The 70582-nt window shown below is 41.2% G+C and overlaps 1 protein-coding gene across 3 annotated transcripts; it reads left to right on the top strand.

Annotated features, from left to right (window-relative positions):
* Window positions 1-34439: 34439 nt before the first annotated feature.
* On the top strand, window positions 34440-68480 carry Clrn1 (clarin 1). Of its 3 annotated transcripts, XM_055596897.1 has the most exons (4): window positions 34440-34696; window positions 47362-47383; window positions 55948-56170; window positions 68215-68480. In XM_055596897.1, the coding sequence occupies exons 1-4, from the start codon at window positions 34440-34442 to the stop codon at window positions 68478-68480; spliced, it is 768 nt and encodes a 255-aa protein (XP_055452872.1). The 3 variants fall into 3 exon arrangements, with proteins under 3 accessions (XP_055452872.1, XP_055452874.1, XP_055452873.1); XM_055596899.1 differs by lacking the exon at window positions 47362-47383 and having other exon boundaries at window positions 34440-34692; window positions 55991-56170; XM_055596898.1 differs by lacking the exon at window positions 47362-47383 and having other exon boundaries at window positions 34440-34692; window positions 55991-56215.
* The last annotated feature ends 2102 nt before the right edge of the window (window positions 68481-70582 follow it).

The raw sequence follows: 70582 nt of genomic DNA, 5'->3' as shown, positions 1-70582 counted from the left end.
TATATATATATAACTATATATATCTAATCTCTTATATATTTCATGCCTGGCTCTAGTAGATAATTGAGTGTTGAATTTTAACATTTTTCTTCACTATTGTGAAGGGCTTGAACCCATTGTCTCACATATGCTGGGCAACTGCTCTGCCACTGAGCACATTGCCAGCTTCAGCTTTTAGTGCTTGATATTAAATGTTAAATAAATAAGTAAAAATTCCTTTAGGGAGTTTGTCTTAGTCACCACTTTATCACTGTGAAGAGACACCATGACCAAGGCAACTTTTATGGAAACAAAACAAAACATTTGATTGTGAGCTTGCTTATGCTTTCAGAGGTTTAGTCCATTATCATCATGGAAGGATGCATGGTGACAAGCCAGCTGATGCTAGAACAGTAGCTGAGAGTTACATCTTGGCCTGGGCATGGACTATTTAAAACCTCAAAGCCCACCCTCAATGATTCTTCCTCCAACAAGGCCACACCTACTAATATTTCTAACGCTTTCAAAATGGTTCCACTCGCTGGTGACTAAGCACTCAATATATGAGCCTAGGGGGGCAATTCTTATTCAGAACACCACTGAGGCTGTGAAGCATGTTCAGATAAATGGAAAGAAAGGAGGAGAGAAATGTCCTTGATGAAAGGAAGTTTCAAGAATGAAGAGTTCAGTAGTTTCACTGTTGTCCCAGAAAGATAAAAGCCAAAAGCCTCATTGGGTTCTTCAGTGTGGAGAACTTTAGAGGTCCTTGCCACCATCATTTTCTTTTTTTTTTTCTTTTAACATCAAAACTATTTCAAAGAGTTTATTCAAAGCAAAGCCAGGGTGACAGGGTCTCACTCCTAGAAGAACTGCAGAATTTAAAACCGCAAAATAGAAAGAGTATCACAATGCTGTCATTACAACAATGCCTTTCAGGGAGATTCTTGCCACCAAATCCATTTCTTTCTAATGTTATTCTAGGTATCAGATACAATGTTTTCCAGATTTCCATTGTGTCCTTGCAGACTCCTAGTTAGTTGGCATGGACAGTCACAAAGGAGGGAGGAGATACATATCACTGCCTTCATTTTTTTTCAGACACACACATCCAGGACACACAGTAGTGCAACTGCCCCCAAATACAAACACTGCATTTGTAAACTATGTGCTTACATGAGGAGGCTGACTGAAATGATTGGAATCACGTGGTTGCATCTCATGTCCCCATCAAGCATGAGCCACTCACATTTAGCCAATAAGAAAGACACGGATGAACTAAATGTCAGTCTACTCTAAAGGGACAGTCAGTGGGACTGCTACCATTATTTTCAACAGAGATCAGAAGCGGGCAGTAAAATTGCAGAGATGTGAAGAGTGGATGGGAGGCGAGAAAATGGACACCAGTTAGCTTCCTTCTTTGCAGGTGTTTGACTAGAAAGGAAACAAAGATGTGAGCGGTAAACAAAAGCATTGGAAAACAAAATGGGCAAAAACAAAAAACAAAAAACAAAAAAACTAATTTGAGCTTTTTTACATAAGGAACATTCTGAGTACAGTTATGGGTTATATGTGAAAAGTAACCAAAAGGGGGAAATTGTTGTTATTGTGGAAGAGATGATATCTCACAGAGAGCAGGTAATGAGATCAGGAGAACAGGTGAGGGGACCAAGTCCAAAAGAAAGAGAAGCTCTATCCCTGTGAATGGTGGAGAGAAAACCGATAGGAGGATGTGAGCTTGCTCTCTGTCCTCTTACTGCTTTAACTAGGAGGAAGTCTGTTCACTGTTAGATCTGGGGATCAGAGTTAAAGATCTCCAAGGGAAATGGTGAAGGCCATCAGAGTTCCTGGTGGGGAGGGAAACAGATGCTTGCACAGAATGAACAAAGGTTACAGAATAGCCCAAAGGCCCAGCTGAGGCTGGAGGGTAGACATTTTAGTAACGTGAGCCAGGTCGCAGAATGGACTTAAGTGAACAGTTTGTGGTACCCTTTGGCTTTGTGTACCTGAGAAACATCTTAGGTATGCTGCATATTTACTACTGACAGAGCCATACCATCTCAGGGGTGGTAAATACTGTGACTGAAAACACAGACCTAGAGACATAGACTGTGTCATCGTCTTTGTTAAGATGCTGCTATTCTGGAGATCTGAATGGAACTCTACTGTCATCTTTTACACCTGCCCCCAGCTTCAGCAGTAGAAGCAGGATAGTACTGGGCTCAGGAAGACTCCAGATTTCAGCTGATAGGGATGCTAATTCTGGTGCAGAATCTATTAGCCATGTTTCAGGTTTGTCCAAAACGTATGGCAAAGTTAGCATCCAACAGGGCAGGAAGAGTTTAAACAAAAGCTGGACTGAGCTATAAGTTAGGAACAGAAGAAGAAATACTATATCAAAAGTACTGGAGAAAAATAAGGAAAAAGTGCAAATCACAGACACATGAAGGAAGAAAAACATTAAAACAAAATGAAGAATAAAGCTGGTCAAAAGGGAGGGGGCTGCGGCTCATTAGAAAAGCACAAGCTTAGGACACTCAATATCCTTGGTTCAATAGCCAGAATAAAAGAAAAGAAAGAAAGAAAGAAAGAAAGAAAGAAAGAAAGAAAGAAAGAAAGAAAGAAAGACTAGAAGGGTGCCTGGAAACTAGAGCTCTCTCTCTCTCTCTCTCTCTCTCTCTCTCTCTCGGGGGCTCCCCTTTGCAGCAAATCCAGGAACTTTATTATTATTATTTTGTCTTGTTTCAGTTAACTTCATTGAGACTTACTCCATTGCCTTTAATATCTCCCTCTAAGCTAGTCCATGAACATATCTCCATCTGATTATTTTCATAAATTCTGGTGGGAAGGTTTGTCGTGTTTGTCAACCTGACAGGATACAGAATTACTTTAGAAAATACACTCTGGGTAAGTCTCTGAGAGATTTTCTAGATTTGATTAGTTGAGGTGGGAAGGCCCACTCTAATTGATGGAGCAAATTAAAAGAAGAAAGTGTGCTGTGCGCCATCATTCCTCCTTGTCTGCTTCCTGACTGTTCATACAATGAGACCAGCTGCCTCTTGCCTCTGTGACTTCCCTGACTTGGTGGACAGTAACCAGAAACAGAGTTAAAATAAACCTTTCTCCTTTAAGTTGCCCATGTCAGAAAATTTTGTCACAATGAGAAGAAAAGCAATAATAATCTGAGGTCTCCAGAGCATCCCAAGTTTCATGTTCAATACAAGGTTTCACAGGTCTCAGCATATGGCTATTGATTTATTTCTTTAAAAGGATACAAAGCCAAGTTAGCAAAGGCAGAGGGTCAATGGGTGAAGCCACTGTGTTAAGTTTCAAACTTAGCACCAATGGCAGAAGAGCCTATTTGACATATCCAAATGGATTTGGCCTCCAGGTTCTCCCAGCATCCCCCAGTACCTACTTACAACAGGGTTTGACTGGCATATTCTGTCAAAGGCTTTTTCAGCATCTAATGAAATGATCAAGAGGTTTTTTTTCCTTTTAGTTGGACTACATGGACAAATTTTCATATGGTGAACAATCTCTGCATCCCTGGGATGAAGCCTGCTTGATAATGGTGGATGATATTTTTGATGTGTTCCTGGATTTGGTTTGATTTACTGAGAATTTTTGCATCAATGTTCATGAGGGAAATTAATCTGTAATTTCTTTCTTGAATCTTTGTGTGGTTAAGGTATCAGGGTAACTATGGCTAGGTAGGATGAGTTTGGTGATGGAGAAAAATGACTGGCATTGGGGGGTACATTTGAGGGGTGAGGAGAAAACCTAGTGCATTGGAAACTTTATTGTAGAGGATTGTTTTAGCAATTCTCACTTTCTTGTTATTCCATACGAAGTTGAGAATTTTTCTTTCCAGGTCTGTAAAGAATTGTGTTGGCAATGTGATGGGAATTGCATTAAATCTGTAGATTGCTTTTGGTAAGATGGCCATTTTTACTATGTTAATCCTGCCAAGCCATGAGAATGGGAGATCTTTCCATCTTCTCATATCTTCCTCTAATTCTTTCTTCAGAAACTTGAAATTTTTTTCATACAAGTCTTTGACTTGCTTGGTTAGGGTTACACCAAGGTACTTTATGTCATTTGTGGCTACTGTGAATGGTGTTGTTTCTCTAATTTCTTTCTCAGCCCTTTTGTCTTTTGTATACAGGAGTGCTACTGATTTTTTTGAGTTAATTTTGTATCCGGTAACTTTGCTGAAGGTGTTTATCAGCTGTAGGAGTTCCCTGGTAGAGTTTTTGGGGTCACTCACGTATACTATCATATCATCTGCAAATAGTGATAATTTGACTTCTTCCTTTCCCATCTGTATCCCCTTGATCTCCTTCAACTGTCTTATTGCTCTAGCAAGGACTTCCAGCACTATGTTGAAGAGATATGGAGAGAGTGGGCAGCCTTGTCTTGTCCCTGATTTCAGTGGGATTGCTTTAAGTTTCTCTCCGTTCAGTTTGATGTTGGCTATAGGCTTGCTGTATATCGCCTTTACTATGTTTAGATATGTGCCTTGTATCCCTGATCTCTCCAGTACTTTAAACATGAATGGATGTTGGATTTTGTCAAATGCTTTTTCAGCATCTAGGGAGATTATCGTGTGGTTTTTTTCTTTCAGTTTGTTAATATGGTGGATCACATTGATGGAATTCTGTATATTGAACCACCCCTGCATACCTGGGATGAAGCCTACTTGGTCATAGTGGATAATATCTTTGATGTGTTCTTGGATTCGGTTTGCAAGTATTTTGTTAAGTATTTTTGTATCAATGTTCATATGGGAGATTGGCCTGAAATTCTCTTTCTTTGTTGAGTCTTTGTGAGGTTTAGGTACCAAGGTGATTGTGGCTTCATAGAATGAGTTTGGTAATATTTCTTCTGTTTCTCTTTTGTGGAATAGTTTGAAGAGAATTGGAGTTAGCTCTTCTTTGAAGGTCTGGTAGAATTCTGTGCTGAAGCCATCTGGTTCTGGGCTTTTTTTGGATGGGAGACTTTTGATGACTGCTTCTATTTCTTTGGGGGATATAGGACTATTTAATTGACTTACCTGGTCCTGATTCAGCTTTGGTAAGTCAAATCGATCAAGAAAATTGTCCATTTCATTTAGATTTTCAAATTTTGTGGCATATAGACTTTTGAAGTAAGTTCTAATGATTGTTTGGATTTCCTCAGTGTCTGTAGTTATGTCCCCCTTTTCATTTCTGATTTTGTTGATTTGGGTGGTGTCTCTCTGCCTTTTAGTTAGCTTGGCTAGGGGTTTGTCGATCTTGTTGATTTTCTCAAAGAACCAGCTCTTGGTTTCATTGATTCTTTGAATTGTTTTATTTGTTTCTAATTGATTGATTTCAGCCCTGAGTTTGATTATTTCCAGCCATCTACTCCCTTTTGGTGTGTCTGCTTCTTCTTTTTCTAGGGTTTTTAAGTGGGCCATTAAGTTGCTTGAATGAGCTGTCTCGAATTTCTTCTTGAAGGCACTTAGTGCTATGAACTTTCCTCTTAGCACTGCTTTCATTTTGTCCCACAAGTTTGGGTATGTTTTGTCTTCATTTTCATTGAGTTCTAGGAAGACTTTAATTTCTTTCTTTATTTCTTCCCTGACCCAGCTGTCATTTAGTAACAAGTTTTTCAGTTTCAATGTGTGTGTAGGCTTTTTTCTATTTCTGTTGTTGTTGAGGTCCAGCTTTATTCCATGGTGATTAGACAAGATACAAGGGATTATTTCAGTCTTCTTGTATCTGTTGAGGCTTGCTTTGTGACCAACTATATGGTCTATTTTTGAGAAGGTTCCATGAGGTGCTGAGAAGAAGGTAAATTCTTTTGTGTTTGGGTGTAAAGTTCTGTAAATGTCTGTTAGGTCCCTTTGATTCATGACCTCTGTCAGAGATATTGTTTCTTTGTTTAATTTCTGTTTTGTTGACCTGTCCTTCGTTGAGAGTGGGGTGTTGAAGTTTCCCACTATTAATGTGTGGGGATCTATATGTGGTTTAAATTTTATCAATGTTTCTTTTACAAATGTGGGTGCTCTTATATTTGGGGCATAGATGTTCAGGATTGTGATGTCGTCCTGGTGGAATTTTCCCTTGATGAGTATGAAGTGTCCTTCCCCATCTCTTTTTATTAATTTTGGTTGAAAGTCTATTTTATCAGATATTAGAATGGCTACTCCTGCTTGTTTCTTGGGTCCATTTGCTTGGAAAGTCATCTTCCAACCTTTTACCCTCAGGTAATGTCTATCTTTGTGCCTTAGGTGTGTTTCTTGTATGCAACAGATTGCTGGGTTTTGTTTACGTATCCATTCTGTTAATCTGTGTCTTTTTACTGGAGAGTTGAGTCCATTGATGTTGAGAGAGATTAATGACCAGTGGCTGTTAGATCCTTTGATTTTGATGTTGGCTGTGGTCATAAGGTTGTGTGCTTGGTTGCTTTTTGTTTTTCTGTAGTAATGTTAATTATTTCCTGTGTTTTCTTGACAATAGCTAATTTTCTTGGGTATTTTTTCTTCCAGTGTCTTCTGTAATGCTGGATTTGTGTGTAGGTATTGTTGAAATTTGTTTTTGTCATTGAATATCTTGTTTTCTCCGTCTATGCAGACTGAGAGTTTTGCAGGGTATAGTAGCCTGGGCTGATATCTGTGTTCTCTTAGGGTCTGCATATCTGTCCAGGCCCTTCTGGCTTTCATAGTTTCTGTTGAAAAGTCAGGTGTGATTCTAATGGGTTTGCCATTATATGTTACTTGGCCTTTTTCCCTTGCAGCTTTTAGTATTTTTTCTTTGTTCTGTATACTTACTGTTTTGATTATTATGTGGCGGGAGAATTTTCTTTTCTGGTCAGATTTGTTGGGTGTTCTTTAGGCCTCTTGTATCCTTATTGGCTTCTCCTATAACTTGGGGAAATTTTCTTCAATGATTTTGTTGAAAATATTTTTTGGGCCTTGGAGAAGGGAGTCTTCTTTTTCCTCTATACCTATTATTCTTAGGTTTTTGTCTTTTCATATTGTCTTGGATTTCTTGGACGGTCTGTGTCAGGAATTTTTTAGATTTAACATTTTCTTTGACAGATACATTGATTTCTTCCATTGTATCTTCTACACCTGAGATTCTTTCTTTCATTTCTTGTAGTCTGTCGGTTATGCTTACCTCTGTAGTTCCTGTTTTCTTCCCTAAATTCTGCCTCTCCATTATTTCTTCCATTTGTGTTTTCTTTAATTTTTCCAGTTCTATCTTCAGGTCTTGAGTTGTTTTGTTTACTTCCTTCACCTATCTGATTGTATTTTCCTCTTTTTCTTTTAGTTCCTTCAACTCTGTTCCTTTTATTTCTTTCAGTGATTTAATTATTTCTTCTCTGAAGGTCGCAAGCTGTTTGGCTGCATCTTCCCATATTTCTTCATGGATGGCCATAATCTGCTTGTCTTTAACTTCCTCCATTTCTTTATGGATAGCCATGATCTGTTTGGTTTTGTCTTCCTCTAATTCTTTACGTATTTTATTTGTTTCCTCTATTATCCTCTTCATCAGCATAGATGTAAGGTCATCTTCTTGATTTTCTATTATGCTGCGTTGTCCAGGGCTGTTCGTCCCTGGATGGCTGGGTTCTGGAGATGCCATATTGCTCTGTCTTTTGTTGGTTGAGCTTTTACGCTGACCTCTACCCATTGGGCTGATTTAGGTGTTGGCTGTTAGTTTCTGTGCTTCCTGGAGTCCTGAGGTAGGGAGAATCCCCTTGGCCGGAAGATGATTTTTCCTGAAGGAGTCCTCCTCTGCTTTTTGGTTATGGTCACTGTATGGCCAGTGTTTCTCAGGAATTGCCACTGCTCACCTCAGATTTATAGCCCTGAGTAGTAGCTGTGGTCTTTGTTAGGCAGGGGGATCTCCTTTTACCCATAGAAGTTCTCAAGACAGCTGCCCCACTGCTGGGTTTCTCGTTATAAATTTAGTGTGCTGCTGCTCACTAAATTTCCAGGTACAGTCCTCTTGAAGAACCTGCTGATTCCCTAGCTGTGGGGTTTTCTCCCAACAGGGAACCTCAGTCTGTTATCCTGGGGCACACAGTTCTGTCCAGGAAAGTGAGAGGTGTGCCCAGCAAGTCTCTGGGCCAGAGGCTGAGCGCTCCGCTCTGGGCCTGGAGAATGTGCACCTAGGTTGAGTTGGTGCCTGGGGGCGCTGCTCTCGTCTGGAGGCTGGATGCCTCACTCTGGACCAGAAGCTGTGTGTCCCTGTCTGGGATGGCGGCTGCAGGCACTGCTCTGGTCCAGATGCTGTGGGTGCAGCCCTCTTGAAGGATCAGGGATTCCCACAGTTTTGACAGTCTAGCTGGGGATAACTGGTTGATCCTTGGCACAGTATCTGAGGGCTGCTGTAATGGCTCTCTAGCTTTTGCAGGTCTGAGGATGCAGCTGTGTGTCCCAGTGCCCTAGGGGAACTCAATAATGGCGGCTGAGGACAGCACTCCTGCCTGCATTAGAGCCTAGAGTCTGCGTGAATCCAGGAAGTCTTTTGGTTCTGGGTGTCCTGAGCGTTAGACCTGACAATCCCCCCCCCCCGGGGGTTTCCTCCTGTAGAGACACCCAGTCTTTGCTTTGGGGACTGCCGTTCTGTCTGGGGTGGCGGCGAGTAGAACCCACAGGCACAGGCGCCCGCCCCTGGCTCTGCCTTTCTGGCCATTGAGAGCTTGGATGTCTGCCTAAACTGGATGATTTTCCCGGGACCTTTTCGGGGTGGCGGTGTCGGCTGAGTGCTTGAGATCAGACCAGCCGTTTCCCTCTCTGTGAGTTTGCAACTGCCAGTGAAATGCAGTCTCTGGTGCCTGGTGCCCTGGTGCCCTGGTGCCCACAGTTCTATCTGAGGTGGCAAATCAGGCGCACAGGCAGGGCTCTGTGCAGGCGCCTGGGTCCTGGCTCTGGGTCCGGGCTGGCTCTTGGGGTGCCCGCGGAACCCGAGTCTTTTCCAGGGGATGTCTGGGTAACCTGAGGTCGGTCCCAATCATTTCCTGCTCCGTGGGGTTATCTCTCGACTGGGAAATCCAGTCTGTGGTGTTGTGGGCCCACAGTTCAGTCTGGGACCGTGACCAGATCACGCTGGCGTGTTGCTCTGGGCTGGCGACCAAGCACCTGGCGGAACCAGGATCTCTTCTGTGGTTTAGCCGGGTGAGTTAAAGCTGATTGAATCCCCCACCGTGGGGTATCCTCTCACCTGTGAAACACAATCACTTGTGTTTTATGGCCGAGAGTTCTGATTGCTATTCACTGTGACAATCCTGCTGTGCTGCTCCTCAGAATGAGAGTCCTCCTGGCGCCGTCATCTCGCCCCGCCTCTCGGAAGAGTAGTTTTTTAAAGGAGAAAGAAAGAAAGAAAGAAAGAAAGAAAGAAAGAAAGAAAGAAAGAAGGAAGGAAGGAAGGAAGGAAGGAAGGAAGGAAGGAAGGAAGGAAAGGAAAGGAAGGAAGGAAGGAAAGAAGGAAAGAAGGAAGGAAGAAGATATGCTATGTTTGTCTTTCCCATTTAATATTGTATTTTTTAGTTCTATTTTCCTTCGAATTTTGAAATCTCATGTTTCTTTACCTCTGAATAAAATTCTAATAGTTACATGCCCTGCATTTTTGGTATTGATTCATCAGCTGATGACCATCCAACATGACCCTATTTTCTTTCTATTGTGAACAGAACAGCAGCAATAAACATGGATGTGTAAGTATTTGTGTGATGAAACGTTTTTGCACAAATATTAGATGTAGTGAACCACTTTTATCACTTATGGAAAGTTTTATGTGACTTTAGGGAACTGTTTACCATTCAAATTCCCAGACAGTTACTGTAGCTGGAACCACTGTGTTAATTCTCTTCTGTACACTAACATTATTGATTCGAATAAAGTTTCCTTGCAATACTTTCTGAAGCACTTGCTGTTAACTGAATCACAGTGTGTGTGTGTGTGTGTGTGTGTGTGTGTGTGTGTGTATGTGTGTGTTTACATATTTGGTTGCCTCCTTGTTCATTTTCTTCCTCTCCTACTAGGGAGCTACAAAAATATGACTGATATTTCTTAGTGTTCCTAGTGTCAGCTAGAGCTTCCCTTAAAGGTGCTTACCTCTCATATAGGTGCTTGAAGAAACAGACCAACATCCTTGGAGTATTAATGGCTGTAGGTTCATCATGGGCGGGCATGACTATCAGAATGGACAAGAATATGACCTTTGCTTTTCAAAGGCAATATTGTCACTGAGATTCCCGGCCTGGTCACTTGTAGTCATTGTCTTGAGACCTTGCTTGCAGCTATGTGAAGAACAAAATCTAGGAGGATTCCCCCTTTTTCTTTTTAAGAATAAACATTGTGTTTGTGAGTCTTTCCTGCGTTGCTGCACACCCTCAGAGGCATTAGATTAAGTAAATCCCAAGGGGAAAATGATATCCCTTTAGAAGAATAACCATCCGTGCAACCTTAAAGAAACCCTGGAGGACACAATGAATGAGAATGGATGCCTGGGCTGAAAATCAGTTCTTCCTTAATGCCTTCTATTACTGTTGCTCTAGCAGCTGGATGGAGTCATGTGCTCATCTTACATAATAGGAAGGGACAATTCAACTTTCAATGAGTATAGAAAATTTCCCTAGAGCTACATAAGATAGAACTAAGTGCTTACATAAGCACACATGAAATGTAAAAATTTTAAAGAGAGACTAAGCATTCTATGGGACATGTCACCCTTAGCGAAATTAACAGCACGGTCAACGAGCCCATTACACGAGGATCTTATGCAGTTTTATGGCCACAGTGTGCGAAGAAATGTCTTATGCAGACTTGTCATGACTCACTTTGAGAAAGTAAAAGCAGTATCTTTTGTCTCAGAGTAACATAGAGAAAGAACACATAGAAAGGACATATAGAAAGAAATGCAGCCATAAGTGACTGCGGAGCATGTTCCTTGAGGGTAAAGCAAACAGCATATCAGTAGAATTTTTAGTTTCAGAGCTCTAGACATATGAAGGGAATTGACAAAGGATGTTGAGCTACCCAGAGAACAACAGCAAGATGAAGCTCATACCACTGTTATTCCAGAAGACAGAAAATTATGGAAGTGGTGTTAGTGGAACCTTCAAAGACCTGAAAAGGAAACCACTCAATAGGAGCTATCTGCGAGAGGGCCAGGATCATGAGAATACAGAAGAAATGTGGGGAAGAGGTTTTGACAAGTGTCTCTATTTCTTGCTCTTCTTTGTCTAGCCCCAGAGCAGCTTCACACACAGATACATTTTAGAGTCTTTGAAGAGACCCCCAGGATTAATTTTCATAGGCATGTGCTTATAAGGCATGTTTGCTTTAATAAACTGTGGCTGGGGCTGGGGATTTAGCAGAGTATGTAGAGTGTTTGTCTCACCTTCTTGAATATAACCTGGGTCACAGATTTCTGTAATCCCAGAAAGTAGACGTAGAGGTACACGGTTCAGGAGCTCATAGCTATGTCTGGCTAAACAGTGAGGTTGAAGCTAGTCTATGCTACTTGACCCTGTCTCCCCTATTATCATCAGGAACTTAGTGTCTGAAATAATTCTATGAATATAGCTAATAGGATATTGAGTTGAGGTTCAGTGGGCTACCTGTGAATGGTTTACAATCAACACAATGTAGAAACAGCCTTTAGGAATACTGCTCCAGCTCATAGCACTGACTGGCCATGAGTCCAAGTGCCAAGTCAGAATGATGTAAAGTTGGGCTGTGGCTATAGAGGAGAATAAGGCCTCAGAAAAATGAAGCCTGAGGCCAGTCTCTGGTGAGTTCTTCCAATCATCAGAGGTGGCGGAACAAATGTTGAAACTATCTCTTGACAAACATGCTAAACGTAAGTCTAACTCAGGCTTGCAATTCTAATAGCAGTGTACTCCTCTCTGTTAGTGTCTGTTAGTCTGTCAATCTCTCTCTGGGGAATATATAAATGAAAGAATAGAATCCTTATGCTGGTGGGACATACACCAATATCAGCATTGCCTATATAATTTATGACAAGCATACCTTGTAATGTATTTTGTATGCCACAGGTAAAAAATTAACCAATAAGTGTATTTAAAATATGCAACAGTTGTTGATATTTAAGAACTTGTGCTATACACTTGACAAGAAGCTAACCATTTTATAAATTCCACTCTCTCTCTCTCTCTGTGGTGTCTGTCTGTGTATTTGCGTGGGAGTGCTTATATACTTGTGTGAATAAAAATGCATGAATATATGCAGAGGTTGGATGTCAACACTGTTATTCTTCAATAGCTGTCCACCTTGGGTTTTTTTTTTTTGTTCTTTGTTTGTTTGTTTGTTTGTTTGTTTGTTTTGAGACAGGGTCTCTCACTACTAATTAGGCTGGTCTGTAGTCTGGCTGGTCAGTGGCCCCAGAGATCCTCCTGTCATTGTTTCCCAGTGCTAAAATCACAAAGGCATGCCACTGTGCTTGGCGTTCTACATGGCGTCTGGGGAAACAAACTCAGATCCTGGTGTTTACAGAGCAAGCATTTCCCTGAACGAGTTCCTGCCCCAGTCCCAAGTTCAGCCTCTTAGGCTGTGGATTGCAAACCTATGTGGGTAGCATAACTGAATATAAAACCATAAAACTTTGCTAGCAAAAAAAGGTTTTGGAATGTGCAATGACTAAAAACTTAAATGCATAACGAATCAGGGTGTTTCTGGCAGTCCTGGCCCATGTTGCCGCACACAGCTTCCCTGCAGCCTTGGCTCTGAAACCCAACATATGCACTTCGCATTGCATCTGCCATCACACCCCGCAACCTCATCACAGGCTGCCAGGAACATCCCAACTCAAATTTAAGGCTCTTGTGTGTCACAAATTGCAGTGTTTTTACTGTGCATACAAAGTTTTCTGAGCTTATACAAATGCACGATTTGATTATAGAAAGCAAAAACGTTTAATATTTTTCTATCGTAATCCTTTCTCATATAAGCACCACATTAACATATCTTTGGATTTCATTGTGTTAGAATGTTGGTATTAAACACTGCTTCTTGAGTTTCTCACTTGAGTTTCAACTTTAGGAAAGGGCTGTAGTAGAGAGATGGCACAAAGTTTAAGAATGCTGGTTGCTCCTCCACAAGACCCAGGTTCCATTCCCAGCACTTGGTGCTGTAACTTCTACCCTGAGGAATCCTTCATCCTTTTCTGGCTTCTTCAAGCCCCAAGTATGTATGTGATGCACAGACAGACAGACATGCACACAAAACATGCATACACATAAAAGAAATAATAAAAAAAATCATTTAGGCTGAAGATGAAGCTAGAATTTCCAGGAGTTTTTGAAATAGCTCTAAATATACTTCTGTCGTTTTGAACTACATATCTGTGTGAAGTGGCATTGCTTAGCACTGAAAATTATAAAATCAAAATATGTATCTACTCCAAATAATGCTGGAGATGCTGTACCCTACAGCTTCAAATATTCAACAAAGATTTAATTCTTCGTGCAAAACAAGCAGTGTCTGTCGTTATTATAAACTTGTTTTGTCTTTAATAAATAGTAAATCGTATATATATGTATATATATCAAAGAATTATTTTAAAATAGATTTCCTTTTTAAGATAGCTTTCTTTATGTTTTGTTTTTATTTTCAAATGCTGGATTGTTTGCTCCATATGCCTATTTTTTACACCTATGTACTCAGTTCATGTCAAAACTTCCCGAGTGAAAGTTTTATTTTATTTTTAACTCCCTAGCACTCCCTCATCACATTTGCTAAGGGAGGTCTCTATCCCTGAACTATGTTACCATTCCTACCAACTGCTTTTGAAATGGTGTCGCATTGTCTAGCCCAGGTTGACCAGGGATTTGAAATCCTCCAGCCTCAGCTTTTCCAGTTGCTGGCATGACAGCATTTACTACCACATCCAGCTAAGTCACATGGGTTGAGGGACTGTTTAAGAAGCCCCTGTGAGAGACACAAACTTGTTCAACCTCCTCAACAGCTGTTCAACGTAAGTACTATCTTTGGACTGGTTTTTATTTTCAGGACCCAAACTCATTATTAAGACCAAAATCTGAAAAAAAGAGAGGAATACTGCTTCAAAAGAATAATCAAAATCAAAGAAGTTTTTTTGTTGTTGTTGTTGTTGTTTTTGTTTGTTCTTTCTCTCTCTTTCTCAGAATTAAAGTCCTAGGCTTAGAGCAGAAGTCAATAGCTGAGCCCCAGGACAGTGTCGTGAGATTCCAAGGGTTGCCAGGGCTGCATGTCAGGTGGGCACAGCTGCAAAAAGACTTGAGGGAAACACTTAGGTAGGGGCAGTGAGCATGCATTTCAGCAGAAATCATTAGGCCATCTAGCTGGATGGGGGGCTGAAAGTAGAATAGAGTTGATTTGTTTATGCTTCTGTGCTGGAAGGCTGAGTTTCTGTTTGCTCTCTAAGTTTAACTCTATGAAAGCTGGGTCAGTCAAGAGTTAAGCATGCTGGCATCACCTCCTTCAGATTCTCAGGTATCTGCCAGAAATCCAGAAATGGCTGGCTTCACAATTCAGCACTGCTACTTGTTTTCCTAAGAGACGTTAAAAAGCTGAAATCACGCTTTGAACCTTAGTTCCCTCGACTCTAAAATGGGATGCTGTTGGTTTCATTATATTGTGACTATTAACCTAAGCATTAAATTTTAAACTCCTACTTCATTGCTACATAACAGGCATTAAATAGCAGCTCCAACGAAAATAAAGTCCAAGCACGTTTTCTGGAGAAAAGTGTTACAGAAACACAAATTATACATTCCAGTTCCAGCATCACCTAGCTGATATGTTGTAAACCCAGCTGTGATTTTTAAAAATGTTTTGAACTTCTCCCAAACCTCTCCAACCATCATGCTTCTAAATCTGGAAACCAAGGAGGAGGTAAAGTCCCTATCTACACACCACGCTCTTAGAATATGAAATTTAAATAAAAACCTTCTCAGTGTGTTTAGATAGGACCCCTTGGCTTTGGAGCAGATAGATCTGCTTCAATTAGAATCTAATCCTACTCACTTGTACTTGCAGAGGTTTCACTAAAACCAGTGAGAAAGAAAAACAATAGTTTGTTTAATTAAATTATGCTAAAGCTTGAATTCAATCCTACTGCACATTAAGAAGAAAGATTATGAACACGAAATAAAATGCTGTGCACAGAAGCACCGCTACCTGTTCCCCAACCCCTTCACACTTGGAATGATGCTCTTTCCTCATTCATACCCCCGTGCTTTAAGGCAAATTAAGCTTATCCACGTAGACACAAAACATAATTAGACTGTTCCCTCATCCTCTTCCTTTCAGTTTGCCATCCGTGGCTTCTAGGAGAACCCCATTGTCCCTTCTTAGGTGGCCATTTCCCTGCCATTGCCCATGGTTATCTATTTCTTCAAAAGGACGGTGGGCAATAGGGCCTTGCCTTTCCCTTCTTCCTGCTGTCTTCCTCCTGCTAACTGTTCTTTAGAAGAGAGAGGCCTGAAGCTTTCTAGGGCCTCATGCTGAGCAACACTAAACATTGCAGGTTTTTCCTGCTCATACAGTACAAAAATATATATGTGAACATCAAAACTGACAGCGCCTGTTATTTGGAAACATTTGGTGAACCACACAGAGTCAAATCTATAATCCACTTTTCAATAAATCCATGTGATACTGCTGTGAGCAACATGGTAATGACCAGCTGCTTATAAATGGAAAAGAGGAAGACCCAGACAGATAGAGGCAGGACCAGGCATTACAGCAGTCACTTGCAAGAGTAGAATAACTCAAGGAGGTTTTTTGTTTTGATTTGATTTTTATTTTTTGAGACAGGATCTTACTGTGTGACTCGAGCTGGCCTTCGACTGACTATGTACTGCAGGCTAACACTGAGCTCAAAGTAGTTCTCCCGTCTCAGTCCCCTAAGCACGGGAATTACAGGCTTGAGGTACCATGTCCCAGGATCAGGAATTCTTCATCACAATGAGTCCCAGCTAGGCCTGCTGGCACAGGCCTGTAGTACCATTTACTGGGGAGGTTGAGGGAGGAAGATGGAAAACTCTCTCGGCATCCTGCTTCTGCATCAAGATGTGGACTCTCGGGTGTTCCTGCTGCCATGCCTTTGTTCTGTCATCATAGATTTTAACCCTCAGAAACTGCAAGCTCAATTAAACCCTTTCTTATATAAGCCCCTTGGTCAGGATGTTTTGTCACAGCAGTAGAAAAGTCACCAGAGCAACCGTATTTCCACATCGTTGAAAACAATCTACACAGGATTTTTGTTTTGCAAATCTGAAAAACAAGAACTCCCTGACCTTAGGATACTCACCACGTGAGCTCTAGTCATCTTTGTGGATTGAGCTAGTTTGGTAGTCATGTGAATGAAATCATAATCATAGTTGTCTTTTGTGACTAGATCATTTAATTTAGCAAAGTGCTCTCTAGATTCATTCATGTTGTAGCATGTGACAGGACTTCCTTTTCTCCGCTGAACCATGTTCCATCGTGTACACAGTAGACACCACATCTTGCTGACTCATTGTTAACAAACATTGGGTGCTTTCCTTCTCTTGGGTGTTGCGCGTAGTGCTGCTGAGGGTATAGATGTGTACTCTGGTTGAAGATCTTTGTCTAGATAGTCAAGGGTTTATTTCTGGGCTTTCTATCCTGCTGTAGTGGTGGGTGTCTGTGGGGGATTCTTTGTGAGTGTGTGCCTGTGTGTGTGTATATATTTGTGTTTATGTGCGCGTGAAGGACAGGGGTTGCCGTTGTATATCTTCTTCAATCGTGTTACCATATTCTCTTTTGAGACAGGCCTCTCTCTGAACCTGGAGTTTATCAGCCCAGCTAAGACTAGATGACCACAAGCCTGCAGGGTCTTTTTGTCTGTGTCTTTCCAGAAACTGAGATTATAAGCAGGAACTTCCTGCCATGCACAGCTTTTTAATGTGGGCTCTGGGTACTGAACTTAGTTCTTCCTTCTTGAATTGCAAGCACTTTACTGATGAAGCCATCTATCAGCCCCTATATATTTGTCTTTATGTAAACACCACACTGTTTTGGTAACTGCTGCTTCATATTATTTTTTAAAAATAAGGAAATGTGAACTCTTCAAATTTATTTCTCTTCCCCCACCCATCCCAAGTTATTTTGACTTTTTGGAGGTTGCTTAGAGTCTCATTTGAATTTTATTATAGAGTAAAAGTTTCTATTTCTACCAAAATGTACCACTAGAATTTTGTAAGGGGTTTCATGACTTTCTAGACTACTCTGGGTAATAGGAACATCTTAACAGCTTTGTCCTCTCATTTGTAAACATAGGATGACTTTCTATTCATTAGCATCTTCTTTAGTTTCTTTTATCAATGTTCTATTGGTTTTATTGTACATATTTTAATGTCCTTGATGTGACATTCCAAAGTACACAGTATGTAGAAGTAATAATAATGAAGCCATAAACTCATTCCACCTAAGTTTAGATGCTACTAAAAGAAAATTTTCTCGATTCTAAATTCCATTTCAGGTTGTACAGTTGCAGCATATTTTTTATTTAATTTTGATTGTTGATACTTGTAACTTTGTTAAGCTTATGAGTTCCAATGGATTGTTTTGGGTGTGAAATTTAGGGGTTTTCTATATATAAAACCATGTCATCTGTAAATAGATAATTTTCCTTTTTTTTTAAAACCAATATGAATGTATTTTATTTCTTTTCCTCATCTGAAGGTTTCTGCTTAAAACTGAAGTATTGCATTTAACAGAGCGGTAAAAGGCAGCTGTTCTTGCCCTGTCCCCAATCCTAGGAAAAATAAGTAATTTTAGAAGTTTTCTGGTTGATTCTACCTTGCAGTCAGGGTGGAGAACCACCGGACTGGGTTGTTATTTCCTCCTGAAGGAAATCTGTAGGGAGAGATGTCAAAGTTATTTCTATAAAATTGTGTTTGTTTCTTAGTTTTTCTTTTAACCCTGCTATCACACAAATAATTGAGACTCTCTTAATTATTTTAACAAGCTTCAGAACACAAGAACTGAGCAGTTTTAACTTTCTTCTTAACCCTCTAAGCTAATTTGGCTTCCTACCAGCGTACAACCCACGGATACTTGTATTTTGTAGCTTCCTTCTCCAGCTCTTTCTCCTGAAGTCTCCTGGATCTTTCCAGTGGCTGAATCCCCCACTTTTTCCTCTAATTCCTCCTCCCCTGGCTGGGAGAAAGTCAAGCCCTATTCTACCCCCCTGCTCAGTGATTGGCTATAAACTGCTTTATTGTCATGTCAGGGGACATTTGGGGAGCAGTGTTTACACAACATTAAGACAGGAGATTACCAGAACAAGGGTTGCAACCAGATATGGGAGAGAAACAAATCAGCATTTGATTTACACAGTAACCTTCTGCCTAGAGAAAGCTGCCCTGAAAGGACCTCAGGTGGAAGCTATACTTAGAAGGTATAGGAAGACAGGGTTCAATAGGGGACTTTTACTCAATCTGGTAATTTTGCCAAGCCATTTAACCTTAAGCCCAAGAAGGAAGTTCTGGTAGCAGAAAGTAAGTATTGAGCACTGCACAGGAGACTATAGAATATGCCTGAGCTTCCTGAGTTTGCTCTGATAGGCAGCTGGGAATGACTATAATGCAGGAAAGGCAGGCATAGGTTCCCGGAAGAAGAGATACAGTGTTAGAAGAGGCAGCTTTAGAAGAGTGACTTATTCCCAGCTTTCATCCATTGTATTTCCAAGGCCAGATGTAATTCTTGTCTGGAGAGCTCACCTTTAACCACATTCTATTCAAATTATTCCAGTGGAACTCCCTCCAGCCCCAGCATTGAGTGGAACACTATTGAGGGATAAATCATCTGAGTCTACATTCTTGTTGGTCACAGCCAAATCTCAAAAGGATTCAGGACAGCTTCAAGAGCCAATGAAATGGAGGCATTTCCTCAGATTTCTGGAACAAAGGCAGGCTGTCCTCTTTGCCTGTAATCTGAGGGGAAATGCAGACTGAAGCTACTACTACCATCAAACCACCAAACTTGAGATGGGTGTCAGCAGAGTAAAGGGCTGAGCAAGAGCTGGCGTGATATTGAATGTGAACGACTTCCTGTGACTCTCTGAAGCTGGCACTACCTCTGATTCTCAGTGCTGTAGCCTCCCCCGCCCCATCCCAATTCCTTTCATGCTAATCTGGTTTGGATAGACATGCCTGTCACTTAGACAAGTCTAAGCTGACTTCCAAAGCAGGATGGGTTAAACAGTGTATGGGAAGGCATAAAGAGCCCGGGCCAGCAGATAAGGATTGATGTGGCCCTTGAGCAGATTCAATTCCTAGTTGGAGTGAGTGGAATTCAAGTTGGCCCACTTTGCATGACCTTGCATTAACTGCTATTGTCCCCAACCCTAGTACACCTGACAGATCCCCACAGGTTACATTCCTCTACCCCTTGGGCTTTAAGCCCTATTTTCTTCAAACTGTCCTCTGAAAGAAAGGTTTAGTTAATTCATTCACTCTAAAGATTACATGACACATACCTTCTTGTTCAAATATATACATTTCAAAAGGGCTCAAGGTATACAATAATAAATAAATTTCTAGCAGTGGGTGGGATTTTGTAGGCACTAGAGTAGTAATGTGAACTCTTCAAGTTGTTTTTGTTCATAGCATTTTTAAAGCTTTACTTTTTGCAGACAAATGGCCTTTTCTGTGCCTATATAACATCGTGAAACTGTATTTTAGAGCCAGTACTGAGTATAGCTACCCTAGCTGAGCTTATCCTACTTCTGTGTAGAAAAGTGCCTTCAGAAACATGAAGGGAAAAATCATCATGCCAATGTTAATCAGACATGCATATGTTTCATATCATCAGCATTGATTTAAGTACTTTACATACATTATATAATCAAATCGTCATTGGTGCTCTGCAAAGAATCCATATTATGAAGTGTATGTTAAGGCTGAGGAACTTGAATCGCAGAGAAATTGAACAAGGTGATCAAGGCAACACAATGACCAAGCTACAGAAAACAGCAGATCTCAAATCCACCAGGTACATGTGTCCTTTAGGAGTCTTCCTGGGTCTCTAAGAGTAATGACCAGATGTCTAATGAAATTATTACTTTTTAGGATCATATTGTTTTGAAGCCAATTAAAGTGTGCCATTAAGACACAAGGAAAAGAGTTAAGGGGATAGCTGAGTTGGTAAAGAGCTTGCTGTTTAAGCCTGAGGCCTTGTTTTCAGATTCTCATGTAGAAAGTCAGGTATGACAGCATAGACCTGCAATCCCAGCCCTTTGGAGGTGGACACAGGAGCATCCATAGCTAGCCAGTCAGAAGACCTGAATTCATAAGTTCCAGCTTTAGTGAAAGAACCTGTCTCAAAAATTAAAAAAATAATACAACCGAGAATGACATTCAATATTGAGCTTTGACTTCCACATGAACCCTTACATAGTACACACAGGAAGATGTACACATGTACACACAAATGAGACAATAATAGATCCAGCTATGGTATCAGAAATAAAACTAGATAGTAAGTCTATTTCTTAACAGTCTACAGTCTTTTCTTTCTCCTCCTCTCTCTCCTTTTCTCTTTCTCTTTCATCCTAGATTTTGTTTTTTCTACTTTATGTGGAAAATACTGAGGCTGTCTAAATTTTAAAAGCAGACATGTGAAAACATAAACGTTCTTTGCTTTTAAAGAAACAGTAGTGTTGGGAGGAAATACTAAAAATACTCTTCTAATCTGATCAGCCACTTATAAGCCAGTTCTCCTAGATGTAGCAGGCAGACTTCACAGAAAAGAAACTGCAGGAGCTCTCAAAGCAAGCCAGCGTAGAAAAGGGTTCTTCAGGGAGCAGATACGGCAGGCATGAGGACACAGGGTGGGAGATGGCCAGTGAAGAGACTGGAGAACTGTAAGAGTCTGGAGGGGAGACTGGGAAGGGACCAGAGAAGCAGAGACGTGAAGAGATGATACGCGGGAAGGAGACTCACAAGGCATTGGGAATGAATGATAAGGAAAAGGAAAAGGCAAATCTGCCTGGTTGGCCCCTGAGCTGGGAGACGAGGTAAATAGTAAAACCTCCTGCTTCTTTTCTGCAATTGGAGACAGGTGTGCCATCTCACAGCTGTAATCCAAGTTTTGAAGCAGTTGAGACTGGATGATCACTAGTTCTAGACTGGCTTGAGCTGTGAGTGAGAGTCTGTCTCAAGCCAAACAAACAATAAGGCAAGCGAGGAAATGACAACAGCAAAACAACCTGGGAGTGTAGCTTGGTTATTGGATGAAGTGTTTGCTTAGTAGACCCAACGTCCTGGGTTCAATCTGTAGGATTACATCCCAAGTGTGGTAGTGCTTGCCTATAATCCCAGCACTCAGGAGGTGAAGGGAGGGGATCGGTAGCTCAAGGTCATTCTTCGTTCAAGACCAGTTGGGATACTGGAGACCCTGTCCCACCGTAACACCACGGGAGCACCGACAATCACAGTAGTGATAAGGACCTACAGCAGATGAAATAGAAAGCTGAAGCTACATCCTCCTCCCCACACCCAGCTCTTCTGCCCAATGCACAGTCACTGGTGAGGCTCTGACATGTCTCCAGACATTTTTGCTCTACTCAGACTGTACTCAGTTCAGAGCTCTTCCTCTGTAAAGACACCCTATAGCATCCTCGCACATTTTAGAGACAACATTTGCGATCCACCATGTGCTTCATGTTGTTGGGCAACATTTCACCAAAATATTGCTACACAGTGCTCAAGTGTAAGGTACAAGTAATTAAATTGATAAATCTTTTTTATTGGTAATTCTCTAAAAATACAGTTACATTCATAACCTAGAGTTAAAAATAAAATATATTCTCTTTGGTATTCAGTGCCCTGGAAATGCCAACAGGCTTATGTTTGCATGCACATCAACTTGTAGTTGGGGAATTAGTTACAGAAAATGTACTCTCTTGTGGCCCGGACAATATTACTTCTACAAATCAAAACTAAGGAAAATGTCACAGAGACATGAAGAGACAACTTAGATTGCATGTGGAACTATGCCTTGAATGGGACCGACCCTACCACACACACTTCTGTGTATACAGACACATACACACACACACACACACACACACACACACATACACACACATCCCACATACATAAGAAGAGCCCTTACAAATTTCAGAAGAAAAAGGCTCACTTCCTATGGAACTACAATAAATTGTAATGCCCACAATGATTTGTTAATATTTCTACAGGGAATTCATTGGTTGGGAGCTACTGCCATTAACTAAAACGCAATAAAATAGCCCCTTAAAAATTCTAAATATTCTTAATTTCTTAAGCACTATTTCAGAAATTAAAAAAAAAACTTCTATCAAAAAATACAGAATATCATGACAGAGAGAGAAAGACTTTGGAAAAATGTTAAAATTATAAGTCTTGTGTTTGATAGTTTTAACTTGAAGTAGCAAGTGCTAGTTGTTGGGCCGGTGTTTTCTTAAAACATCCTTGATATCATAATTTTCCAGAGAGGCATTTCCATTGTTCAGAAAGTAATTATAGCATGAATAGTAAGTCCTAGGTAAAGAATAGCTAACACCATTAAACAGTCATTGTATGCCCAGCACTATTTCAAAGTCTTCCATCGCCACAATCCCATGTTGATTACTAATATTGGTTGCCAGTCTGATTAGCTCTGTAGTCAACTAGGACATGATCCCCTTGGCACATCTGTGAGGGATTTTCTTGATTAGATTAATTGAAACCATCTAAATGTGAGTGGTGGCGCCTAAGAAGGTGTGAGGGCACGGCTCCTGCTTCTTGCCTGTGTGCTTTTCCGCTGCCCTGTTGCTGCTGTTGCCACTGCAAATGCCACTGGCATCCTTCACTGCCATCAGAACCCAGCTTATTGGACCTTCCAACAGGAACTGAAGATCAGCGTCTCTCTAGGAGTCATTGGGGCCATTCAGTGGAGGGTGGAAGAGCTGCAGATTCCAGACTTGTGGATTGAGAAGCTGCCTATCCTCAGCCTCTCTGTTGTGAAGATAGCCATTGCTGGACTACCCAAGACTCACCACATAAGTCAATGAAATAAATTCCCTTTAATCGTTATTAACACTGTCAGTTCTGTTCCTCTAGTGAACCCTGACCATTCACACTGTCTTCCCATTTTAAACATATGACCATTCCAACTTCTAATGCTGAGGATTATATATTCAAGGAATACTTAACCAGCCCATTACTTTTGGATTCTGTGAAGATTAATGAAATTAATAAGATGCTAGCTACATAGATTAAGAACAAAAAGAATAAATGAATAAAATCAGAAATGGAGGCAGAAACTTTGTTTTGAAAGCAGGATGTCTCAATATGTTGTTCAAACTGGTATAGAACTTTTGGACTCAATATATGCTCCTGCCTCAGCCTCCTTAGTAGCCTCAAGAATGTGCCACCATACCTAGCTTGGAAAAGGGTATATCAAAGCCTATTCTACAAAAATACATAGTATAACAAAGAAAATTTAATAACTAGAGGTCAACAAACCAGACTACTTAGAGGAAATGGACCAGTCCTTAGTAACACAAAACCTATCAAGATAGGTATTGATAACTTGAACAAATCTGTAAGTAAAAAGGAGATTGGATAAATAATAAAAACAACAATCTGAAAAAGAAAAGCTCTACAGCAAATTTGCCCAAGTATTTAAAGAAGAAACAAGACCAATCCTTCTCAAACTTTTCCAAAATAACTAAAGAGGAAGGCTACTTCCTAACTTATTCCATGAAACCATTAACCCATGCCAAACCCAGGAAAACACACCACAAGGAAAAAAAAACTAGCAGGACATGTTACATGTTTGTAATCCCAGAAGTTGGTAGACAGACGCAGGAGGATCAAAGTTTGTGGTCAGCCTGAGTCCTATGGTGAGACCCTGTTTCAAAGAACTGAGGGTGAGACCAAACCTCAGGAGAAGGATGTTTACTTAGCATGAGCAAGGCCCTGGATTCAATCCCCAGCCACAAAGAAGGGAGGGAAGGAAGAAGAAAAGAAGGGAAGAAAGCAGAAAGCAGAAAGAAGGAAAGCAGGCAGACTGTAGACTGACTGGCATGGCTTATAAGTATTTGTATAAGAAATGTTTTGTTTTATTTTTTCAAGACACAATCTCATTGTGTAGCTCTGGCTGTCCTAGAACTCACTACATAGACCATGCTGGCCCCAGACTCAGTGAGAGCTGCCTCTGCCTCCCAAGTGCTAGAATTGAGGGTGTGTGCCACTCTGCCCAGCTGATATAAGAACTGTTAACAAAATATTAGCAAAATAAATTCAGCAGCATGTTAAAAATACTGTGCTTAGCTGCCAACTGGGATTTATGCTGTAATGCAAGATAATTCAACCTATGAAAACTGGTTAGTAGAACACACTGCACTGATAAAAGCAAAACCTTACACAGTCATCTCAATTGAGGCAAAAAATTTATGAAGTTTAGCATTGTTTAGTATTGTTTTATGATTCTGAATTTCAGCTCAGATGCTTGATACTCAAAGACTAAGAAGAGATGAAAACTACTCCATCATGCTAAGAGCCATGTATGAAAAACTCAGCAGACACTGTATTTCATGGTATTTGTCCTGTCAGATGGGAGAGGGCGATGGTGCCTGCTTTTGCCACTTGTATCCAGCATAATACTGAGCCTTTACACATCAGGTATATCCTCTACCTCTAAATGAAAACCCCAGTCCTCAAGGTGCCATCCAAGCCTGCTCCACTCTGCCACAGTCCATAAAAGACTGACTTGGTTTCTAGTTAGGTTTGTCAGTGGGAGCACCAATAGCAGATCAGAGAAGAAAGAAGGGTCAGGTGATGATCTGAGCCTTCCCCAGTCCCTTTTTCTTTACACAAGGATTGTGCCGTGCCCCAAGGCCTCCCTAAATCCCACCCATACCTTGGAAAATGGCTCCTTTATTAAATTCGCCTCCCCAGACCACCACATTTATATAACCCAAAGTTTCTTGCTGACCTCATAGGAGACGGAGAGGTAACGGTGAAGGAGGTGCCACACTCCAGAATCTCTCTCTAAGCATTAGGATTCAGTAGCTTGATTTTTTTTTTCTGGAATACTGAGCATGGTTCTCTTTCGACCAGGCAACAACAGATTAAAAGGTAAGTCAAAATGCCAACCTAAAATTTCCAAAGTTCCCAACCACTCCCTTAACTTCACTCTCATGGGGGAGTTGTTGGGGTATCCACACAGCCAGCCAGACGGCAGCTGGGAGCAGACATCCCAAACTCCGTTTGGGAAGTCTTGTGTTGAAAAGATCACACCTTTCTTACCATCTCTGATCCTCACTGTTGAGGCAAGGGCCCTGAATCAGCAACCCAACATTCCACATTGGCAGGCCAGAATTCTTTCCGGCAGCTAAAATCACAGTGCTAACTTTTCCTGGTTGGACAGTCTCTCCTAAATCTACATTGCTAATATTTTTAGACAAGGACCTGCTAGTATCCCAGGTTATTTCTGAGCTCACATCCCTCCTCCTTCAGCCTCACAAGTGTTAGGATTCTAAGTATGTACCACCACTCCTAACCATACTCCTTTTGTCGAAGAATTTCTTTACCTAACTCAAGGTTACAAAGATTCTGTTATGTATTTTCTTCCAGACATTTCATATTTTAGGCTATACTTTAAAATCTACAACAAATTTCTGTTTAAACTTTTATATTTTAAATAGTCAACTATTTAAAAATCAAATTTTAATTTAACTATTAAAATATGTTTATTAAAATAATATTTTTTCATAATGATAAAATATATTTTATATAATTAATAGGAAAAAGTCAGTGGCTAGCCTTATCCCAGTAGATGGGGACGCATTGCGTGAAGCTTAGTGAATTCTTTTTTTATAAAAGGTTCTTTTCTTTTCATACTTAGGGTTAAACCCAGGCTGTTGCATACTCTGAAAATCTACTTTACCACTGAGCTATACCTCAGCCTCTGATGTGGGTTTCATATGAGTAATGGCTAGTTTTGGGGTTTTTTGTTGTTGTTGTTGTTATTGTTGTTTTTACTTGACATAAGCTAGACTCATTTGCAAAGAAGGAATTGAAATTGAGAAAATGCTCTGACCAGATTAGCTGTGGTCAAGCCTGGGGACATTTTTTGATTGATGATTCATATGGGTAGAACCAACCCAATGTTGGCAGTGCCACCCCTAGGTTGTTGGTCCTGGGTTCTATAAGAAAACAGGCATGAGCAAGCCTTGAGGAGCAAGCCAGTAAGCAGCACTCCTCCATGCCTTATGCTTCAGCTCCTGCCCTGTCTTCCTTTGAAGATGGACTATGATATGGAAGTATAAAAACAAACAAACAAACAAACAAACAAAAAAGAAAGAAACCAAAAACCACTACTCTCCTCCCCAGATTGCTTTTGATCTTGATGTTTTATCACAGCAATAGAAACCATCCCTAAGACAATGTCAGTTTAACTCTGATCCCCCATGGGGGCCTCAGGCTAGCTGCATCTACTTCCTTTCTCAGTAGTGTCCACGGCTCAGTGCCAGCCATATTTTACATGGTTTGAAGGGACACTCATGTCTGGTTGTCTTGCTGATTGTTATGGTTTAAGAGTGAAATGTCCCTTACAGGCTCATGTCCCTAGCTGGTAGTATTGTTTCTGAATCTTTCAGAGATGGTTGCAGCCTGGTCCCATCTTGCCCCTGTCTCTTTGTTTCTGACATCGGAGGAGCCCCAGGCACACACCTGGCTACCATGTCTTCCCCGGGCACATCTTCCCCCAAATTATAGACCATCCCTGTAAACTGAGACAGTAAATCCACCCTCCCCTAGGTTACTTTCGTCATATATTTTGTCACAAGGACACGCACAGTGACATTGGTGATTTGTGGGTTGTGGCCCCAGCTAAAGTAATTCTATATGGAGCACTAGTTTCATCTGGGATTCCCAGCTCTCTCCATGTCTTTCCACCTGCTGCTAACTTACCTGAAAAAGACTTTAGAAGAACATATTTATGATCCCTGGCCAACTCTGGCTTCATTCTATCCTTGATTTTTTTTCACGTGTGTATGTACACACAGAATACACACAAAAGTCATTTTTTTTTTCAGTGCTGAGATGCAAACCTTGGGTATTATACAAATTAAGCCTCTACTCGAGGAAAGGTTTAATAACTTAAACCTGAATTTCCTGAAAATGGGCATTCTATACAGAAACTTCATTTTGTTTTACTAGTTAATTAAATTATCTTAGTCACAGGACTTAAACATTTACTTTTTTCACTTCACTGCCTTAGCAACTAGCCTATATTTTATCATCTAAAAACATAGTAATATTTCTTCAAGGCACATAAATAGACCCTTTGCCTACTTCTCCTAGATAGGCAAATTATTTGTTCCTGCTTCTTAAACTGAAGAAAAAGAAAGAGCAAAAGAAGGAAGAAATTTGAAAGATTAATCCACGTATGTTCTCCCATCTTTGCAAATTTGATTTCTTTGTATTAATCCTGAGAGTCTGGGGCAAAAAGACGCAGAAATATCAGACAGGAAATGCAATGCTGCTTTCAGATTTGGTAAAGAAACCACAGAGGAAAGAGAAAGGAGCCGGGAGGTCAGGAAAAGAATTGAAGCTATAGCCCAGAGAGGTAGTCAAGTCCCAGGTCATTGTGTCTACACAGAGAATGACCTGGTCCTTGTCATAACTTGCTAGTTGGAGCAATATGTTTCCTGCGTTTGTAGCATGGGAGAGCTACCTGTCTGTGCTGTAGGATATAGTCAGATCCTCCCTCAGCTTTGTAGCTATCCATGAACTGAATCCAGGGAACTTTAGCAGGCAAGGAGCTTATTCAGGACTGCAGGGTAGGATTGTGACCACCTATACGGTGGTGACAACAGAAGAGAATAGCACAGATTCCTAAGACGGAAGGAACTGAACAAGCAAGGTCAGCATGTTTGGAATCTCCCACTCCACTCAGAGAAATGACGAACACAGAGACTACTGATGAGGAGTGCTAACTCCTGTATACATGGCACCAAGCAGCTGTGGCATAGCCTTCCCTGGCTGAGGGTGACAGCCATGGACCTGGTACCCCAGAGCCAAGATCCAGATACATTCCATAGAAAGTAGTCAGATGTGGATGTTATGTTTTCTGACTTTGTGTTTTTGTGGAGTTTTGTGTGTGTGAATTTCTTGGGTTTTGTTTGTTTGGGTGGTTGGTTGGTTGGTTGGTTTTTTTTGTTCATTTATTCTAAAGGGTGGGGGTAGAGTTGAATTTCTTGGGTTTTGTTTGTTTGGGTGGTTGTTTGTTTGTTTGGGTTTTTGTTTGTTTATCCTAAAGGGTAGGGTACAGTTGGGTGGGTGGGGTAGATCTGGGAGGAGTTAGGGGAAAAGAAAAGTATAATTAAAATATATTGGTGAAATTTTTTTCAATTAAAAAGAAAAAGAGGAAGGCAAGCAAATCACCCAAACTTCTAGAAAATCATAAACACTCTTGAAAACAGAGCTACCTTGGACCTCCAAGAAAAAGAATGGTGACAGTTATTAGGAAAAGTAAGCAATTGACTGGGGGCAGTTGAGAACAAAGCTTTATGATGGGAAAGACTGTCCTCCTGTCTTTCTGCAGATAGGTTTCTGGTGCTTTGACTCTTGTCTCTGAGTATCACTTCCAGTTTTTCAAGAGACATAATGTGGTTGGTTCAGATGGCTATTGAAGGCATTCTTTAAAGAACGAGTTAAAGGCTGTGCTGACACCCCAAAGGTTGGTGTTACTCCATAGTAGCACCCACAATAGTCATTCACAGTTGGGTCCTGTTAAGCTTGCTGTCTAATTGTTTTTTCACATGACACCCAGCCAACCAAGATTTCTGCAAGTAATTATATTTTAAAAGTTTGAATGTACTGCATTGCTTTAATCCATCTTTATGAACTATTAAGATAATCTCAACTCCTCATTTTGTCTTATATTATTTTTAGCTCTTTCTACTTATAGTACTCTATTAAAGAGTTTTTTTTTAATGAAGTTATATTTTTGGATGAGATATTGTCTATGTCTTTATCCAAATCACTGGTAAACTCATATTTGTGAATTAGTCTAAAGATCTCTGCAGTCATGATCCACAAGACAATTTTTCTAGTTTCTGGAGAGTTGACAGGTGTAAACCCACCTGATTGTATTATTCTTCACCTCAAGAATATTTTAGGAATGCTTGTGACCTTACTGAAGACCAAACTAGCATATTCCTTGGAATATCATCTCGGAGAATGAGACAGAAATCCAGTAATTAATTGCCCAGGTGACTCTGAGAAGAAATGTGCTAACACACCTTATGCACTTAGAATAGAGATGACTCATAATAGGGTCCACAAGCATTAAAGAATTTTTAATATTGCTACTATAATTTTGGTATTAAATTGGTAAATTTCATATCATTTAGGAAATTATCATTATTTAATAGTCAGCAATGACAGAATTAAACCATGGGAGAGTTTTGGCATATCTACCCCAGGTTTTATCATACAGGTAGTATGGTGGTAGGCTCATATATTTGACTGCTCAGTCATGAGAGAGTGGCACTGCTTGAGAAGAATTAGGAGGTGTGGCCTTTTTATAGGAAGTATGTTGCTGGGGGTGGAGGGTGGACTTTGAGATTTCAAAAGCCCAAGGCAGGCCCAGTGGATTTCTCTTCCTTCTGCCAGCAGATCTGGATATAGAACTCTCAGCTACTTCTCCAGGACCATGTCTGCCCTCACACTGCCATGCTCCCCATCATGATGATAATGAACTAAACTTCTGAAACTGCAAGCCAAGCCCAACTAAATTCATTCTCTTATGAAAGTTACCTTGGTCATGGTGTCTTTTCACAGCAATAGTAATGCTAACTAAGGCAGACTATTATTAACCTACTTCCTTGTACTAAAAAGCTGGTGTATTATTGTTGACAGAAGCACCTCAAACCACAGTTGTTCTTTAGATTAAGTAACTGTTTCTGCCTTGATGTAATAACTCAGTCAGACATTTTCCCTGTCCTGCTGAGTTAAAGAAGGTCATTTGTTGTCACTGTTTTGTTTGTTTGCAGGGTTTAGGATCGAACCCAGGGCGTTGAACACTCTAAACAGGTGCACTCATACTGAGCTACATATCCAATCTTGGGTTGTGGTTTTAAATGACAGCATAGCCTTAGTATGACATACCAACAAGAAACTAAGACAAGTACAATGGTGCCATGGGATCTTACTTGGCAGAACACAGGGTGGCCCTTTCCCTCTGTATCCCTGCTACTTCTCTGTAGCAGGTCCGTTATGTCAGGTTCTTCTTTCCCTAAATGCTCCACACCAGCTGCCTTGAAAACCTCTACTGTGCCTTTCCTGCCTGGCCTGAATCCACTGTGGATTCATCAGTATTCCAAAAGAACTTAGATTTCTTCTTCTTTCCTTCCCTCAATCCTTTTAATCCTCTCGTTCAGGCAATTAGCTCTACAAATATTAGCTGCAATCAAGGTCTAGCACATGTGGTAATTTTCCCCCTAATAAATCAATCAGTTCTTCCTATGAAGTGTTTTCCTCCCTTACAGTCATTAGAGAATTACAATGCGACTTGAAGATCACCAGCAACTTGAATTAGTCAAGAAATGTCAATCAAACTTGCCAGAGTTTCCTTTAAAAATTAAAAAAGGGTAGATTTACAAAGGCTTCTTATATTAGAATAGCAAGCGTCTCAGACCCTTGTTGAATTTCTCTTACAGAGGTCCTGGACCCCTGTGAGCCATGTGGAAGAAAATAGAAATCAATACTACCTGAAAAATCAGATAAAATGCAGAACTTTACATTAATTAAAAAATTAATAATTGGAACAGCAGTCATGCAGAGAACCTAGGTAGTGTCCTACAAAATGAATGTTTAAAAAAAAATCTCCATTTAGCGAGGAAATCAAAGTCTTTGTACTGCAATCCAGCGCTACCCTGATACCCTGGGTTGGGCTGAGGGGTAGAGAGCAAACATGGTGAGAATTCCCTTCTTTCTTTTTCTCTCTCTCTCTCTTTCTTTGCCTTTCTAATAATAATAATAATAATAATAATAATAATAATAATAATAAACAATACAGCTGAATTAGTAAGAGATGTGGATGCTTGTATTGGAAGCAAAAATGGCCTACAATTGTGTTCCTTCCTCTCTAGTTTTCTAGTCACTTTGAAAAATTATATCATTATCCAGCACCTGAAAGGGGTCACGGGGGAGAGGGCTAGGCCTGGTTCCATTTTCTTAATGTCACCAAACGTTAAAATGAAAAGAAGTGAAGGTTTCAGTAGGATTCTTGTTGAAAACTTGCTGACATTAATGACTCAAATTCTCAGAGAGACAGTAAGGAAAACGGTGTCATCGCTGTCACTCAAGCCATTTAAGATGAAATTTCAAAGCAGGCTGTCAGCATAATGACTGCCAGGTTCCATTATATCATCCTCAGAGGGCGGATCACACACTACTATGCAGTCTGTGGGTGGCTGACATTAAAGTTTGAAAGGAAGTTGCATGGGGAAGAGGAGAGGTGGGTGTGGGCCCCAAGGGGAGCTGCCTGCCATGACCAGGATCCATCACTACTGATATGCAGATAGTAACAAGGGATAGCCCCCATCTCATTCTACTCATGGGGACAGTTAGAGAAGCCCATGCACATGGTGCTAAAGGAATTCGGGAAGACTGGAGCTACGGATCTCAGCACCTGTTTATTAATTTGCCACAAGAATATTCCTCCCTAGCAACCAGCATAAGGAAAGTCTTCTGGCTGTGTGTTCTCCAGTACTGAGAAGCCTGGCTAATAATTAGAGGAGAGTCATGTGGTGTGTGAATGAGGGCAGGAGCATTCAACCTTGGTTGCACATTGCAGTCATTGGGTGATTTAGTGTTAAGGCCAAGCTAAAATCAAGCATGTCTGAGCCTTAGCTGAGATGCAGACGCCAGTATTTTAAAAATGTCTGCAAGCGATTCCAGTGAGCAGACAAACTGAGCACTCTTGATTAGAACAAAGGGTGTGACTTTAGATAAGTGTCTACATTTGTTAAGTGAAGGCAAAATTTTTATTACCATTGTTTTATTAAAGAGCGCAAACTTGTAGCAGGAAGGGCATGGTTTTGGGATGAGGAATTAACTCACTATGCTGTACTTATTTTCCTGTGTCTCTCCACTTGGGGGTCTCCTCGCTGTATACTGAGACAAACCTAAATCTAAAAGGTTAATCAGTCAAATTGCTTTCTCAGTCCTTGGTCAGAGTCTTTGATGTTGGTAGACTTTAGACATTTTTGACAGGTATTTAGCAAATTAAAGCTCTGTCCTATGCCAACTACCCCTCTCTTGCCACATTCTTTCTAAGGAGGTGTTAGTAAAATTGATTAAGCTGAAATTTTTTTCTCCCAGACTTTAAAGATGTTTTTTCTCCCCCAGTTATCAGATATGTCGTTTGAATAAGTTGGGTTATATCTGGATACCCTCAAACTAATGGGACGAGCGGAACACATATGTCTAGCTAAGCGCTGACTACCTAGGGCTCCCTTTGCTTTGCTGTGATGGCTGACACGCTGAATCCAGTAGAGCATTCACAGGAGGGCCCAATTATCTGAGAGGGGCTTTCTCTATGTTAAATTGCATACAATAAAAGAACTTATTTATATTTTAAAACCTTACTGTGAGTGCCTGTGTGGATTTGAAATGCTAATTCTGCTGTGGCTATGCTGGATGCTGTCCCCTCCGCTATGAAGGAGTGTTGGTTCACTTTAACCAAACAGCCACATTTAGTTGTCTCTCCTCAACAGTCAGGGGCTGGCAACTTCTGAGAGAGTATAGCCCACTTCTTCCTCAAGGTCAGAACCTCAAAGTTCCTTTCGAACAATTCATATTGCAGAGACTCATACTTTTTTACTCACAGTGAAACTAGTGGGTTTCCTTAAAGCTATCATCTTACAGGTGGGTCAAGAGACTTGAAATTAGCACAGGCATGTAGCCTGGGTCAAGCAGGCTGTTCTGTTGACAGATATCTGTGTTCTCCAGAGACCTAAGCTGTACAAACAGCAATAGACACCCCTGCCCTATTCCGTGCAACCCATCCCAGATGACAGCCCCCTCTTTTCAAGGTCAGTGCTTTGCTCAGAATAGACTGTAAATCACAGAACTCTGTTAATGAGTTCAGTAGGTTGCTTGGTCTCTCTGGCCTCAATTTCTCTATCTGTACAATGGAACATAATTAACAGCAGCAGCAGCTTCACACTTACTATAGTACTTGTAAGAGTTAAATAACATGATGAAATGCTTAGTGAGGCTTAGTAAGAGGCAGGCTTGTACTAAAAGTTGGAGCCCAGCACAGCATAAGATACACAGATACTCAGTAAACAATCTCTCTCTCTCTCTCTCTCTCTCTCTCTCTCTCTCTCTCTCTCAGATAGACAGACAGACAGAGAGACAGAGACAGAGACACAATTTTAACATGTAGTAGGAAAGACCTGAGGAGCCTCACAGGCACCCAAAGTTAGGAATTCCACACTTGAGTTTGCAGGTCTAAATTCCTAAACCAAATATACTTTGCTAAAGGTTATTTTCCCTGGGAGACCTGCTCTTCAGTGGTAGATCTCTCTGACCACAGTGCTTGTTTCTGCATCAAAGCTCTTACCTTTATAAATTCTGCTGCTCCTTGAACCCATAGCTGTGTTCCCTTGCTATCATACTGAGACAGACAAAATGCTTTAAATGAAAGCATTTATAAATTTACATATTTGTAACTGTATCTCCGAGTTTCTGGGTGTTGAGAAGAATTTGAATCCAGTTCTCTCTAAGTAGAACCCATAAAAAATGTGGGTCTGGGAGAACTGGGGTGAGGAGGACAAGGCCTGTGTAGCTCTGGAATCCTCATGTCTACAGCAGACACAGTACAGTGCCATGTTCCATCTAATTAAAACTAAACATTTTCAAAATCAATTAATTACTATTACCTGTGCCAAAGCTACCATTCTTCCACTGCTAAAAAGCAAACAAAACCCAGAAATAAAATCTCATCAATCCTTGGACGTCTCATGTTTGCTGCAAACTTACCATAGGAGCAAAGCATGTTTCTGAAGGTTTCAGCTCACCCAATCGGACAACAGGCTGGGAGGGGTTGGGGGAAGGACGTCTCTCAAGTTACACAGAGGACTCCATCTGTTACCCTAGACCTTTCCTAGCTAGTGACATGAGAGGGGATCTTGAAGGCAGTTTGAAAAGAGTTTTATTTTTACAAATTCTTAATCCAAAGATTTCTTTTTAAAGAAAAGCAGCAGAAGAGGAGAAAAGCCCACTGTGGGTGAGGAATGACGCTTCATGGACTGGCCTTCTTCCTGGTGGAGCCAGTGCAAGGAAACACTCTGCCTCTCCAGCTAGGCTCTTGAGCTCCTGTAATAAATGCAGCCGAAGGGGCAGTCCCTTCTTGATGCCCGCGAAGGTCTTGGTTGTGAACCGCGTCTTCACCGAAGCCATTCCTCATCATGCCTAGCCAGCAGAAGAAAATCATCTTTTGCATGGCTGGTGTGTTGAGCTTCCTCTGTGCTCTCGGAGTTGTGACAGCAGTGGGGACACCATTGTGGATTAAAGCCACTATCCTCTGCAAAACGGGAGCTCTGCTCGTCAATGCCTCGGGGAAGGAGCTGGACAAGTTCATGGGCGAGATGCAGTATGGGCTTTTCCACGGAGAAGGCATAAGGCAATGTGGGTTAGGAGCAAGGCCTTTCCGGTTCTCATGTAAGTAACAATTGCATCTGAATTATTTAATGCTTTCTGAACACTCTTCCAGCTGTTGCAAAGACTTAGGAAGAGGATCTTGCCCTGTCTCTTGCAGGACTGTTCCAGCCGCTGTGAACCGTTTGAAACACCTAGGATGCTAAGCAGCTTCTTCTCTCTTGATGTTTTGTTTTTATTCTTATAAATTTTTCATTCTTGCCATATTTACTATGATCACATATAATTAGTTGTTACAAAGTTAAGCTTTTTGAAAGCATAACCTTTCAAAAGGGCTGACAAGATGACTCAGCATTAAGGTATGTGATGTCAAGACTGATGACTGATGTTTGACCCTGGGCATCTGCAGGATGGGAACAGGAAACCAACTCCCCAGATTGACCTCTGACCTCCATGCATACTGTGGTACTCATACACAGTACCTCTCTCTCTGAACTTTTTAAAATGAAAGTATAACCCTTAAGATTCTTACTTATTTCTAATAACGTAGGGTGTTATGGCATCTTTGCTACATAAGAAGAGTACTTGAGGAAATAGGAACTCTGTAAGGATGATCTTTGTGCCTTTTGTCCCTTGAGAAAGGACCAGTTTACTTGCTTTTCCACCTGCTCATGATGTTGTCTCTTGCCCTGCCCCACGCTGCTAAAACCCTTGCTGTATGTTTAACAACTTCCTTTATCATAGTTAGCCAGCTTGGAATTATTTGGCTACAAAAAAATTAAAAATGATCCGCTGAAACCAGGCACTGTGGCGCACGCCTGTAATCCCAGCACTCAGGGAAGCAGAGGCAGGTGGATCTCTGTGAGTCTAAAATTTACAAAAGTGAGTCCAGGACAGCCAAGGCTACACAGAGAAACCCTGTTTCGATCGCAAAAACAAACAAACAAACAAAACAATAACAACAACAAAATGATTTGCTGAAATAACTGTCAAAGAAATGCATGCCAAGAGTACAAAAAAAACCGATTGACCTTCAAATCAGGTAATGAGTAGGAGAGATTTTTCTGTCATGAGTTTTGCAAAACAGAAGTGTTTTCCATGGTATTTATAACATTTTTATCTTGAGATGAGGAGTTTTTAAGAATTACCATGAGAATGGGCAACTCATTAAATGAAAATTAATAAGCAGCCATTTATTGTATCTCTCGCTACACAAACCCAGAAGTTATTATTATTTCAAAGGGCTGGCTTGGAGCAATATTATGAAGACATAGTCAGTAAATTACTGCATAAATCACTCGTTAGGAAAAGGGACTCCCGATTGAGGCATTTAAGATAAATTATTATTTTGCCTGAGCTTCTTTTCTCCTCTAGTATAGGTAGAAGGTGAAATTAATTGAATTTATTATTAACATGTGCAATGTCTAATTAAATTTCAGCTCTAGCCCCGCTATATTTCTGCAACATTCCTTGTAGCATCTCAGTCATTTGGCACCAACCTCCAACTCACATAGGTTACAATGTGATACGGATTTTCATGGGGTTCCAGAAAAGCCGGCAGAATTAGTCTTCGGCTTTTCAAAATGTTATCATAAACTAGATTGGATGAAGAGGATGCAACTCCTTTCCACGAATGGCTTTAGTTCAATAAGATAACTGGGCTGGAGAGCTGCTCAGCTTCCTTGGGGGTGGGGGCAGGAGGGAGAACAAAGCAGAATACTGTGTGGTTTGCAACTGTAGTAAAAAAAAAAGGGGGGGGGGAATAGATGATGGAGATGATTTAGCTGTGAGTCACCAATAGCTTAAGCCTGAGCAAAGCTTCTCACAAAGGAACTCAGACAAAGGCAGCAGTGACAGGGCCTTGTGTTCATCACAGTGAACAGGACGTACCCATGACTTCTGCCACAGGTTGTGTTTCGAAGCAATAACAAGACGCTTTCTTAGCTCTCACTGCACTCTAGGGACGTCATAGGCTTCATCCTGCTTACCTTCACTACCCACAGCTATAAGAGTTCCTTCTTGAGGTCCCGTGCATGACTGTCATGGCTGTGTCTCTTCTGCTGCCTTTACCTGGGAAGCTCTTCTAGTCACGTGCTCATTTGCCTGCATTCTGTGAGGATTAGCAGAGCTGAGCAGGGTTCCAGCAATACCATGGCCTCCTCACAAATTGAGTGGGTCTTCTTGCTGCTCTGTACTTTTCTCCCCAGTCTGGTAAAGAAAAGCTAACATTTTTGTTTGTTTGTTTGTTTGTTTGTTTGTTTGTTTGTTTGGTGAAGATAGACCTTGCAATACTGTAGAAGATATATATTAAGTACACACAAAATAATACATGGAAATACATATGTCAAAATTTCATTTATTTTGTTGAATCCCAGAGAAATATACAAATAGTGTATTTTTTCTGCCTAAGCAAGAACAAAACAAAAAGCCTCTTTCAATATAACATGAAGGACTGTTAGGAAACCTGTACAATAAATAAACCCAATGAAATTCTCAAAGAGGACTGCTCATTTCAAAACAATGTCGAAACCCTCTATCAACATGCTTTAGAAACACGATACTTCTGAAGTCCACACTCCCAACACAGTAGGAGTGTATGGATCACATGGTCTCATTCAGTATGCCATCTGTACCCAGTCAATGGTGTTCCATCAACTTGCTTAAAAGAAGAGAGACTTCTGTTAAGTTTTCTTAGCAGTTAAGTGGACCTTCCATTACTATAAAACAGTAAGTGGCTTAACCCCGTCTTCTCCATAAAGCTTTCTTTGAGCAATGCCAGTGACCTCCAGAGGCTGCGGAGGGGGGGCTTCTTGCCCGTGTTTCTGCAGGCCAAATAAAAATTTGAACACAGTCATTCCCAGAACATCCCCCTTCCTCATTGTTTCTTTAGAAAATGACCAAGCAGATATTGGAATTCAGAGACACGCTCCTGTGAAGGAGGAATGGAAAGAATAACTTAGCAAGGTAGCGATCCCTCTGTGATTAGTTGTCTTGTTACCATCAGTTGCTATAGATTTATATTTCAATCTTATCGGATTTATGCCTGAATTTTGTTTGTCTAGATTTTTTGTGGAGAGAGGGTACTGTGTTAAACTCAAGACCTTTCACATGATGGCAAGTGCTATGCCACTGAGCCACAGCCTTGACTTTTTGCTTAGATCACCATTGGCTAACAGAGGAATAATGTAAGCCCTACTAGCCACATTAGAGCATAAGAAAAAAAAAGGGGGGGGAAGTCACTTAATAATTTTTTTTAACTAGGATACCCAGAATACTATTATGTATACATGTAATCCATATAAAAATCATTGAACTATCTTGCATCTTTCTTGGTACAGTCGTTGAATTCTAACATGTGTTTATATAGCACACCTAATTAAGACTGGCCACATTTCAAGTGCTCATTTTAATGGTACTTTATTGTACAGTATGGCTTTAGGTGGAGTTTTAGTCTAAATCAATTGGCTATTGACAATGTCCATGCTTTAAATGACTTTTTGCTTGGCTCTGCTGGATGAGTCTATGTGTGTGCAACGGTTATGTCACTTTTAAAACCTATATATATGGTACAGCATGAGGACGAAGAATGAACAAGAAGAGGAGTTTGGCAATGCAGTTTGTTTGTTCCTGTTAAATGTTCCCTCCTGACCATTCTATCTCGTTTAATTATAATAAGACTGCTCTGTTAGCATGCAAAGTTATGCTGAGGAAACTTCTGCCTCATTTACTCAGGCTGATTCTCATCTGTCCATGGGTCAGTGGTTCATTTACTAGAGGTCACTAACATTTCTGTCCAGAACATGGTTTCATTCACTATAGTGAGGGACTGCTTGCCTTTGAAGGCAACACAATTGGATGGCATAGTTCTTCATTATGTGTCACTTGTAAAATTTTAATGACAAAGGTTAAACAGCAAATGCAGCAATCAAGGCAGAAACTACCAGTTTTGATTCAGCCCTCATGCTATGTGTGTGTTTCTGTTTTGTTGGTTTGAAATACTGCAGAACATTATCAAAATACGATATCCAAAAATCATGTCATCAATCATTCCTAAATACATTGATCTGTTCATTTGCCAACTCAGTTCAATGAGCTGCTAAAAATATATATGGAAGGTTTTGTTTGTTTAGTTATTTGTTTGTTGTTTTTGTTTTTGATATGTGAAAAAATAGAACTTAACCAATCATGTATTCCAGCTTCTAACTTTAGTCATACTTTGAAAAGCATTTTACTTTGGATACCTTGATTGAAAAATTGTAAAAGCCTTAACAGAGCCAGTGTACTTCATATTTTGGAAAATTAGAGATTCTGTACCAAATGAGGCATATGACCCAGATTGCATAGTGAATGTTGAAGTTATTTCTGTGAACAAGAAAGTGATTTCTTGAACATATTGTGGTATAGAATAGTTGAGACTTGGGGGTCATTGTGAGCATGAATAAGAATTAGCACTTTATCTCCTACAAGTTTCTTGTCTTCTGCTAGCACATGCTTGGTCCGTCTAATCTCCCTACAGCTCTCGTTTGGCTTTCCTGGAAGAGCTGAAGGCTTTAATGTCCTGCTATTGAAACAGTCCCTGTCCCCTCCCTTTTCCTACATATAGCCTGTGTGGACTCTGGTATGAAGAGATGGGTCTAGGAGAGAAGTGTGCTTGGCTTATCTATGTCTTCTTGATAGGAGAAAGAAACCATTGCCCCTTGTACCCAGAAAGCACAGTCCTCCTGTCTTTTACTTTGGAGGTGCTTCTGCTGGATCCACTCACCTGTGAAACAGTCTAGCAAATAGAGACCTTCTCCATGTAGTCAACAGTAATTTATGGAACAGACATGGAAGAAGGATTTCAGTTCTCTCAGTTGGACAGCCTTCCTAAACCTTGCTGATTCTCTACTATTTTCAACATCTATATTATATGAATTTGAGCATACACATTTCTGCTCTGCATAGAGAGCCCAGGCCCCAGAAGAAAGAGGTACATATTACTCTTGAAAGCACTATCCCCGAACCAGGGCATGAAACAGACTGTCACACGAAGAAGGATTCACAACTCTTTAGTAACCGACTCTATTGGATTCAAGCAACCTAGATTGGAGATGAATTTGTGCCACTGGCTGAAGGCTCAGGCTCTCAGCTTTCTGATCACTGTGTCATTTTTTTCCCTTCTATCATAAAGAGGATGAAGAACTGTGCGGTTTCTGAACATTTCTTTTAATTCAAACATTCTGTGATGTACATAATGATCTGGTTTAGATGAGATCCTTGGGGACTTGAAATTGTCCATCCTTTCTAGTCTCCGTCACGTGATCTCTTTCCTGACTGGCAGATCTTGACCTCTGTTCTGTGATCCTTTCTTTCCTCTGACCATGTTTGATAAAGTATTCTAAAATGTGCACCATGGATGGGAACCCAGGCTCATTTCTCTGTTGAGGAGAGCTTTCTTTCCTTCCCGCTATAGTCTTTCACTTTGTATGTGAAAAGTGGCAAGATGAAGAAGGATCTAGTGAGGAAACGAATGCCTTGGAGCTTGGGAGCATGGGCTAGTGGGTTTCTGAGAGAAACAGCTTCTAGCAGCACCTAAATGGCGAGCCAGAGTAGAAAGCACCACAGGGAAGGCTGAGAAGCTAGGAAGCTCTCCTCTTCATTTCTTTGTTTTTCTCTACAGATTTCTACTCTGTCCTCCATGGCCCCCCAATCTAATTTCTTATATACTAAACAGGGCAAGAAATTATCAGTCTGCTTAGCATTTAAATGGTATTATTTACCCAAAAGAAGTTCTGGCTGCTATTCCGTAAACATTGGGAAATGTCAGGAAAATACTTTTTAAAAAACAAACATCTCTTTTCCCTTGACCTTCATTGCTCCCTTTTCCCATTTCCTTATCAAAAGGCAAACAGAATCAACATTGCTTAACAATCAGAACTTCAGCTGTGTAGGCTAGTTTATAAAAGTGCAAAGTACCAGCCTATCTGCCTAAGTAATCCACCACACTGATAGCTGGCTACTGCTTTTTTTGGATTTCTTTTTCTTTCTTTCTTTCTTTCTTTCTTTCTTTCTTTCTTTCTTTCTTTCTTTCTTTCTTTCTTTCTTTCTTTCTTTCTCTCTCTCTCTCCTCTCTTTCTTTCTTTCTTTCTTTCTTTCTTTCTTTCTTTCTTTCTTTCTTTCTTTCTGTCTCTCTCTCTTTGTGTGTATATATATATATATATATATATATATATATATATATATATATCTCACTCTCTTGCTGTCTCTTTCTTCCTTTCTTTGGTGGAGGTGGGTGGGATAGCATCTCACTATGTAGCCCTGACTATTCTGGAATTCACTGTGTAGACCAGGCTGGCTCCAAACTCAGAGACCTGGCTGCCTCTGCCTCCTGATTGCTAGGAATAAAGGAATAAATCACTGTCTGGATTTTGGAGATGTTTTAAATTTTGTTTGTTTGTTTTTGAGACTGGGCCTTTATACATAGCCCTGGCTGTCCTGGAACTTATTATACAGAGCAGGCTAGGCTCAAACTCACAAAGATTCACCTTTGAAGGTGTGTGTCACTTCCACCTGGCGATACACCACAGTTAATTCTTTTGACTTCATAACATACTAAAGGTAGTAAAAGTAAAGAGGTAACTTTCTTTCCTTTTCTTTATTATGAACCCAGATTTAACATTCACATTTTTATGAGAATCTGAGAGGGAAGACAACAGGGCAGGCAAGGTACAAGGTACTTACCGGTAGGAAAGAGAGAAGAAGAGAAAAGGTCATGGCTTTAAGAAAGCTGGATGGTGGAAGGTGTCAGGGGAGCGTCAGAGAAAGACTGAGAAAGGAAGGGTGCCGGTGGAAGCATGCACATGTTTTGTCTATTATCTGAAAGGAAAAGAGACAGAAAAGAAAAAGAAAAACACTGCTCACATCTCCTGGAAGAAGTAAATTATCTTATTAAGGAGATAATTAGTCCTCTCTTCTCTTTAGTATGTCTTCAGGAGAATCAGATTTCCTAGTGAAGTTAGACTCCTGGCCAGGAGATTGACAAAGCCAGCTTCCGTAAGCCCGGGATAATAGTATGTAATGGACTTACCTTGGGCAAAGTTCAGAATGTCGCACCTACCGAGGGCCGGAAGTAGATTCAGTATTTTTGATCAGGAAGAAGTAGCTTTCAGTTAATGGACCTCAATAAAGTCCAGATACTGACTTCTTCAAATGGTGACTTAAATCCTAAAAGGGGGCTTCTCTTTGGAGGGTTCACAGAGAAACAGGAGGTGGTGTGCTATGTTTACTAGGATAGAGGATGTCCATCTTCCATGCCTTATGTCTGTCTAGATACCTACTATTATCATGCAAGTTCTCTTGGCTAAATATGGAATCTGGAAGCACTGAGATATCCCAAAAAGTACCCCCCAAATCATAATAAGTAGCAGATCTGGATTCTAGATCATGTGCAGATGATGAATAAGACCATCAAAAAGATACAGAGGTTATCTTTGGCTTTTGTTGATGTTTCTCTGGGGTGCTGGAGTTCAGACGGGGCTATAGTCCACATTTCTCAGTATCTTCTTTAATGTGATGTTGACCAAACAAAGAGCCCATTCTTAAGTTCATTCCTTGCATCTTAAGTTCACATTTCTACTTCTAAATACCCAAATCCTGGTTTTTGATCTTTAGAAGATGAAATAGTCAATCCTGCTTGATGTTATAGATTGATCAGGTCACATGCTTCAGTCTGGTCTCTGAGCTATGACTTACACTTATTTCATATGCACAGTTTGGATTTAAGACAAAGATATCTGATAACTCTCATTTAGTTAACAATCTTTACAGCATGACCATTAATTCATTGCTTTGACTAAAGCCATGATTGTACCACAGCCATTAACAGAATGAGAGACTTCCATAAATGATACTTTCACAACTGAGCACCTGAGCACATATTAGCACCTGACTCATTTTTAAAAACTAGGAACAACAAAACAGAATTAGAGCATCAAATAAAGTTTTGTTTTTTTGTTTTTTTTCCTGAGATAGGGCCTCACTGTGTAACCCTGGCTGTCCTGGAACTCACTGAAATCTCCCTGCCTCTGCATCAGAGGAACTGGGATTAAAGTCATGCACCATTATACTGGCTGAAAGTCTCAGTTTTTAAAATGAAATAAACAAAAGTTTATTTTACCTTAAAGATTCTGTATTCTATAAAGTTGAAATCATATTGTTCAAACAAAACTCATATGTACTATATTAGGGCTTCTTAAAATATTTTCTATGTACAATTCTCTTTTGCTGTAGGGACTTTTCTGTGGCCCTGCATACATAGGTACATAATATAATATAATATAGTGTGCAATTCCAACATTTTTGCAGATTATGAATCACAAAGAACTTTAGTTTAAAACAATTCTTTGGTACATATATAATTTTGTCATTTGTTAACAGTGAAAGCAAATTTACATAATAATAAAATGGATGTGATCATTTCTTTTTACATAAAAAAGTAAGTCTTGGCTGAAGGTTTGATATAGCAGAATACAGAGCATTTCCAACATTTTTCAGAGTTGCTCAATATCTTAATTTTATGATTATCAGTGCTGAGATTGCTACTCTGCATATACACATGGAACAAAATGGAAGAAGGATGTTTAGGGTCATTTCGGAAACATTTGAGAACTCAGTCCCAATCCAAGCCAAAATTTAGTTCACAAATATTTTGAAACTCAGGTCAACAACTCAAACAGGAAGTTTGAAAATCAAGTACTCTAACACAATACAATCCAGTGACAAACTAATTTGATACTTGCATGCTGAAAGATGATGGTATGAAAATACTAAAAAGTCCCTGTTTTCCATATTTAAACCACTATGTGTTTATTAGAACAGAAAACCATACATGGACAGTGAGAATACCACAGTTTGTAACGTAAGACAGTCTGGACTGAGCCTCAGTGGTCTAAGCGGTTTGTGCTCACTGTCATTGCCTTGTTTGAAGGGCTGTGCAGTGCAAAGCATGCTCATTGCATCTTCGGAACCAAAATGTAATGAAGTCCTGTTGTGTAACATAGAGTTCCCCCTGAAACAACTCACATTCACTACGTACTTGATACTGAAGTAATTTTTTCTCGTTTTATTGTTGCCACAACTTTTAAGCCTTCAACGGTCAGTCATGTGTTCCTATCATAAGAAGCTGGCCACCAGGCAATAAAAAACTCTGCTTCCAATAGCTACACATCCAAGCGCCCTGTCTAGATGCAGCAGGTGGGGTACTCTTTCATTACAGGGATGATAGAATTGACTAAGCAAACTTAGTACCCAGTAGACTACTTTATTCGGGGCTGGTGTTTTGCTCCATCTCAGCACGTTATAACTGTGGCAAAGCCATTCTCAGAAATTATTACCCCAGTGCAAACATACCCCTGTGGATTCAAAGCCGTTAACTGGGTTCTGTTATCATACACACATATGTACCAAAGCAGCTGTCCTCCATAAGCCACCATGGGTGATTAAGACTCACTGGTGGGCTGCCTGCAAGCAGGCTTGAGTCAGGTGGCTGCACTGGAGCTGAGAAAGATTCGGGCAAGGTGCTGGGGAAATGGCTTTTAAACTTTTCATATCATCGGGTCTCCTCCTCTTATGCGCTCTGTCATAGATCTCATTCTGTCTGACCACATCAGGAACTTGGCTCAGTTCCTGGGTGTGAGCTTGTGGGTGATACTAAGAAAAATGAATGCATGGAGCTTATGTCCGAAAAAATCTCTTTTACCAAATTTTCATAATGACTGGCTGCAGGCAGTCTGAGGGGAAAGGCAGATCAAGAGCATTTCTGTAGAAAGAAAGAGATCTCTCGTCCTCTCATTCTCTTTCAAGAAAATGAATAGCTGAGCACCATGAAGCAAAATAGGTCTTTAAAAATAAAAATGGCTTTCATGTAGAGAAAGACAAGTTGAGAAGAAAGGCAGAGCCTCTGATACTGCCTCTGAGGCTTTAATCTGAACAGAAGTTGCTGTGCCATTGCTGACACCACTATCAGAGGCCACCTCTGTTCCCAGCATCTCGAAGATGGCATTATCTGCATTTCATAGGCCAAATCTATTAGATCCGTGGTCCATGAAGCTGGCTGCAGCTTAGGATCATCTGGGGAGTCCTTAAAACTACCAATGCCAAGGCTCCATTCCAGAACTACTGGATATGGCTCTGTGGGGCAGAGACTGCATTTTGGGTTGGTTTAAAAGTTTACCGGGTGACTGAAAGATACAGTCAGCGGTAAGAATTGCTGGAGTGATGGTTGTCAAGACCAGTGGCAGCAAGGTAGGTTAAGAGGCCAAAACTCTCTCAGGAATGAGGGAAGCCAACAGAGAGATAGGGTGAGAAGCAGTATTTAGGATTCCATATTTAGCAGATTTTCTGTCAAGATCAAACTGGGACCCTTGGCTCTCAGTCATTGAACTGTACATATTCTTGAAGAACCTAATAGTTAAATCTCTAACAAGAAACAGAGTGCACCTCCCTCTCTTTCTTTGCACATCTGCCCACCAGCTACAGGTCCAGCTGGTTGGGCCAAAGAGTCAGTTCTGCACTGACAGAATGGCTTCCAGCTGCTCCCTGCCACCTGTCTGTGTCAGTCAAGCCACCTAATTTGCAGAATTTGGCAGAAGATCTGGGATATGTTCTCTACTCCCTTGAGCAGAGACAAAGCTACCATTTTGATCCACATCTGCCTGTCTTCTATGCAGAGCATCTAGACCTTCCAACTAGACTCACAGGGGTCCCCTTTAGCAGTATGTTATAAATCTGAAGATCATTTTAGACAAAGCATTACAGATACTGACACACACACACCCCAAGTGCAAACAGGAATTAGAAACAAGAATGCAAGCCGTATATCAGATGTCAAGGAAAGTGTGTGGCGGGCATCAAATAAGTAACAAGGAAGCCAAAATCTCAGCATTTTAAAAATAATAAGAGCTACCTCCTCTTGATAAAAGAAAAAGAGAAGAAAAATCTGAGCTACAAAATAAAAAGGTTGTCTTAATTCATTTCACACAATCCAAGGATTACTGTGGGGGGAGGGGGCTCTGAGGTCCCAGTGTAAGACATGTAATCTGCTCGCCTGTAGACCAGCTGGCCCTTGCCCAGTCCCGGTGGTTGGTCCTCAAGCTAGAAAATGCAGACACTCTACACTGCACGATCACATCCCACTCTTGTCAGCAGCGCGACCCTCCTGCTGTTCTCATCAGGTTAAAGAAATATTCAGGCAATTACTCCACATTTCCAAAGAGCTTCTACATAAACGATCTCATTTGTATTTCTCATAAGCTCTGTGACATTTATTTTTCTTTCTTCTTTTTGACACATAATAGTACATATTCATGGGCACAATGTGATGCTTCAATACGTGTGTCTTGTATAGTGATCAAATCAGGTTAAGTAGCACATCTATCATTTGTGATGATACAGTCAAAATCTTCTCTTTGATATTTTAGAATATGCAATACACCTTTTTAAACTAGAGTCACCCTACTGGGCAACAGAGCATATTTCTTCTACCTAATTGGAACTCTATGCAGGTTTACCAATCTCCCCCAAGTCCAGTCTCTGGGAACCACTATTCAATTCTCTGTTTCTGTGAGACTGCTGTTTCACTATCACCATTTACAGACATTAGAGATCTTTACTTTATACAGTAAAGGCAAACTGCGTTAGTCCAAAACCTTCTTAACCCTAAAAGCTCTGCTCTGTTCAACCTGGCATTCCTTCTCAGTTAATGCCTAGCCCTACCAGCAGCAACATCATCAGCTTTTGCTTTTGTGATTCATATTTCAGTTTTGGTCATTCCTATATTGCACATAAATTCATATTAAATTTACTAAGTCTTGTTTTTAAGACCACTAAATAAGAGGCTTGACAGACTAAAATCAGTAACAGAGAAAGGGATAATGAAGGTGCTGGGTAAAATTTAATGAAAAAAAAATCCAGCAGCTAGTATTAAAATAAATTTTGAAGCAATTGAAATGAAAGTCATACATTTGGGGGTATCAAAACACAGATTAATGATAAGCAATAAAAGAACATACTTAGCACTTAGTAAAAACAAATGCTCTTCATCTTTTTTATTTGATCTATTGAAAACAGCTTGGTGTTACATGTAGGATAAAACTGTTCAAGCAAGAGAGATATGTACCCCACACTTCCTTCTGTCTCTGAAAGGCTTCCTAGTGCCTATATGTGCCTAAGCATTCTGCTGGAGACTGTCGATGTGAAAACCGCTAGAAAGGATACCTGTTCAATTACAGAATCTTTATGACGAATGAATGACTTTGCCCATCAGAATGGGCTAAGTTGTGTTTTAACAAGTAAAACCAAACTCTATAGGTTAAAACACACACACACACACACACACACACACACACACAGAGAGAGAGAGAGAGAGAGAGAGAGAGATGAAATTCTTGATCATAGTATGTAGTTCTTCAGCTGTAGATTCACTCTAGGTCACAATTGCCATATGCAATGTTGATAGTTGTGACAAAGTGTTCTGGAGACGGCCACACTAGCAATTAAATTCTATGATGTGGAACTAAATTATGCCACTTCCACTTTAATTATTTTGGCCAAGATGTGTCACACAGCCACACCAAGCTTAAGAAGGGCCAAATATGTGCAGTCTAACTAGGGATCAAACTGATGAAGAACCCCAACTATCAATGTCTGAATAATAGTCGTTACTCTCACAATTTGTCATTGTATTTGTTCAGAAAGCTCAATAAAAGAGAGTTACTCTGTATAAGGACAAGGTAGAGAAAGCAGATAAGTTAGCAAGGATCAGTTATGTTTCATTAATTACCATCAAAGTCTTTTCAAGTAAAGGAACAACAGCAAGGCAGATGGCTTAATGAGGCTGCAGTACAGAGGATGGTGAGAGGGAGAAGGAAGATAAGGCTGAGGACATTGACTAGGACATGACAGACCTTGCTTGCTAGGCAATATGAAGCCCCTAAAACTATTAAAGCACGTGACAGAACTGATGAGAAGAAGAATAAAAGAAAGGCTAGGGCAGGAGACCACCAATGCCACAAAGCAGCAACAGGAGAGTGGAAGGAAGGGGACACAGTTCCAAAATCCTCCCACAAAAATGCAACTGGACCTTTGACAGAATGCACTCAAAGTTCTGGAAAGTTGTTACAGGTCGAGGTAGGAAGGACGGAAGGAACAAGGAACCACTGTAAAAGGAAGATGAAGCTGGAGGTATTCAATAACCTTAAGTGTTGAGAGCAGACTCGGGTGGAAGGAGAGAGGTGGGGAGCTGCAGATGGGAGGCAGCTGGAAGCCCAGCTGAAGATGGAATTTCTCAGGGAGGAATGAATGAGATATGAGTGAAGGAGATATGTCCTGGAGGAGGCTGGTGTGCGTGAGGGAGGCTGACAGAGAGTGATGAAAGGTAGTCTAGAGAGAAAAGACCTACACAGGAAATGGTTCACAGGCCAAAACACCACAGGGATAACAAGTGAGAGAATTTAGATATGATCCATAAAGTGTCACAAACAGAAAGACAGAAGGAACTTTCCCCTCCCCCTTCTTTGCTTTTTGTTTTTGTTGTTGTTTTTGTTTGTTTGTTGTCATTTGTTTGTTTGAGACAGGGGTTCTCTGTATAGCCTTGGTTGTCCTGGACTCAATTTGTAAGTAGGCTAGCCTCAAACTCACAGATATCCACCTGCCTCTGCCTTCCCGAGTGCTGGGATTACAGGTGTGCATCACCATGACTGGTTTTCAAAAGCAGCCATGATTGCGCGGGGAAGGCAGGTCTTTGCAGGAGTTGAAATAGCAACTGGGTAAAAAGACCCTGGCATAGGGCCTAAGTGTAAAGGGAAATACTGAATTAGGAAATAGCAGATTTCCTTAAGCCAGGCTAGGGTGTGTATGTGTGTGAGTGGACAGAGAACAGAATAGAAGGGCAAAGATGGTGAAAGAGGTAGGCTAGAGAAGGCAGAAAGGGCCTAAGAGCAGAGTCGAAGGATGCTGCTGCTCCTATAGAGTGCTTCCCCATTCTTATGTCATTAAGAGATGACGTATTCTGCTCTGTTTCATAACAGCAGGCTCCAGGAACAAGGATGTGACAGCCTTTCTTGACATGTCAGCTCTGTAACCCGGATTTTTCCTTCTCACCCTCTCTTTCCTGGGACTTAGGTGCCTTCATTCTGCTCTCAGAAGGGTGAACCCAAATGATCAGTTACTTACTAACCTTTTAAGATATAGCCATGCTACTGTGTGTAGCAGTTGTCTGCTTCTTTTTTGTTAATGGCTTGTATTTTATTATATAGAAGTGCACACCTTGTTTAGCTATCCACTCATTGATGCTATTTAATTGATTTCAGTATTGGTGAATATGAATGAAGATGCACAAACACCTGCACACAGGTTTGGATAAAGTGTGTCTTTGAGTTTTCTGAGATGAGTTCCTAAGAACTGGAATGCTGTGCATTTCCCTGACAGGTGTGCAAGCCCTTAACACCAGACATGAGAGAAAAAAGGACAGAGAGAGAAGAAAAGAGATCCATGAACAAAGTCAAGGGTCAAAAAGAGGGCGTCATTGTTAAACTACTTCCTGCTGATTAGGGATTCAAGCTCCTTGGGGCAAGTTTGATCTTTGTCGTCAGTATATCTAGTCTAAGTCCAGCTACCTAGGTTCTGGAACAGCTAGGGAATAGCCATGTGCACATAAGCAAAGTAACCTTGACCCCAAACTATAAGATATATAGATACCAAGAGTTGAGGGAGATGGCTTAGTCAGCAAACTGCTTTCCAGACAAGCATGAAAATCTGGCTTTGATCTCCAGAACCCATGTTAACAAGTAGTGAATAAATAAATTAAGTGTGGTAGACTTAGTGTATAATCCCAGGGCTGGAGAAGGGGAGACAATCAGATCCTTGGGCTGGCTGGCAAACCAATTGACGTACAACAGTTTCCTCCAAGACTGAAACATACCATTGTGCAGGGGAGCTCCTTATTTAGGAAGGTAAACAACTCAAAGTAGCTTCAGAAAGTCCCTCCTGCGATGGACCAGATTCACTAGGCCCCTTCTTGGCAGAGGAAGCAATAGAGGCTGCAAAGAAGGCTCTGAGATTAAACCAGCTGCCGAGAAGCAGACAGCAGCTGAGCTGCCAGGAAAAGGCTTAGACCAGAGTCACTTGGAGAGGGCACTCCAACCTGTTGCTCTGCCTGCGGGCTGTGCAGTGTGCCCCAGGTTGTGACTCGTCTTTTTGCTACTCTGTGCGTTCTTCTTTCTTCCACCCTTCTCCATCCTTTTCCTTCCACCCTTTCAACACTATATAGGAGAGAAAAAAGGGTAGAGAGAAAAGGAAAGAGAACCCTGAATAAAGTCAGGGATCAGAAAGGGATGTCATTATCATTAGACTACTTCCTGCAGGTTAGGGTAGTCAAGCTCCTTGGCGAAACTTTGATCTTTGCTATCAGGATATCTAATTTCTTCTTGTTGGTGTTTCTTTCTTTTGTACAGGACTTCTTAACAAAATGCAACCAACAGCTCACCAATAGCACACCAACAACCCACCAACTCAATTCCTGTTATGTCCTGTGTTTGGACAACTGGCACAGCTTGGGGTTGGTTTTGATGACATATATCAATACTTTCCCAGGAACATCTACCATTTGCCCCCTAATTTCATCATGGGCTATCTCTGAGATTGCAGAAATATTAATCTGAATACCCCACTATTGTAAAAGATCACTTCCTATAAATTTATGACTATGTCAGCCACATAAGGTTTTAACTTACACTTCTCCAGAGTTTTGCATAATCTGTATACCTTTTTTCTCATCTTCTCAGCTTTGTCCCAAGCTCTTAAAGCTGCTAAGCAATATTGTTCTATGTATAGTAGCATCAAATTGAATCTGTTCTTGTGTATCTGAGTACCAACCTTCCCCTTACTATATTCATTCTCCTTGCTCTATTTCATTGTTCACTATCCACAGCTTCTTCCCTCCACCAAGTTAACCATTGAAATTGCAGACCAGTGTCCAGTACAGCTGTCACCAATCCCTTCCAGTCTTGGGGAATAATTCTATTTTAAGTAGCCCAGTTGTTTAGAATTTGGCAACATAAGGAAAGTGCATTCCATATGAAATCATAGCCTCCTTAAAATACTTTAGACCTATCATTTCTATAGGGGATAGTGGTGATCTTGTAACCCCGGGACACTCCTCCTCCTACTCTGGCAGCATGATTGGAGTTTAGCCCTTTCTCTCAAAATGGGCCATTTCATCAGACTATCCTGCTTTTTCAGATTTCTCTGACCAGTTTCTTTCCCCCTTTCCTCCTGCAGCAAACTCCCACTCTCTTGCTCAGTCACTGGGACTGCACCTTTCTGTTCTCCCTTTTCCAGTGTTTCACACCTCCTCTGTGTTCCCACCTTCACCTGCATTTTTCTTTTAGTTTCCCTGCCAATTCTGCAACCCTTTCAAAAAAGAGAGAGCAGACTGACTGCTTTTGCTTTCCTGTTTCAGCCATTTTGTTTGTTTGTTTGTTTCTTACGCCATTTCATTTCCACCTGTAATTTTTTCAACTGCTCAGCCATTCTCCCAACCTATTAAAAAACAGAATATAGGAATATATAAAAAGAAAAAGACCCAGAAAATCCCCCCCCCCTCAGGGAGCAAATCAGGGCATATCCCATTGGTAGCAGCTGCAATAAAATTTTGCTGGTGTCTTGAAACAAAATATTCATTCCTTCATCTCCTGCCATTTCCTCTTTGACATTTGAAATCAAAGTTCCCGTTCTGCTTAGCCCCACATCTGGGTACCAGTTGTAACTGATCTTTTACTATTTTGTGGGTCCTTATCTCTTTTACCTTTTTTCTCTCTATCCTTTTAATCCCCTAACAGAGAAAAAGGGATAGAGAGGAAAGGAAAGCGATCCCTGAATAAAGTCAGGGGTCAGAAAGGGGGTATCATTATCATTAGACTACTTATTGCTGATTAGGGGCATTGCGCTACTTGGGGCAAGTTTGATCTTTGCCATCAGGATATCTGTTTCTTCTTCTTCCTCCTCCTCCTCCTCTTCTCTTTCTTCTTCTCCTTCCTTCTCCTCCTCTTCTTGCTTCTTTTTTGCACACAACTAATTAACAAATTACAACCAACAGCAACCCACCACCAACCAAACAACAACTCACACACACCACTTCTTGGGGCCCTAGCATTTATATACTCTCAGAAAAGCCTCCAGAATTCCAAACATTACACAATCTCAGAAACTTTCTGCAGCTGGAAAAATCACACCTCTGCTAGAGTACAAGGCAAATATAGCCAGCTGCTATGGACAATCTGAATCAGTCCCATATCTCACACCTAGCATTAAAATGAAAACATATTCTTATAACATTTCCGTGTTTTTTTTTAATTAAAGAAACCAATATTCCAAAATTCTCATCACTCCACATATCCCAGCTTTTGTGAGCTGTTACCCATGTTGGGGTAGGCTTTAATGATACATCTGTCTTTGAGTCATTTATGTTCCTGTATGTAACCTTTCACCCATACTCTTGTAAGCAAGCCAATTAAAACTCATTAGTGCAACAAGTTGTGGTGTCCATGCTGTAATGTGGAGTGTATAGACTGTGTGTTCAGTTTCCCCAAGAGAAGTTTTGTCACACAATACCAGCCTAGCAAAATGGAAGAGTATTCAACTATTATAGAGACCTGCTGCAAAATCCAAAATAGGTTGGCAGTGCCTGAGAAACAATGAAACAATACCCAGGGTTGTCCTAGTCTTACACAAACACATATGTGCATACACACACACACACACACACACACACACACACACACACATACACACACACTGTAAGCTTTCAAGAAAGAAACATCAGAAAATATTTGTGACCTTTCATTTGTTAAAATTTCTTAGATTTGACATCTAAAACCTGATGCATTAAAAAAATGATAAATTAGACTTTGTAAAAATAGGAAGTGTTCTTCAAAAGACACACAGAGATATGGAAAAAAAAACATTTGATTTTCTTATCTGGCAAAGAGCTTGCATCCAGCATGCATAAAGCTGTCTCAAAACTCAATTACAAACAACCTTATAAAATACACACAAAAGGTATAAACAGACACATCACCCAAACTAACGCAAATAGCAAACACAAGCTCACAAGCATGGTCCACCTCAACAGTCACCTGAGAAATGCTAATTAAAACAATGAGAAGGCCTACATTTACTAAATGGTTTCAGTTTTTAAAACCCTGCTGAGGAGAACATCAGACAAGTGGGCCCTTGCATTACAGGTAAAAAGAGAATGTCATCTACATTTCAGAAAGTGCTTTGCTTTTTCTCCTAGAGTTATTCTTGCAGAAGCTGAGGAATTGGAACAAAATAATACGGGAAGGTTAGGGAATTGTAGAACATCCGATATCTTGATTGTGATAACATTTATACAGAGTGAATGCATTTGTTAAATCTTGCAGCGGTTTGGCAAGATGGCTCAGTGGGTAAAAGAGCTTGACGCACAAGCCTTGGAGATCTGAGCTTGATCCCTGGAACCCACACAGAGGTCAAAGGAAAGATCTAATTCAGCATATACACAATACTAATACTACTAATAAATGTTTTATAAAACTTACAAAATCAAAATTAACATTTTTTCATGTTAATTTTATTGTTATCCTAAAACTGAAGAGGGTAGAGAGTGATCACATGTCACTGTGACTTTAGGCAAATTAATTCTCTGTAGCTCAGTAATTTTACACTCTACACTTAAGGCAAAATAATATTTCCTTTCTATTTTTGTAAAAACCGAATAGGCTGGGCCTGTCTTTGTAGATAAAGCTGCTTGCTACCAAGGCCTTTAGACCTGAAAACAATGCCTGTGCCCCACACTGTGGAGGAGGAGAGCCAACTCTGGTGAAAGACTTATTTTCTGACCAGCACTATTATGACTTGTCCGTGGCTGAAGATGGGAAATATTGGAAGGTGTCACTTTAATGACATTGGGTAGAATGGATCTAGGAGGTCATCTCGTGTGGTTTTCTGTTCTTTTAGGGTTGGTGTTACCATACAGTAACAGGATTCAAATACTTAGAGCTGTGGATGAGACCTCCTTAATCCAACAAGACATCCTAGCCTCCAGGAACCTATCAGTTATCTCTTAACAAGTGAATGGAAGTTAGTTATTAAAACAGGAAGCTGGAGCCAACTCTCAAAAACTGTTCTCTGATGTACACACACACACACATACACACACAGAATAAATAAATATAATAAAAAATATTCAAAAGTATAGATGCATTAGTGTACACAGTAGCTAAGTAAAGAACTTGTAAAATAGCATAGCCACGTACACTCCCCACTCTCTGAACAGGGAGCTCACTATTTTTGCTAGGTTGGCTGGCTGGTTGGTGAGTGCCTATAATCTACCTTACTCTATCTTTCAATGTTTAGTATATGCCTCTATGCCCTGCTTTTTACATGGGTGTCGAGACTGGAAATCAAGTCTTCATGCTTGCAGAGCAAAGGCTCTTATCTACTGAGCAATCTCCCCAGCCTCCTGTTGCTTGGTGTTTAATAATCTCCTTATCTCACCTGTATAGAGAATTCAGCCAGGAGAACAAAGTACTTAAATAATCGTTATGAACATATCCCCTTGGCTCCCCCCCCCCCCCGAGATGGCAGGATGATGCATGTTTCTCTCTGTGTGGTTTCTTTCCATCTCGCATCACATTTTGGTGATAATTGCACATCTGTTCCTATAGAATTGCTTTGAGCTCTGTAAAATTCCATTGTATGGGATTGTATGCACTATTGCTAAACACACAGGCTCTTTCTAAGCTTTTCAGCAAGGACTGTATTTACAATACTCCACCGGACTCATGTGCCTAAGAGAGGCTCCTGTAAATAAGTAATGTTGCTGAACAAAGGGGTGTGGACACTTTGGTGCTTTACAGATATTGCCAGCATCAAAGACAGTTTTTTTCCCCTAATTTTCACTCCCAAGAAAAGTGCACAAGAGGCTCCCTTTCCCTACACCCTGACTAACATGGGACCGGGCTTAATGTTTTGGATATAGCAGACCTGGTTTGTAGAAAGTAGATTCTAAAAAGAGTTTTCATCTGATTGGCCTGCTCTTTGATCACCTCCCCCTGAGGGGGGAGCAGCCTTACCAGGCCACAGATGACAATGCAGCCACTCCTGATGTGATCTGATAGACTAAGATCAGAAGGAAGGAGAGGAGGACCTCCCCTATCAGTGGACTTGGGGAGGGACATACGTGAAGAAGGGGCAGGGAGGGTGGGACTGGGAGGGGAGGAGGGAGGAGCTTATGGGGAAATACAAAGTGAATAAAGTGTAATTAATAAAATAAAATTAAAAAAAAAGAGTTTTCATTACTATAGGATGATGATAAAAGGCAACTAAGCTGCATAATATAGCTACTCCTGAAGGGCATTGAGGAAATAACCCTCCCTCTTAAAGGAGAAGTGACACCTGTGTGAAGGGAGACAACCTTCGTGAACACCTTTGAAAATAGGCGGTCAGATTTGTTTATTCACATGCCATTTGACTGCATACTCTCTTTAGGTTCAAGCTCTGTGGAAGACGTCTGAATCTTTCTTTGTCTTGTTTTATGGCTCCACCTCTGGCTCCCAGAGCAATGGCTGATACATAGTAGATGCTCAACAAACAAATTAAGCATGGGCTAGTTGCTTGGGAAACTAAAGTGCACACAACTGTACTCCCTTCTGTTTGTCATCCAGATTTGCTGAAGGTAGGCATGCTGATGCATCACTGATAAATCTGACATCTTTAAGGTTTTTCTTCTCCCAAGCAGACAATGATAACTTGCCCTGAATACAAAATATAGAAATAGATTTGGCACGTTTGCTAAATGGAAATACATTTCTTGCAGTACCAGAAATTATTTTCCCACAGATCTGTGCTACGTCAAAATATTGAAGTTGATTGAAAATTCCCCATTCTATACTATTGTTGTGGTCTAGAATCCAGGTGCATTCAAATTTAAAATATAATTATAAGCTTAGATAGATTCTAAAAGTGATTATAGAGACCTGTCATTAAAACACTGGTCATCAAAATGTACACTTTTGAGTTACTAATGTAGCATCGCAGTATAATCAGGGGCAGAAGAGTCTCCGGTACTCAGCAGGTGCCATGTTTGACCAGTGAATTCTGTGAAAGGGTCCCATCTTCAAATCTTTGAGTAAACCCCTTGTAAATTTGTAGGTGAGAAAAATGTGTTTATCAAAATGATTTTTAGTGATTTTTGAAAGCATGTGAAAGAAGAGAGGTTTACATTTTGAGTTACAGATACAGAGTGCTGGCCATAAAATCCCTTTAATCTTTGGTTTATCCTCAGTCTTCCCAGATTTGCTCCAAGCCATCCCTGTGAGCATCCACGTCAATATCATTCTCTTCTCCATGATTCTTGTCGTCTTAACCATGGTGGGGACAGCCTTCTTCATGTACAACGCTTTTGGCAAGCCCTTTGAAACTCTGCATGGACCACTGGGGCTGTATCTGGTGAGCTTCATTTCAGGCGAGTATAAAATTCTACCTCCTAAGACAAAGCGCTTTCCGGTGGGTCAAAAAATGCCCTGACTAAGTGTAGTCTCAGCCCATGAATGTGGAAATTTTCCTGTAGTATTATGCATAACAGCTAACAGTGAAGAAATACTGCAATGATCTAACGCTTCGGAATTCACTGTGTATGTTATGGTCGTCGATATGAATGACTATGATCTTCACATTATAATTTTGAAGATGTAATCAAATGGATAAATGCTTGTATCAAGATGTTAAATTACAGCAGCAGTAAGATTTTACAAATATTATGAACCAGTTATAAAGTTATAAAAAATATACATAAAAGATATTGATGAAATTGCTTATACATTCACACACTAATACAGAGGCTATATTAATACGGGAGAGATAGGTAGGATATTTTATTAGTTGTGGTTATTTCCAAGTATAGAAACTATAGGTGGTTTTATTTTTTGATCCGATTCATCATCATTTCTAAGTGTTGACTAGTGTGCATTTATTTAGTCAAAAAATAAGAAAATGTCACCATAAAAGTGATAAAGGCACCCACAGATGAGAAATCATATTCAGGAGCCAGCACTTCATGTAGCCTGATGCTAGTTTCATCTGGCTAAGGAGACACTGTCCACCCAAATGGCAAGGCTTTGATAAACACATTTCATTTCATAATCAGGGTTAATGGAAAAGAAGGTAAAAATCTAGTCAGTACCACAAGGTGCTTATCAGACCTTTTCTGAAGGAGGAAAAAAAATGAGAAAATGAAATATATTTACATAAGTCATGACTCTCTTTAGATAGGAGGTCTCTGATTTTACACCATTCCAAACTTGCAGATCAGTTCGAGATTACGTCACATTCTCTTGATGATTTCCGGGAGATTACAGTTCACACCAGCCAAAAGTCTAATGGAAGTCCAAGTTGAACAATGTCTTTCTTTTTTGAAGCTGCCCTTGGCAGCTAGCTCTCAGGCAGCCAGAAAAGACTCATTCCTCTTGACACTACCCAACTGCGGCACCAGCTTGTACATGTGCCTAGAGAACAGAGCCCTGTAGTCATCAGGGGCTAATACGCTGAAGAAGGCAATGTGCTTGCTGTTTACACACACTTACGTATACACACTGAGGGTGCTCCCACCCACATCCTGCTAACCGAATTATTCACCCAACAGAAAAGAAGGTCTCTCCCCAGCAGGCGCTCTACATCTTTTATACACATATAATACAACTTTAAGTATTACAGTAATGAGTATTCTGTAAGGGTAGACCAAGGAGTGCTCGTCTATCTTTGGCAAAAGCAGCCAGTGTAAAGCTTTCTGTATATAATAATTCATGCATTTGTTGACTTGAAAAAGCAAGCCTGGATCACCTAGGTGCCATAGGTGAGAGGAATCAGAACCCTACTGGGGTAAAATTAGCCTTGTGGCCCACAGAGGCAGGAGGACCTGTGCCAAAGAACAACAGGCAGGTGTATTGCAAGGGACCGGCTTTGGACCGAGGTAAAAAGGTACAGGTTCAAGGTGGGACACACAAGTCAGGATGGCAACTCACTATTACAGGGGGTCAAGGCTTGAGCATTCGGGGACTATGTCACCCACTAAACATCCACACCCAAACTGGTAGACAGTCCATCGAGTCTGAGAGCATTCAGGTAGTAGACAAATGACGCATCATTTCAACAGAGACTTAAAGTAGGCCAGTGGATCAGGTAGGATCCTCAGGTGAGCAGCATCCAAATCATCAGGGAATTTGTCAGCAGAGCAACAGCTGCAGCCGCAGCCGCAGCCCCAGCCCCAGCCCCAGCCCCAGCCCCAGCCCCAGAGTGACGAGACCCTGGGGTGGACAAACCCGTGTGCTCTCGCTGACCCTCCAGGTGATTCTGCTGCAAGCTCAAGGTGCAAGTAGAGCAATGGGTCTCAACCTTCCTAATGTTTCAAGCCTTTAATACAGTTCCTTATGTTGTGGTGACCCCAAACTACATGCTTACTTACTTCATAACTGTAAATTTGCTACTGTTATGAACCATAATGTAAATATCTGTGTTTTCCAATGGTCTTTAGCAATCCCTGTGAAATAGTCATTTGATACCTACACACACACACACACACACACCAGGGTCATAACTCACTGGTTGAGAACCAGTGAGCAACAAGGAAATGACTAAGCAAGGGTTGGAGGACTGAAAAACCACAATGGGGACTTGAGGTAGCTCAGAGGATCATCTTTGGAACCACCTACCATTCCTGCAGGTTGGGGAAGAAACAGAAGACTTCTTTAATTTACCTGAATTAGGGAGGCACTGGGTCTCAGATCTTAAAGAGCTGCCACGGCCTCTCTTCAGGACACCATCAGAGATTTTTAAGAGTATGGAATGAGGTCAAAAGTCACAACTGGTGCCAGGGGGGAAAAGTGTTGTTCCCATGGCCTTCGTTGCCAGGAGTCACAAGGCAACTGGAAAGTGCAGGCCTTTCCTATTCATTCTAACACCGGGCAGAAGTTAACTAAACAGCTGACAAGGCAAGCATCTTGACCGAACATCACAAAGCCAAAGAAAGAATAGCTGGTTTGCAGGGGAGACATTCCAGCTAAGTAACTCAGCATCCTAGCGCTCCATCTCTGAATGAAATTCAGAAGAGGAGCCCATTTGGAGACAAATTGGCAGATCTGATGGACAACCTAGCCAGCAGTATCTGAGAAGCAAGGCGACTCAAAGAATGCAGGATTTAATCCAAATGCCAGTTCTTATCTTGGCCTCCAGCCAAGTCTGATGCAGGGAGAACCTGGGCACTCAAATCTACACAGGACGACGCAGTCCCATGCTTACGCTGTGTCTTATACTGAACTTGGAAAAGCAAGTGTTTGATAAAGGCTAGTGAATCGAGGACGGACAGGGGTGGGTGGGGTGAGAGGGAGAAGGGAAGGAGCTATGTCCAGAGCAATACCTTGCAAAGACCCAGTGTTTGCAGAGCAGCCAAAGCTTCTGAAACCTTATTTTAAACACCATTTTTTTTTTTCAGTAATTCAAAAGAAGCTGTATACAACAATAAAACGAGAATCAGGTAGACTGACAGGCTGCAGGCTCTGGGGGTGACAGGTCACTCTTGAAGCATAGATCACCTCATTCCCTCGAAATTCACACAGGGAGCCCAGGGGTCCACAGAGTTTGGGTAATGATTACCTAAACTTAGAGTGTTCATGCAGAGCCCAGTTCTAAATCCTCATTGTGTCGAGGTAAGTTTTCGTTGAGGAAAGTTGTATCATGAACCCTTTAAATGGGAATCAACATGTATAGTTATAGACCAGTGAATGTATTAGGGGGTCCTCTATTTAGGCGAGTCACATTCCATTAGGAGATACCCAGGATTTTCTCCCTTTGCTCAGGTCCTTCCCATTTCTCTCACCATTGTGTGCAGCTCAGGCTTCTGTGCTTATAGATGCTGTCCATATCTCCTGGACATCCTCTCTTCCTTCCTCTCTTCCACATTCACCCCCAACTTTCCTTTGCCCTTCTTGGTTCTTCACTGTGAAGTCATGATGGGACCATACTTTAGAGATCTACTTCGTGAATAGGTGGGAACCTATACCTGTACCAGGACCCATAAGGAAAGGAGAGAGAAGAGAATGATTCCTTCCAGGTCTCTGTGTGGATTTTGTCAGTTATTCAGACCAAAGGAGACAGAAAAGGAAAAAAGAAAAAAAAAAAAAAACTATACCCATTGGATCAGGCAGGAATGGCCACGGTCACGACTGTAGCTTGCTAATGCTTACATCCCAAGATTCTGAATATTTCTTTCCACTCCTTAGAGATTCCAGGGTAATTTGTATGCCTCACCTTTCTCTATATCCCATTTCTGGCTACTACTGTTGAAAATCAGTTAATTTGCTTTCTTCTCTAGTCATTTACAAACTAGTTTTAAGAAGCCTTTTCCCCAATGTGAGATTTAGGTCATACTTAAATGGACCCCATACAGTGACTCTCCTCTCCAACACTGATGTCGGAGTCCCCTGAAGAGCCCGCTAGGATTCCTGAAACCAGCTCCCATACCATGCTAATTAAGCTGGGGGCGCTGGGGGTGGGACTCAAACACTGGCTTTGGATTTGGGCTTAGGTTTTTCAAATGAGGTGATCTTAATTGGCAGCCTGTGTTGAGGACCAGTGCCACAGGTGCACTCACTCTACTTATTCGGCAGAGTATTCGGCGCACGCCAGACTAAGGGCCCTGGTGATGCCATAGTGCAGCCAACATAGGGCCGAGCCTTTGTGGAGCCTGAAGCCTACTGGGAGAGTCAAGCCAAAGTATATGTGGATAAGTAACTGACTGCATACTGACATACTTCTAAGAGTGACAAACAGGTTCCTCTGACAAGCAGAGCAGGGATCGATCGGGCTTTGAGTTTTGAACAGCCTTCTTGCAGTAGCTGAGTTGCTGAGAATCTTCAGAGAACTTCCCAAGCAGCAGAGAAAGCACACACAAGGCCCTAGGGAAGGACAGCTCTGTGGTGGAATAGAAAGAAAATTCATATTGCTAAAGGGGTAGACAATGAGCAGAAATATGTGCTCATTAATTAAAATGTTTAATTGGACCTGGAGAGATCACATGATAGAGTTAGTAGTGGAGCTTAAAAAATCTGTGTTAAATGTTTTAAGAGTGGACTTTAATTGCAGTAAGCTTTTGGAAATTTAAGATGTCTGACAGGTTTACCTCTTTAAGAAATGTCTGGGTGAAAACAATGCTACTGCCTTGGAAGATGAAAAAAAAAATTCTGAAAGCAGATCCAAAACATTTCTCAGGTAGCTTACACAATTAAATAAATGGCAAAGCATTTGCTGAGGTAGACAGGCAAAATGGGGCTCAGGGCTACAGTTTAGAGACAGGTCCTTATTTCAATCAAATGTTACATTTAGGGTGTATCAGATCTGAGATACTCTGAGACATCTAAGAACAGGTGTTATGGAAACATATGGATGTATAATCTAGAGTTCAGAGAACAGGTCTAGATGAAAGACTTAAATTTAATTGTTGCTAGGGTACAAAAATTATGTAGAATAAAAATGGGTTGGGTCACCTGTTGGGAGAATGTACTGAGAAAAAAAATTGGTCAAGGCCAACCACTGAAGAAAACCGTGAATGGCTTTTGGGTTTGAAGAGGAAGGGTCTAGCAAGTAAATACTGAAAGAAGGAAACCCAGGCAATCATGATGTTTAAAGGCTTCTAGAGGAATGTTTCAAGAGAAAATATAGCCGTGAGCTTTGAATAAAGATGGTGTCTCCTATGAGAGAAGCTGGAGGTAAAGAACAGAGAAAGACTGCTAAAAATGATGTTTCCAGAAAGATGTTCCTAAGTTCAGGACATGTAGAAAAAGAAAGATCCATAAAAGATGGAGCTGAGCATAGAGGTGAGTAGCCCCATACTTTTACGTAGGCACATTGATATTTGAGCATATTGAATTCTTATGTATGCGATTGTCTGGGCTGCCTGAGAGTGAAGAGCCTTAGCCAGACCTTCATGTGAAAAGACTTGTCCTGGGCCATTGGTAAAAAATCCCAGCAGTCTACGGATAATCTCTACAGTTGGCATGACACTTATTAGGTTTTTGTGGGGTGATGAAAACTAGCCAAATCTGGACTTATTGCAGTTGTATTGATGGCATTGTGTCTTGAGTTATACCAAGCAAGACAAACTAATATAACTTATGCCTTTCTTTAGAAGGCATTATTCTAATATGGGCCTGATTAATTTTGGTTACAGCAATGGCACAGAACAAAAATAAGCACAGTCATATGTGAAACATGAAGACAAGAAAAATAAAGAACAGCATAAAAATAGGAGTCTTACATTACACAGAGATTCAGATTAATTCTACCCCAGCTATCCGATATATGCAATGTGTATAGGACATATTACTCTGCAATTGTTAGTGGAAACAATTTGCGCCTTTTCTATTCAGTCTTCATGGAGATGTTTTTCAGGTGTCTGAGAAAGAGTCAGAGATGTCTAGCTATATAGAAGCCAGTACTAAAAATGTCTACTAGGTTCTGTACAGACCTCAAAACAGAACCAAAGAAGGAAAGAGGATGTAATTATAGAGCCCATGATAGCAGGCGCATGGAAGTTCACTTTCAAATGCAGGACAGCAGAGGAGGGCCAGTGTGTTGTGAGATGGTTTTACTTTCTGATCATTGATGTCTAGAACCACGGGGTGCTGATGTGTTCGCCCTCTTTCCTGTCATAACTATTGGGACTCTTGTCCTATTCAGAAAGTGTGTCTTCCTTTCTGTTTTATTGAGCCTCAAAGCCCAAGTTCTTACCAAAGCATCCCCTGCACCATGGAAATACGCAGCTGTGGCTCCAAACACAAACCACTGCCGACCTCTTGGCACTCTCTGCCTCCCTCTCCTCTTTGCTTAACATGCCCGGCTCCTTCTTCGCACACGGTTGCCCTCTTTCTGAAACACCCTCCCTTCCACGTATCTACTCCCTCCCTCACCTCTTTCAGGACATGCTGAACGCTTATCTTCATAAGCACTTCTTAGCCCTTCTGTCTTTGATCCTCTCTACCTGTGTTCTCCTTAGTACATATCATACTCTGCTCGACTGTAGAATATACTTACTTGGTTATTGCCCATCTCTCTCCATTGTATCTACCAAGCACAAAGAGCTCAGTGAAAGAAAGTTGTTTTAAGTCTTGTTTGGTTTTAGTCATGAATCCTTAGTGCCCAGAATACTGCAGTCACTACATAAATTTGTGGAATAAATGGATAAAACAAAACAAGTCCTGTATACCTACTAGCAACAATGGCATTCTTCTTTAAAACACTAATTACATTAAGCATTGTATTTTTATAAGACGACACTGGGAGAACTCAGGGAAATGTGGGCTGTTTGGCTGCCCCTTATAGGAGACAGGGAAGCTTGGCTCACCTGGTGTTGCTCCTTTTTTGCATCTCTGTTCTGTAGAACCACAGCCAAATTGCTCAGTATCACAACCTCAAAATTCAGTCCTTGGCGTCAGTTCCATTTCCTTGTCTATTGATTCCCTTTCCATGTGGTGAGCACTGTTCACGGAAGCAGTGTTGAATCAGAAAGCTTCTACCTAGGAACGAAGTCATTACTGAAGGGAAGGGACCTCATGTTCGATGAGGGAGGTTGTGTGACGTCACAGGAGATCAATACCACACCTATGAAGTTGTGAAACCCCCACCCTTATTTGGCATCTTTAGCAATTCTAAAGAAGTAAATGGCCAGTTTGCCATTCTACATCAGGCGAAGAATGCCTCTATCATTTGTCACCTAGGAGAGACTTGAGAAATAATGTGTTCTCATCCTGAAGATGTTGGAAGTTACTTTCACAGGAAATAACATTCTAAATTAGTATTTTCAAAAATAAGAGCTTGTAGGGTGATTTCAGAATTCTTTGCCCTGTGAGGAAATCAGCTCCCAGCACACTGGATGCCCACAGACCTTGGCAGGTGTTTTGTTCAGGGTGAAGCAGAATAGAAAAAGCAACTTTCTTACTGGCTGCGACCTCTGTTCCCTGTGTTATCAGGTCCAAGGAGACAGACACAAAACTTGGCGATCCCAGGCAGCTGCCAGATGAGAGGCATGGGTATGCAGCATCTAGAACATCCCAAATGTTTGTTAATGTCTGCTCCTTCCTGGTGTGACAGCCCAGTAGCTCAGCCATCTTATTCAGTCAGAGATTAACTCAGTAATCAGAGCCATTAAGGAAGGGGGAGCCCAACAGCAGCGCCATCCAGATGGTGAGGAAAACAGACAGATGAAAGGGAAACGGCTGCGGCCATTAAGTGTGACGCTGGGCTGCAAACGCGGGCCTTGTGCCTGGTTGTTTCCCAAATTCTAGTCTGAGTGAGGTCCAGCAGGCTTCCAAAGTCTGGCTCATTCTAACTTTTCTGCGAGTGCAGCAGTGAGGATCAGATGGCCAGACACGTGGGGGAGCTGTTCCAGTGGCTCCAGCTGAGCTAGGGAATTTGATGTCACATGTTCCCTGGGATAAAAGAGGAGAGAGACATGCAGGCCTAATTCTAACACTTGTGAGGCCCTGGGAGCATACAAATGAAAATCCATATGCTGTGTGTTTAAACATTTAAGGTTAAAGTGAATTAAACCGTTAAATACAAAATGCTGCATTTTTCTACCCCAAGAAACATTCCCCCTTTACCCGAAGGACCTTTGAGGGATTTAAATGTAGAATTCTTGACTGCTATGAATGTTGCACATGAGTAAGTGTCAGAAGGAGCAACCATTCCTGTTCAGTCCTCTTCTCCTCTCAGTGTGGCTTCCTCTCTTTCAGGAAAGGCTTTGCAAATATATTGGGGGGGGGGTCACTGAGCCTTGTATGAAACGGCTATTCCTAAAGCATTCACAGTGCTGAGGGATATGTCATAGCAGCCACCAGCATGTTCTTGGGATGGCTAACCCTGGCAAGATAACCGTGCAGTCCTGGATATGGGCTCAGGTCTGTGAGGATAAGAGCTCTGGGGTCCGAGCAGTATGGCAAGTCCTCCAGGTGAACATGTTCCATTGACTTCACTCTTTTGGGGAGGGAGAGCTTTCCAAAAAGGAGCAAAGCAAGCCCCTCTAAATAGGGGACATGGTGTACAGGCCCTTCTTGCTGTGATAGAGAGTCGTTTTGGAACCTGCCTGGTTCTTACCATCTCTCATGTCTCTCAGCCTCCCTCCACATTCCAAGCAGCCGGGCCTCACAGCGAAAGCCTCCATGTGTGTCTTTTGGTCAGGAAGTCATAAATAGTTATCCTTGATCTCACATCTCTTTTATAGATCTGGACAAAGAGAAGCGAAAATATCTCCAATTCACACTGAGTTGTTTCCCTTTAGCAGTCACAGGCAGGTTGTCTGGGGCTCAGGCTTGGTTTCTGTCCTCTGACTTCAAGATAACAAAGTTGGCTTGTGGTCAAACCCAGAATCCAGAGGGAAGTCTGATCACTCTATCAGCCCATATACTGTGTCCTGGCTGCCGTGATCTTGACAGAGGAGCATGCTGCCCCCTTAACAAAGTATTCCTTTAAAATATTTAATGACTTGAAAAGAGAACTGAGCTTAAATTTTCCTTTTGGGCACTGAAGAAATAGTGTTTCTCTCCTGTCTGAAACTCACCATCTCCTCAGACAAAGGGAGCTCTTGTGGTAACAGCAATGGCATTTTCTCTACAATTTTCAAATAAAAGATAAAGAGAAAACAGCATCGCAGCCTTTTTGTTAGGATCTAACAATAAAGGAATGATATGGTTTGCAAGGGGAGAGCTCTGGCTTGAAGCTCAGAATACAAAAATAGTCAAGCTGACAAATCTCACAAAGGAATCTTTCCAGCCACCATGCCAAGGCTGGTGGAAAGTGAAGTCTCAAGAAAGTGATAGCATTTGATATTGGCTTGTTGTGTTGTATGATATGTTGATGTGGTGGGGCCAGCCCTAGGTGTAATTCATTCATCCCCACCCCCATCTATCTGTCTGCATGCCTTCATTTTTTTATTTTTATTTTTCATGCACTCTTCCTGCCTCAACCTCACAAGTGCTAGGATGACGGGGATGTGTTGGTGAAGTCCTAAAGCAGAAATATGACCTCACCTTTCTTCTTCCTGCCTGCATCCCTTCCCCCACAATCAATTCTATCTGTGTAGCAATCCAAGCTTCCTTTTGCAGAAGGCACAGGGACCTCTGCCCACACTCACTGGATTCTCCTACACACTCCAGCCTCCCTTTGTGAGCTAACTTTTCCCATCTATCTCTGAGGATGCTGCCCACCAACTCAGCAACAGTGCCCTGCATTCCCTACTGGGGCACACACTGCAATGAGTTCATAATTGTTCTGTTGCTTACTCATACTACTCTCTTTGGGAGCAGAGACCATGTATGTTTTCTTTCAAAATTGGATCTCCATTATTATCCCTGTGCCTGGCATATGATAGGTTTAACAACAACAACAACAACAAAAAGTGTGTGCAAACAAAAAAATAAAGCCATTTTCACAATATTTGAAGTAATTAAAATCAAAGAATAAAAAAGTTACATGCTAAATTGACAATAATCTTATTTGAGGGAATAAGGCTGTATTACAGATTTGGAGATAGCAAGGTTTACTGGTGTGAGGTAGGGCAGGGCAACAGATTATGATTAAGAACAAGAAGGACTGGAAAGGTGGCTCTGCAGTTACGAGCACTTACTGTTCTTGCAGAGGACCCAGATTCGATACCCAGTACCAACATGTTGGCTCACACAATTGGGAAATCCAGTCCCTGAGGATCTGACACCTTCGTCTGTCCTCTCTGGGTCCCAGCATGTAGACACATACCTGTGAGCAATACACTCATACAAATAAAATAAAATGAATAATCTAAAAGAAAACTTACAAGAAACAAAAAGGGATACATAAACATCAAGGACAAGCTATTAATTGCCCATTTTATGGATCACTTGCAATGTCAAAGCTAACCATGCAATGACTACCTACTATAGATGATGAAACTGAAGATGTGATTTGGGGGTTCCATCACCTAAGTTCATAATTGGGTGACGGGGAGGAGTTTGGTTTGGCCAAAGTCAGAAAGCCATCTCAGCTCATCACCTAAGAAGAACTGCATGGTGGTGAACTGAAAAAAGCAGTAGCCATAAAACCATTCGGGAGTCCTGGCCATCCATCCTGCTCCAGGTCTGGCCATCCAGACCTGAAGGATGAGAGGGGAAGCAGGGAGGATTCTGATTCTTCATCCTTAGGACAGAAGATGACCACCCATCAGTTTCCAGAATCCAGTTAGTATGGAGCAGCCCGCTCCTGCAGAGGACTCCCACAGCCTACAGCCACGTCCTTCACATTAGGCTACAGGCAGTGACAGGTGACGGGGAATCATAGCAGTGAGGTAAATAAAACAAACAGAAAATGTCTTCACCCACTGAAACATGGAAGTTAAAATCCAGGCATAGCCAGGTAGCTTCATGTATCTGGGGTCCAGGTTTTGCCTTTTTTGTTTTGCAATAGTACATGGCTTCTTTTTCTTTTTGAATGGGTATGTGTGTGTGCATGTGTATGGAGACCCAAGGTTGATGATGAGAATCAACTTTGATATTGTTTCCAACTTATTCTTTGATGGAGGGCCTCTCAATTAAATCCAAGGCTCCCAGACATGGACAGTCTTGTTGGCAAGCTTGCTGTGGGGATATCCTGTCTAAGCTTTCTAAGCCTGACTTATTCAGGGTGACGCCACAGCATTTATGTTGGTTCTGGGGATCTGAACTCTGGTGCTTGCATAGTAAGGATGTTAATCAGAGAGCCATTTCCCTTGCCCCATGGCTTCCATTTCTGATGCCACCTGGAATAAAATGTCCCCAGAAGGCATTACATCCATATTTCAGTAATGAGAAGGAAGAAGTAAGGCAGAAAGTTCCTGCTTTTCCACCTCAGCAATTCTCATCTTACCTGAATTTATTAAAGGCAGGCATATGCTCAGCTGAAAATCTGATTTTGGCCACCAAGAGAACAATATGCTCTTGGTCAACAACATTTTATCCACACCTACGTCTCTGCCCTAGGTGCTCCTCTGGGCAGTGGTGGCAAGTTGAGAGTTGGAGAGGTCATGGTACCCTTTTAGGAGGAAATGCGGGGCTTTTCACTGACATTTATCCTTCATCCCCTGTGAAGTACAGAGAAATGTGTTCTCTAGCAGCCACAGTGGCTGCTTAGTAGTCAAGTAGATCATTGTGCTTTAAAGGGGCCCAGCAATACAGGCCGCAGGGAGATCAACTAGATTCCAACTGCCCTATTCAAGCCATCAATGTCCCTTCGCCACACAAATCTTTCTTACTCACAGCCATACCCCAAATGCTACCAAACATGGATTGGAGAATCAGGCTCATGATTACAGTTTTGCAATAGTACCATTTTTGAGAAGAATGAAAGTGAGGTTGGTGGTGGCATGGTGCCTTTGGTTTGCTTTTGGATGTTCTCTTTGACTCGTACAATCGGGTAATATTTGTCCTAACGTATTGCTTGTTCTTTGTGTTGCAGGCTCCTGTGGCTGTCTTGTCATGGTATTGTTTGCCTCAGAAGTGAAAATCCACCACCTCTCAGAAAAAATTGCAAATTTTAAAGAAGGAACCTATGCCTACAAAACACAAACTGAAAACTATACCACCTCATTCTGGGTCGTTTTCATTTGCTTTTTTGTTCATTTTTTGAATGGGCTCCTGATACGACTTGCTGGATTTCAGTTCCCTTTCACAAAATCGAAAGATACAGAGACCACTAATGTGGCTGCAGATTTAATGTACTGAAAAGCAAATATCTCCATAATTTCTCTATAAGGAAATCGATTGGCTTTGGCCACATTTAGATATGGTTTATTTCATCTGTGCATTTAGACTTCTTAAGCACCAAGGCCCTTCTTATGAATGTTTACAGCCTACACAGTAAGGATTTTGGCTGGACTATGGAAATAATGGATGCAGATGGATGGTTTTGGAACGTTGTTCTGCACAGTTAGTCTAAGGCAGGTGGATGGATGGATGGATGGATGGATGGATGGATGGATGGTTACTCCACATCCTCAGTGAACAATAAGATGCATATTCTACCAAGGAGAACTCAACAGTCATGTAGACTATATTTTGATAAAACAGACATAATATATTTTGAAAAATATAGATAAAGCTACAGTGCGCTTTAGAACTTGAAAGCCTCAAGGCTTCTTTGTAAAAGACGCTTTGCTTAAAGTGTCATATTGTTACTATGTCTGATGGTCAAAACCAGAAAATCTATAAGCAAGCAAAGCAGCCAAAAGCCAGCAAGCAAGCAAGCAAGAAAACAGAAAAAGATAGGAAGAAGGGAAGGGAAGGGAAGGGAAGGGAAGGGAAGGGAAGGGAAGGGAAGGGAAGGGAAGGGAAGGGAAGGGAAGGGAAGGAGGGAGGGAGGGAGGGAGGGAGGGAGGGAGGGAGGGAGGGAGGAAGGAAGGAAGGAAGGAAGGAAGGAAGGAAGGAAGGAAGGAAAGAAGGAAGGAAAGAAGCAAATCAAAGGTTTCTTTCCTTCTGCATCTGAGTCCTGACCATTTAACAACAGTGTTTGCAGTGGACAGCATTGCTGCGGTGACACTGGCATGGTGGAAAAGGATCCTTACTATATAACTAGGTGAAAGCAACCCACCGGGGATTGTTTCCAGCTTAGTGTCTTTAATACTAATAAGCTCCAAATTATGAGAAGCGTATAAATCCAGAATTGAGGTGGTATTGCACTGAATCATGGAAGTCGTGAAGGATGATCCAAGGCAATTCTTTCCCTTGAATTATCCACCAAATTAATATGTTGGTGACCAAAGGCCCCAAGTGAACCTAAAATTGACGCTTCTCAATTCTCAATGTGCTACCCTCAAGAAAGCTCCCAGGATGAGCAAAAAGGAGAGAGATCATGTTGCCCCAGCCACAAACACTACAACAATTTGGAAATGCTCAGTATAACAAACCTGGGACCTAGGAAGATGGCTCAGTTGATAAAGTGCTGCCTCAAAAGATGAGAACACAAGTTCAGATCCCCAGTACCCTTGCGAAAAGCCCAGCGACACATGACTGTAAGCCCAGCACTGTGAAGGCAGAGACAGGCAGAGCACAGAGCTCACTGGCTAACCAGTCAAGCCTAATCAGTGGGCTCCAAGGTCAGTGAGAGATCCTGACCCAAAAAATAAGGTGGTTGTAATTGGGAAAGACACCCAAGTTGACCCCAGCCCTCCATGACCACTCCCATATTGTCTCTCTCTCTCCCTCTCAATCACACACACACACAGACACACATACATTTTTATCTTGGAACAATTTAAAAAGAAGGAGTGACTGTCTACCTGAAATAACTAGCACTGGTGGTGAGCACTGTTCAGACATCAAAACACCCTGAGTTTTCAGGACAGAGTCCTTTCGCCTTCATCAATTCGTGATACGTGAAAGTGTCACATATCAGCTAGTCTGTCCAGGAGCAGACCTGCTTTGCTGGTGGGCTACTAGTGCTCAGGCCTGGAAGTCATTCCCTGAAATCCTCAAGGACAGAAATCTGTGTTGTGAGGGAAAGGTAGGAGACCTGTGGGCCTGAGGATGGAGTGAATTCTCCGACTCTCCAGGCCTCTCCATCTACCTCTCTACTCAGAGGCCTGGAAAACTTTCAGGCCTTTCTTTTTTTTCCCCTGTAGAAAAGATGTGTTTGGTTGCTCTCTGTTCTGTGTAAAGGAAGGCTTGGGACAGGCACTGCAAATCCAACGAGAACTTCACAGACAGACTAACAATAATCCCTCTTTATAGACAGGAGCTAGAAAGAGGCTTCTTAAAGGCTACAGAATATCCATGAAAATCCTTTCTTTCTTTCTTTCTTTCTTTCTTTCTTTCTTTCTTTCTTTCTT

Source organism: Psammomys obesus, unplaced genomic scaffold (genome assembly GCF_907164565.1).
Source record: "Psammomys obesus unplaced genomic scaffold, mPsaObe1.curated_primary_1811, whole genome shotgun sequence".
Classification (NCBI taxonomy): domain Eukaryota; kingdom Metazoa; phylum Chordata; class Mammalia; order Rodentia; family Muridae; genus Psammomys; species Psammomys obesus.
Note: the sequence above shows the minus strand (reverse complement) of the source record. Positions and strands in the feature narration are given on the sequence as shown.

Bases quoted from the DNA above. Each gene is read 5' to 3' on its own strand.
- Clrn1 (XM_055596897.1), top strand. From the start codon at position 34,440: ATGCCTAGCCAGCAGAAGAAAATCATCTTTTGCATGGCTGGTGTGTTG. The intron at 34,697-47,361 runs GTAACAATTGCA...TTGTTCAGAAAG, and splicing joins CCTTTCCGGTTCTCATGTAA to CTCAATAAAAGAGAGTTACT. The intron at 47,384-55,947 runs GTATAAGGACAA...TTACAGATACAG, and splicing joins CAATAAAAGAGAGTTACTCT to AGTGCTGGCCATAAAATCCC.